This window comes from Arachis hypogaea, chromosome 6 (genome assembly GCF_003086295.3).
Source record: "Arachis hypogaea cultivar Tifrunner chromosome 6, arahy.Tifrunner.gnm2.J5K5, whole genome shotgun sequence".
NCBI classification, from domain to species: Eukaryota; Viridiplantae; Streptophyta; class Magnoliopsida; order Fabales; family Fabaceae; genus Arachis; species Arachis hypogaea.
In genome coordinates, this window is record NC_092041.1 from 84,628,399 (window position 1) to 84,700,487 (window position 72,089).

Below are 72,089 nucleotides of genomic sequence, written 5' to 3' on the forward strand. Positions count from 1 at the left end.
TCACACTACTTGTTCTACACTTTCTTACATTTTAATTCACTTTATCAATACATATATATTTTTGTAATTTTAATTTCTAGTTGATGAATTTGATGATTATTGGTTATTACATATTTATTTGAGTTGCCATTGTTGATTTTGTCCATTGATTGTTCATAATTTCAAATATTTTTGTATTATGACTATGTTTTGTGATTATGCCCACCTTGTGGAAATGCCAATTTTAAATATTGAGTAGATTTTCACTCCTTGACTTGGAAAAAATGAGTATATGGGATACTAGAGTCATAATATCCGACAATTAGAGACAATTCTTGGATTGTTAGTTGTTATTGTTTCCACTAACACTAGCTTTTTACTAAGGTAATTAGTAAGTTAGCTAGGATTTGTGGATTAAGAGCAATTATGCTCACTTGACTTACTCTTTGATGTTAAAGGTTGACTAGGTGAGATTAATCCATTATAATTATCATAGTTGTGGTTATGACAAGGAAGGGATTCCCTAACTCAACCCAAGTTAAGTAGGTTCCATTTATGTTTTGAACTACAATCAATCATTTTGAGCTTTACTTGTTCTTGCTACATTGATAGTTCTTTAATTCATTTATTAGTTCATTGATTGCAATTTTGATTGTTCTTTAATTTCTTTAATTGTTGCTTCATTATTGAAACTCCCGATCTCACAATTAAACTTGTGCACTAGTGGTCACTAGTTTCTTGGGAAGACGACCCGGAATACTACTCCCGGTTAATTTAGTTTGAATTGTAACATCTCTATTCTAAACTTTGGTCGAGGGTCGCCTTGTCGGTTGGGGCTATACTTGCAACACAATCTTCATTCTTGAGAAATTCCTAACCGACGGTCCGACCATCACCAATGCTAAACGGATTGAATTGAAATATTCCGAGATAAACGTTTGGTTTGATCGGATGACATTGTTGTAGAGATGATGATTTTGTCCCGCCTGCAGTGAAAATGGTGGTGTTATCTCGCTCACAGAATAATGAGATTGAAGTAGCTGATAAATAAATGGGGTTATGTTAATTTGGTTGAAGTAGCTAATAATATTATAGTTTAGATATTTGGCCTATTAACAAGAAGGCAAATGCAATATATGATTCAGATCATAATTTTTTTGGTTGAAAAATAATAGTTATTTTGTACTTAGCTAATATAATTAATTAATTTTTATCATCATATGATTTCTTTTCCTTTAATGTAGGTTTTACTTTTTAAAATTTCTATTAATATAATTAATTCATGTAGATTTCTCCTACATAACCATTTTTTTTTTCAAGCTTCAATTTAAATTACATGAATATTTTTCATTTAATTAATTGCATGAATGGTACCTTCCCCCAATTCTACTTTTTAGTTGGGATACATGTGATATTTGAAGGAAAAAGGACTGCCTCCGTGAGTATATAACATATTTGTCTGAAATTGGGGGTTTAGCTATCATATCTTTGCAGCATTCATTAAGGATACAGAATTATTTTTTTTTTTTATAAGATTTTTTGAAATTTTCAATGATATGAAAGCTATAAAAATCATTTTCTCATTTTTTTTTTCACTTTAGTATTCTTAACCTCATATACTTTTAGCAAACCCTAATTGTAAATCCCTCCACAAAGGATAATTTAACCCGCGTACTTATTGTTTATCATGTTTGTGCATATCCTTTGTTATTCTCAAATCTTAAATTGGAAGGACAGAAAAAAATGTACAGTTCTGAAATCATATGAAACTTGAAACCAGATGAATATTATTTACACCATAAATTATTTAGTTACATTACAGATTAGAGTAGCAAGTGATTCCAACCTTGCAGCACTTGGTAACTATAGCATATACCAACCCCGCTCTCATCCTCTTCTCTTTCTTCCTTTCTTTAATTAATTTATTTATTTTAATTCTTTCGTTTGTGACTTTATTAAATAGAAGCCCTTGAAGAGGAATCAGTCCTTATAATCTCCAGATTAGTGGACTGCTTCAGAAAATCAAATGATGTGAAGGAATATGGGGGCACTACAACATTCACTTCCCTTCCAACACTTTGAAGTAGACTCTGGATTGGCACCACCTGCATCCACGTATTAAAAAGTATCATATAAGCTATTTTGACATTTTCAACATCTTTTTAAATCTAGGGAGCTAACTTTTTTCAGTCAACGTCAGCCAATTTTTTAAAATTAATTTGTTTATCTTCAATTCTACAACATAAATCGTAAACTCTTAATCCTAAATCTTAAATTCTCAAAAAATTGAGAATTTTTACAATTAAAAAAAAAGGTTGAATAACTAAAAGTATACTTTCTCTTTTAAACCTTTAATGGTAAATCGAAGTACCAAAATTGTCTGTTAAATATAATGTTGCAACAAAATTACACATGGAGGAACAAAAATTCAAACATCAAAGGAAAATTTTGAGTAGATTTGTCAAACGAATCAAGTTTTTTGGACATTCAGACGAATTTTCGTTCTTCTATAGATAATTTTGCCAGCGATATAATCTTTCAAAAGTTACTCTTAATCATGCTCATGCACTAAAAGCTTTTAGTAGTTGAAACCATGTGATGTAACTTTAAGATGATTAAACTTTTAACTACTGATGACATCTAAAAGAGTTAGAACATTAGCATAAATCATGGAATGGTTATTCAGAACTATGTATGCTAAAATAAACATGCATGGGGAAAAGGAAGTAATAAGCTAAACGTGAAAGAGAAGCTTTAGGTACCTTCTTTGGTTGTGAGAAGGAATTCTCATCGGTCAAACTTGAAGATGTAAGCACAGTCTTGGTTGAACCGGACAACTGCACTGTGTTTGGGTCCAATCCATTAAAAGAGATGTGAAGGTCTACTGCGTTGACGTTGAAGTTCACAACCTGAAGAAGCAATTGCTCCAGAGTGAGCACAGTGCCAGTAAGAAAAGATTTATAACAAAACACTCTCTCGCGCATGACATTGACCTCTCTTATCTTCTCAGGGAGTTTACTGCTATATTTTATGCAATATGAAAGTGCCAAGTGTATAATTATCAAAATATCTCGGGAGATCAATGTATGTTTCATATCCAGTTTAATTACAATTTTATTTCACACACCAACACAAAAAGCATAATTGTATTTAGTCTTGATCCTTGTGATTTTCTAACAATCTAAGACATTTGATACCGCTATCAACATCCAAAAAATGTGCAAAATAAGGGGTGAGACCAGTATATTAAAATAATTATAAGAGAATTTTTTTATGCAAGTCCAGCGAGTCCAACTTTACGCAATTAACTATAACTAAGGAAAAAAAGCAAATAGAATATCAATTTAGAAAGGTATTAAAATGGGTCAAAGACATGTATAACAAATACAAAACTTGTTTGTTACCTTTATCCGTATATAATTGTTCCCATCTACAGGATTTTTCCAAGTAATTGCTGAAGCAACAAGTGAATTACACTTGACTCCGAGAAGAATAGTTGCACCCAGTAGCTAGGAGTTCCATAGAACTGATAGGAGTTGAATACAATTGCATCCGGGTTCCACCTTAAGACAAAAACACATACAATCTAAGTTTGGTTGTAATTCAATGAACAACTATAGTCTGTAGTTAATTTATTCACCATCTTAGCGATTAAAGCCCAAACCTTTGTTTTAAAATATAAATAAAGGAATTAATACACAGACAAGACCAAAAAGAAAAGAAGAGAAGAGAATAGATAACAAAATTCAAAGTAAAATCATATGAAATTACCTCCTATCGTTTGTATTCACAAAAAGTGGAGCATAGCTAATCATGTGGACAACATCACTACGCCAGAAGATTGGATGGAAATGGAAAATGGTAAATATTTGTCGTTAGCGAACTAGATAAAGAAACATAATTAAAATGTCATGAGGAGCAACAATCAACCTGTTCCTTTCTAGTCCAATAAGGAAACCAGCTTCAGCTAGAGCCGCCTTAAGGCTTCCTGTCCCGGCATCGGATCCAGTCACAGCATACTCACTTACAAAAGCCTGTACATATTTGAACAGATTGAGCATTCATGATTTTGTTCATGAACTTCATTTCTCAATAACCAAAGCATACAAGGGTGTATTTAATAGGGGATCGTCCAACCTTTGGTCCACTACGAGATGTACGGTCAAATGCAGTTGCTCTGGAAAACATGTCCTTGGCATTTGTATAAAGCTAATTATGAGAAGAGTATGAAAATTGATTATTCAAGTAGATCAATAATTAATATATAAGAATATTAATTTTCATAACTGAAACAAAACTCTATTGAGGTTTGTAATAAAAAAATTGTGCTGAAATATTACATGATAATCATATAGATCAGCTGGATGATTCAATGGTTGAGAAGAAGCATCACAATTAGAAATGATTTGGATATCTGGATAAGCACTTCTTATGGCACTATAGAATTTCAGGTAGTTTCCTGGTCAATCAAAATTTAACAGAAAGGAAAACGCATCAAATTACTGTAACTCTATTAAGGGGACTTAAGAAGAAATCCATTACTGTTTATTAGAATTTAATATATCACAAACTAATATAGAAATCAAACAGTAATTGTTGGTTCTCATAATTGCATATACAACCCAAAGTCTTAGGGTATGTTAATAAAGAAGATACCAGACATAATGTTCTTACATTGAAAAAAAAAAGGATACACATACCTCTATAGTTCTTTTTGTTACAATCCTCGTTTCCAACAGCAACATATTTTAGATCAAATGGCTCTGGGTGTCCCATAGAAGCTCTAAGGGAACCCCATTTTGAAGTGGCATCACCTCTTGCAAACTCAATTCCATCAAGGGCTTCCTGCATTCAGGAGTTCGTGATCTTTCGATCAATTCTGAAGCCTAGTTTCTTGAAAATAAAAGAAGAGAAGAGGGGCGGGCGGGCGGGCCAGAGGGGTGAGGGAGGAAAGAATAATAGGGAAAAGAGAAGAGAACAGTGAAATAATATACTTGGACGAAAGGTAAAACGGCAGTTGTATCAACTTGATCTTGATGGCTGATACCTAAAAATGAAAGATTCAATTAGAAGGCAGAGACAAGGTAATCAAACATCAAAGAAAACTTAATTGAAAAATAAACACCAAAATAAATAAATAAATACCATTATTAAACACCCAAATTGGTGCTGCACCCAAATCCTCTGCTAGCTGATCAAGAAAATTAATAATAATGCAAATACATGTCATTTTACTTGCATACCAGAAGGTGGAAGATTTCAACAAAATATTAAAGTCATACATTCCTAATCCACAGAATAATAATTGCAAATAGGAATTTACTTGAAGAAACTCAAAATAGCCGAGTCCATCATCAGTCCAATACATCCAAACATCACCAAAGTGGCCAGGTCTCTCCTCCCATGGTCCAACACTTTCTTTCCATCGAAACGCATTTCTTAACCATTCTCCTTCAACAAAACAACCACCTAATACAATATAATGAAATTTAGCATTCCCTCAAAGTTAGTCGAATCTATTATTAGATTACTCATAGAAAGAACCTATAGTTTCTTCATGCATTAAAAATTTTATCAGCATAAATGAAAGTGAAACAAAGGGGACCTGTTGACATTGATAATTTTATTATGTTACACTTTGACATAGGGAAAGAACAAGAAAATCTTAAAATAGATTAACTATCTCTAGGAGTTTTGATCAGCACCAAGTCACTGAGTTCCAATAATAAAACAAGCCTTTCCATTCCCTGAATTATGTATATACCTGGAAATCTGATAAATCTTGGTTTCATATTTGCTAGCATTCCAAAAAGGTCACTCCGGAAACCATGTCCCTACGGCAGTCAAGGTTGAAGATGTTAACAGAGTGAGCAAGGGAAAGGAGAATGCAATATTGCCGACAATGACATCAATTACGAATAACATTTCAAGCATATTGTAGTTCCATCAGAGAATATAAAGTTTTTCATTAGTACAAATTTTATCTCTAAAGAAGGGCTAACTTAAAGAACAAGTCACTTAAAAAGTGCTAAGACACGGCATCTTAAGCCAGTTTTATTTTGATAATGTTCATTTTCCTTTTATTGTCAAATGGTATAAAATAGCAGATATGTATCAAGATAAAAATAAATGGTATATTTAACGATGATATGACAAGAAAGAGATTCACAGAATAACTAAGTCCCTTAACAATCAATATCCCTCCTCTCATTTCGCAACACAAGTACTTGTGAAAATTTAGGGTTGGGAATATATCATCTGAGATAAGGAAATAAATTCAGGATAAAACCAACCTTATATGTGTCCTGGGGCATAGCTGACACTTGGTCCAACCATATCACACCTTTTGTGGTTGTTGTTAATTGAAGTCTTGCATTGTGATCTGTTGCCTTGGCCTCCAATATGGTCTCTACCTTTGTCCAGTTTGAAACGTCAGAAGCAGAACCTCTGCAGGAACCATTATTAGAATCACGTACAGATGCAAAAGAAATTGGGAATTAACACTGCTGTGCTTAGCAGTTAAGAGTCCTTATAGAAAATCAGAATGGAGCTTACGTAATCTCAGCTGAAGCCAGGTTTCCCAAACCATTTGATCCGGTGAATGACACTAATAAGTTGATTGATCCTGTTGAACGAACATAGAAGACCACTTTGTATTTCTTCCCTTGCTCGATATTCTGAAAGAAGATAAAGTTAATAAAGGTATTCTCAGTTCCAATCATAGATTGAACATAAATGACAGCTATAGACTGTGTTTAATCTTAAAAATGTTCTGTAAAACAATTGAAAGACGCAAGGAAATATCAATTAATCTCACCATGCCCCAGAAACCAGGGTTATAGACACCAACTCCGCCAGTTGGGCAGATATTGTCACCTGTTGTGTCACATAACACCTCCAACCGAAGTGCAATCTTATTGCGATCGAACAGGGAGGTACGATCAGTTTCAACATTTATATATGATACATTTCCAATAATTGCCCAGGGATCAATATTTGATGGAGTATTAGGTCCACCAGCTTCAAATCCTGGAACAAGAATTAATTATATTTCAAATGATCTTGAAGGCATTCTTTAAATAAAATAGTTCACTCTTGAACGGCGATAAAGTAAGATCACCCTTCAACCATTATATTAATACACTTCTCTTAAGAAAGTGATAAAAAGATTTAGATGAAATATTGTGGAAAAACTTTTCACTGTTAGTTTGTCATTTAAAAATTCGGGGAACATGGAAATAACCTCTGTTGCTTACGAGCTCTGCCCACAATCCCCCGGCACCAGCATGATTTATCTCCTGCAGATGAAATTCAAGAAATCAATCTCTTTCTGATATGTGAAGCACAGGGTGATATCAAATCGGATACACAGGTGCATTACATAAAGCAAATGTCTATAGTCTTCAAAGTCCAATGCGATTCCTTTAGTAATCCATATTTTTATTCCTACTGGCTATTACGTTTACTCTTCAGATATCAATATCATTGGTAAAATCTTTTTCTTTTCTCTTGCAGACTTTACATTCATAGGCTTCTCTTCTACAAATTGTATGCATTATAGTCAAGTTACTCTCTAATCTAGTTCAGGATAAAATTTTATTATACACCAGAAATAAGGGCAATTCTTGATCTAATTAGCATATTATAATCCAATTAATATGGACAAGATTTGTTTATTTCTTGGGGTGATATGATCCTCACAGCTGATAGATAGTGTATGCTTGAAATAACGGGAAACTAAGACTTGACAGCTTCCACATCAGATCAAAACTGCGATGTAAATAGCAATTCCAAAAGGATTGGAGAGAGAGAAAATAAGCTTAGCCTCACCTCAAAGAATATTCCCAAAAGGGTGTCCGGTATCGGACTTCCAGATGAATCAGAAGCATCTACAGTGAGGGTTGTGTTTAGATCAGCATCTACTTTAACAGCAGAACTTTGGAACACAACAAGGCAAAGGACTATGAACACTTGGAGTAGAACAGCACTATGTGAACCCATTTTGGATCACAACATTCAATCTATCTGCACTCTGAAACAACACAATGCAATGAGAAAAAAAAAATCAACAGAAGGGAACATTTCATTTAAGCAAGTTAACAAACAGTTTTAATGCATCACAACACCGCTTAATCCTAGAATATGACAAAAAGCACCAACCCTCTTTATGGTTTATGGATAGAACAGAAAAAACACCATGAACAAGATAAATATAAAAGCTAAGCTACAAGATACTTGCAGCTATGACTTAACAACTAAGAGTTAACAGCTACAAACACCATGAACATTTCAGTAATTTGATGGAACTGTTCAATGTGAACTCTAATTCAGAAAAATCCAAAACTGGAAAGAAGTTATACAAATTTTCAGATGACTAACTAAATTATCACAACGAACAAAAACAAACGAAAAAATAAAATAAAATAAAATAGAAAAAAGAATTGATGGCTAGAAGTAAAGCAGGGACTGAGCTTGAACTTATGGTTCTGAAACGCTTTTGAATACAACCATTAATTAATATCTTAAGTCTGAATTAAAGTGAATGCATTAGTATTTTATAGAATCTCACTGCACTCTCTCCATGTATGTTAAAGTAAAAAAGAATTTCACACAGGAAAAAACCAAATTAAATAGGTTAAATAGAATAAACGCTTATATAATTGAGTTTTAGAATTCACAACAGGAACTCTTATCCACAAGCTTAAGCTTAAAACACGAGCTGAGAAGTGGTGAGAGTGAGAGACTAAAAAATAGTGTGGAGTCGTAGTGAATTACTTAGAAAAATGGAGGAAAATGAGGATGAGTTGTGGAAGTAGGCGATGAATAATGAAATCTTTGGATTTGTGTGCTCTCTCCTTTTATAGAAAAGCGAGGATTGGAGGGAGAGAGAGGAGATAGAACATCGAAGATTGTGATTGAATGAGTGTGGATCTTGGTTCTTTTATTTAACTTTGCTTCAAAGGTTGCAACTTGCAAGTTGAACTCAGAAAACCAAAGAATCGCGGTGTTTAAGTTTCTGTTTTTCTCTTTTTTTTTAATTTAATTTTAATACATTATTAATATAAAATAATTTTATATATACATCTAATAACTTACGTTAACAAAATAACTATTTTTTATATTTTTATATTGATCACATATATAATTATTTAAAAAATAAATATAATTAAATAAATATATAAAATATTTTAAAATATTAATACATTAAAATTAAATTTTTTGTTAATAGTTTCGTATAGAACTGCGAGAGTAGTATTGTACCTACCTTTTTTTTTTCTATTTTTTTCGGCCGTATGGCTTTGACGCAATCGCATTAGGTGCGTGGCATATTTAGATAGAACAATTATTTTATAATCAATGATGGGCGAATAATAAAAATTATTTACAAATCAGTTAGTTCTATCAAATATATATTAAAAATAAATTAAATAATATATGTTTATATATAAATATATAATATGATTAATTTGATAATTAATTTTTAATATATATAAAATATTTTTGATTTTTTAATAAAAAAAATATTTAAACGGTTCATGACAATTATTTTAAAAGACATGATATTTTTAATTTAAAAATATTTTTTTACTTTTGATTTTTATTTTTATGAAATTGATTAGTTTGTTTATCAATATTTTTTTGTATTAATGGATTTTTTATTTTTATAAATAAAATAAATATTAAATTTACCGAAATAAATAATTTTACGAGTATTTACCGTTTTAAATAGCCGTATCATATCTCGTTTACATTGTAAATGAGATCATTTTTCACGTATCTCGTTTACAGTATAAACAAGATATGGCAAGGATGGCTGGGACGTGTATATCTTATTCACACTATGAACGAGATATACTCATCTCGTTTATACTATATATATATATATATATATAAACCGAACCGGTCGAATAGCTGGTTCAATAGTTTAATGGTTCAACCGGGATCGAACCGTGGTTGAACCAGTTTAATTAAATATAAAAAAATAAAAAAAATGAAAATTTAATATATAACTTACCTACAATTTATTATTAAATATTCATGAAACATCAAAGTTTATAAAAAAAAATTGAAAACATTAATTTCTTTTCTTTTTCCAGATGATGAGGAGGGGTCCAAGGCCCAAAAACAACAAAAAACTAACACAAGCCTAATACAGAATATCTAATACCAGCTAAATCAAAAAAAAAAAAAGAAAAGGAACGAGGAACATTGGAAGAACTTCGAAGAAACTGATGTCCATCTCTTGAATCTGACCTTCTCTTGCCAAAAAAATTATCAGATCATTCAATCCAATTTGTCCAATATAATACAGAACAACATAACTCAGAAATTAATTAACCAAAAAGCACAACCATTAACTAAGGAAAACAACAAACAACAATAGAAAAAATTAATCCAGAAAAATAATCAACTCGCAAAAATGAAATTGAAGCAGTGGAAGACTGGAGAGTATACAAAATTAACTCAGAAATTTATCAATAATCAACAGTAATTAACTCAACAAAAACAACTTCCCCTGTTAACAAAATCACCAATCAAGGAAGAGAACATCAGCGGCACAGGAAGAGAATCGCGATTGTGTGAACGCCGGAGCCGACGTGAGTTTTCGGCGATTTAGAAGGTGGTGAGGGTGAGTGTGGGTACTGGCTAAGGCTATGAACTCTGATTTTGATTCCTCAATGCATACGACTAGGGTGAGGGTGAGAGAGAGTGAAGTCAGAGAGAGAGCTTGAAGAGAGATGTCGAGAGGAGAACGAACCACCGTGATGACAAGAAAATGATTGCGATTGAAAACGAAGAGCACCGGCAAGAAAACGAACGTGCCCGTGGGTTCTGCGCACGTGAGTGACGCTGATGGGAAAAGTGGGAGGCTCGGTTGAGGCTAGTCCGGCGGCGACGACAGCCTCTGTTTGACGGAAAGTATCTCGACAATGGAGAAGAGGGATCCTGGCATGCTCCTATGCTCTGATAGGGTTTAGGGTTGGGTTTGTGAGAGAGAGAAGGGGGGAGGGGGTATGTTGCTTTTTGCATTTTTATTTTCGAGCAAAACGACGCCGTTCTCCATGTCCATAGCGAACCGGGCCTTTAAAAAACCCGTCCGGTTTGATCGGTTCACCGGTTAACCGTCGGTTCGATCAGTTTTTTAACTGATTTTCTGCAACACGATTTTGGAGATCAGCCGGACCAGCCAAATGACCGGTTTTCGGTTAATCCGGTCGAACCGGCCGGTCCGGTCCGATTTTCAGAACACTGTTTATAATCAATGATGGGCGAATAATGAAAATTATTTACAAATCAGTTAGTTTTATCAAATATATATTAAAAATAAATTAAATAATATATGTTTATATATAAATATATAATATGATTAATTTGATAATTAACTTTTAATATGTATAAAATATTTTTGATCTTTTAATAAAGAAAAAACATTTAAACGGTTCATGACAATTATTTCAGAAGACATGATATTTTTAATAAAAAAATATTTTTTTATTTTTGATTTTTATTTTTATGAAATTGATTAGTTTCTTTATCAATATTTTTTCTCTGTATTAAAGGATTTTTTATTTTTATAAATAAAATAAATATTAAATTTACCGAAATAAATAATTTTACGAGTATTTACTGTTTTAAATAGCCGTATCATATCTCATTTACACTGTAAACGAGATCATTTTCCACGTATCTCGTTTACAGTGTAAACAAAATATGGCAAGGATGATGGGATGTGTATATCTTGTTCACACTATGAACGAGATATACTCATCTCGTTTACACTGTAAACGAGATATATATATATATATATATATATATATATATATATATATATATATATATATATATATATGTAACAACTTATTGAGCATCTATAAAAGGATGTGTACCCCTTGGTATTCTTAACATACACTTCGTATCCCTTATGTATCCCGTTTCTCTCAAAAACAAAGTTGAATGGCTAGTAACAATCCATTCATAGTTATAGAGCTTTATCTGAATTGTCGTATGAGAAATGGCGACAACGGGGTGACATTTGAGTGTCAGGATCCAATATTGTTTCGCACTCAGTGTGTGGAGACGTTGTCGGATCTGAAGAGTTTGATATTGAGCAAGCTTGGGGGGACACAAGCGAGGGAAGTCGGAAGGGTGGCGTATAGGTTGTTGGCACCCATGGGAAATGAAGTCTTCCAGTTTCGGCTGTTTCGACTTCACGGGGACGAGCATGTGCGACTGATGTTCGACATTCACGAAAGGATCATGTGTGAACAAGTAATGGAGCTGTCCGCCGAGGTGGGTCACGGTGGTAGTGGGTGTTCTGCACAGGACACATATGTGCAGGATGACCGACCTCTCGCACAACTGCCCATTCATGTTGGGATTCCGAGAATGAAGCAGAGGAGGGTGAGGAGGAATCGGACGAGGACTACGTGGCGGACAGTGGAGAAGTGAGTCTTCTGATGGCGTCGATGAGGATGAGTTTGTGCCAGAGACATCGACAGGGGCTGTGCCGCGCCATGTGCTGCCTCCACCTCACCCAATTCCGGCACTATCGGCTGTGCCAAATCACTATCACAGCCTAGATCTGGACGCCATGCATGAGAGAATCCCGGTTTCTGACACCTGTGGAGTGGATTACAACCTAGACGGCGGAGTGGAGTTTCGTGTCGGAATAGGTTTAAAAGCCGAGAGGCGGTGCTTCAAGGTATGAAGAACTACAGTATTCGCAGGAGTGCTGAGTACCGGGTGATCGAGTCCGACCGGTTAAAGTACCATGTGCAGTGTCGTCAGTTTGACAGTGGGTGTCAATGGAGCCTCCGTGTGGCCCTTCTTCAGAATCTTGAATACTGGTAAGTTCAAGTATAATTGTTATTTTTGAGTAGTTTTGTATGATATGTTATTTTGGTTAGACATGTTGTGTAAGAATATATTTTGTTGTTGTGAGTAGGGAGGTTCGGAGATTTGGTGGACCACACAACGGTCTGGCACCCACCATGTCTCAAGATCATCATCAGTTAGATAGCAGTCTCATCTGCAGGGTGATATTGCCCATGATTCAGTCCAACCCATTTGTGAGTATCCCGGTCTTACAAGGTGCGGTCCACGCAAGCTATCACTTCAAACCCTCATACAGAAAGGTGTGGATGGCGAAGCAGAAGGCCATTGCACGATCTACGGCGATTGGGAAGAGTCGTACAATAAGGTGCCAAAACTACTTCAGGCACTGCAGAGTTGTTTCCCCAGCACCATTTGTTACCTACGCGTCAAACCGTATTACGAAGGTCACCTCATGGTGCGCGATTGCTGCATGTTCGACAAAGTATTCTGGACTTTCCCGTCATGTGTCGAGGCCTTCAAGCATTGCAAGCCATTTGTCTCAGTGGATGGCACGCATCTTTATGGCAAGTACAGAGGAGTGTTGCTTATAGCGGTGGCGTAGGACGGGAATAGCAACATACTGCCAATTGCTTTTGCCATTGTTGAGTCTGAGAGCACCGAATCATGGTCATTCTTCCTTACCAATTTGAGGCACCACGTCACCCCACAAGACAGCTTGCTGGTCATATCGAACAGATCTCCGGCCATCAAGGCCACCCTAGGAGCTTATGATAGTGGGTGGCATCCGCCTAGGGCCTTCCATGCGTACTGTATCAGACATATGGCTGCAAATTTCATGACCCGGTTCAAGTCAGCCGAGGGCAAGGGATACCTTATAAACGCTGCTTACAGTCCAAGTCAGGCCAGGTTTGAGTGGTACATGGATGCATTAAGGGGCGTCTCCCCGGCGATGGCGGACGGGGCTGGTCATTTCAGAAAGGAGATCTGGCTTCAGCATTGCGACAATGGTCGGAGGTTTGGACACATGACCACCAATTTGTCCGAGTGCATCAATGCGGTGCTGAAGGGGACCCGCTACTTGCCCATTTCGGCCATTGTACGTATCACGTACAAGAGACTGCAAAAGTTGTTTGTTACGAAAGGTCGGGAAGTGCAGAGCCAATAAGCGGCCGGAAACCGCTTCTCACAGAGACTCTTAGCGGCCATTGAGAAGAATAGGGAAGGTTTTCCGAAGATGCGTGTGATCCATTGCGATAGGCGGGCCTTCGTGTTTGTCGTGGAGGAACTTGAGCCCTTCGAGGGGTGGGGTCAGGGCTTCTTTCGGGTTCGGTTATCAGAGGGCACATGTGATTGCGATTTATTCCAGTCTCTCCACTATCTGTGCCGGCACGCACTTGCCGGGTGCGCCGCCGCTAGCATTAAGTGGGCCCCGTATATGCATCCAGTATACCGGCAAGAGGCTGTGTTCAAGGTGTACGAGATGGAGTTCCCACCCATTCCCGACGAGTCGTTGTGGTCAGAGTGGCATGGGACGATGATACGTCCTAATCCAGCCATGTGGCGAAAGGCCACTAGAAGACCAGTGTCCACCAGATTCCGAAACGACATGGATGACGTCGAGCATCATGAGAAGCGATGTCCCTTGTGTAAACAAGCCGGCCACACTAGACGGGGTTGCCCTAACCAACCCATCGGATATGCGTAGGCTATTTTAGTTTCATTGTACTTTACTACTTTCTCAGTTTCAGTTTGAAAAAGTTACATTCCATGTTATAGTTGTTATTATCATCGTTACGATTTAGTTCCTTATTGTTAAATAGTTTCATCATCATCTACCTAAGTTATCTGTTTACTATGAGAATAAAGATAGCATAATATCGATCCAATAAAGCTGAAGATAACATCAATCCAGGTAATGCATAAATACGTCGAACATACTAAAGAAAACAAGAATGCAATACATAAATACATAATTCATAAGTACATATAGGATAACAACACTTATAAAGTACATAAACAACACACAAAAATGGCAACTGGTAACCATCATCTGTGGTGGGGATTCTGATAGTGGCGCCTGTGACCAGTGCCACACGGTGGAGGATGAGTTTGGCGATGAGGTCGAGATGGCCTAGGGTCGACGGCTGGCCCTGCCGGCTGCTGGGGCGGCGGGGCATGGTATGGCTGGGCCCCCCTAATGGTAGACCTATGGCGTACTGATGGAAATGTAGATCATGATGCGAAGGTGGCCCTGACGGAGGGGTGACTAGCAGCTGTGATGAGGTAAGGTACATACCGTAGTCATGCGATGGCAGCATCGCATACTGACTACTGATAAACCACTATTTTATGGTTTATCTTGTGCTCAATTGAGTGGTTTTTATCAAGTCTTTGCCCACTTATTCATTGAATTCGCATGTTTTACATTCTCCTTCCTGATTTTGTGCTATGATTGAAAACATGCTTCTTTGGCCTTATATTTGCTAATATTAATCCTCTCTTATTACTATTAGATGCTGTGATATGTGTGTTAAGTGATTTCAGGGATTACAGGGCATGAATGGCTCAGAGGATGGAAAGGAAGCATGCAAAAGTGGAAGGAATACAAGAAGTTGAAGGAACTGCAAAGCTGTCAGCCTGATCCTCTCACACTAAAACGATCATAACTTGAGCTACAGAGGTTCAAATGATGCGGTTTCACTTGCGTTGGAAAGCTAACGTCCGAGGCTTCGATTTGATATATAATTCGCCATAGTAAACGTACAGATAGGTGACGCGAACACGCGCTCCACGCGGACGCGTCGCATCTGCGAATCTCATTCCACGCAAACGCATGGATGACGCTTCCGCATCACTTTTCCGCGACCTGTACGCACCATATTCCGAAATTAGCGATTTCTGAGTTGTTTTGACCCAGTTTTCGACCCAGAAAGCACAGATTAGAGGCTATAAAGTGGGGAAATGCATCCATTCATAATCATGCTTTTCATAACTCACAATTTTAGGTTTTAGATGTAGTTTTTAGAGAGAGAGGCTCTCTCCTCTCTCTTAGGATTTAGAAATTAGGATTTTTAGAAATTAGGATTTATTTCAACTCTTCATCAGGTTCAATATTCCTTTTTACTTTATATTCCTCTTTTACTTTCAGATACTTTAATGCTTGTATTAGTTATGTTGCCTATTTTGCTTATGAACTTTTTATGTTAGGATTTTCTTACATCAATATAATTTGAGGCATTTCAAACTTATGATTGATTTTCTCTTATTAATGTAATTGAGGTATTTCAGATCTAAGATTCTTATTTAGCTTTTTATATTATTGGCTTTAATTGATTAACTGGAAGCTCTTGAGTTATCAAATATTCAGGATTGATTGTTATGTCGGCTGATTAATTGGAATTCCACTAACACTAGTCTTTCCTTAGGAGTTGGCTAGGACTTGGGAAATCTAACCAATTGGTTCACTTGACTTTCCCTTGCTTACGCAAAGGTTAACTAAGTGGGATTAACTTCCATTCTCATAGGAGTAACTAGGATAGGACTTCCGAATTTTCATATTTTGCCAAGAATTTATTTTATAGTTAATTATTTATTTTATTTTCATTTAATTTACTTGTTCCTCACTTTCAAAACCACAATTTACAAAACCCATAACCAATAATAAGAACATACCTCCCTGCAATTCCTTGAGAAGACGACCCGAGGTTTGAATACTCGGTTATCAATTTTAAAAAGGGTTTGTTACTTGTGACAACCAAAACGTTTGTAAGAAAGGTTGATTGCTTGGTTTAGTAACTATACTTACAACGAGAGTTTACTATAACTTCTAAACCATCAATCTTCAGTTCTTCAACTACCAGGCCGTACACCCACCCCGAACGGTGTACCAGAACCCCGTGATATCTGAGGAATCTAGGTGGACGTCTGTGCGGTACCTGATGCATGCTGGTCATCCCCGATCCCGACCTCCCGACCTGTGCAAAAATGCTCGGCTAAACGGTCCATCTATGGTAGGTGTATGGTGTGAATCTGAAAGGCATCGTCAATGAAGATCTCATCAAGCATCTCGTCCTCCTCCTGCTGGGTACCGGAAGGCCCACCCTCATGCCAACCAGGAGGTGGTATATCCCAATCTCCCAGATGTTGCGCACTGCCACTCCCAAATAAAAGCCAAGCTCCATGTGAACGGGGAGGAGGAGGTGGTGGAGGTGAGGCCTCCCTGCCCTGTGGGATGTCTCCATACTCCTTCTAATGGGCGTACTCGGCCTCATCATCAGACTCAACTCTGACCCCCCACCCGTCTTGGGCAGGCCCTCTCCCTCCTGACTGGCTCGCCATGCTGACACTCTCTGTGGCTCCTCTCTCTCTGAGCAGGTCGTCGTGTATCATCCCTACCCTCTCTAGGATGGCTGGTAGTGGGCTGTACGTCAGCGGGCAACTCCACCAGCCTCGGGTCCTCCAGCACCTTCTGCCCTGATAGATGTCTAACCCAGCAAGCCCCCCGCCACCAATCATAGTACTCCAGGGTCGGCCTCGTGTCAAACGTGTGCTGCATAGTGATCTGACGTCCGGGCTCAAATCTCTGGTGCCACATATCGTACCACTCCTTCAGCTTGAGCGGCCACCATACATCCTCACCTCGACCAGTAGTAGTCAGGTACCTGTCAATCAAGATGGTGTGTTAGATACTTTCTTAAGTCATAATACACAAAATCTTTTAACGGACAAGTAAATAGATATATAGCATCAATCTCACCTATCAAGATTTACCGGCAGACCTGGTACCTGCTGCTCTCTATTGAACTACCGTTTTACCCGATCAACGTGGTGAAAATAGACGATGTTGAAGCACAATAGGGGGACAGCTGACAACCATGTCCCCTACTCCACCTCCTCACGAAACCAATCAGGACACAAAGCCTGCAAGGCGGGGTCATCATAGACTCTCCAGGCAAACTGAAGAAAGAAAGTGTTCAATGTCACAATTATCCACATATACAATCATACTAAGGCATAAAATTTCTATCCAGTTATCCAAAATAAAATCTGTGCTTATTTTCCAACTAACCTCGTTGAAATGTATCCGGTCAAGGGAAACCCGCCAACGCAGGACCCTGGCCTCATGCTGATCCCTGCTCTGCTGCGGCAATCCAACCAACCTAACACATCGAAAGAGAGCATATACGGTTTGTTAAGTAACATATCAAAAGCCTTAATAAATTTATTTAACCCAAATACATAAAAAGACATTTCTGACCTCGTAGTCAGCGGATGCTAGTAGACGCCTCTGTCTGGTGGACACCACTGGGAGAATCTCTGATAGATCCAGGACATCAATAACGGAGTGTAGCCAGCGATGTCCATGACGTCCCACTGAGCCGCCAAAGATAGGGACTGATATGTCCAGGCCAACACAGCCGAGCCCCACGAAAATGCCCTACACTCAGTAAAGTCCCGGAGTAGCGGTAGCCAGCGAAGGTGCACCAGATTGTTGGACTTGTCGGTCATCAGATACTCTCCGATCAATAACATGATATAACACCTGGTGTACTGTCAGAGGGTCTCAGAATCATCTGTCTGGGGCATCTGGCGAACACGATCCCGTAGCCACACGAGCTTCAGTGTGAACAACTCATTCCTCTGAGCCGCTTGCTGTGCTGCCACGGGAGGTCTGGCACCGAGGAGCTACTCCACCAACGCCCACATCTCCGTGTTGTACCACCTATCAAAGTCACGGAGGCACCCCCATGGGGTTACCGTGTACGCGTAGACCCAAGTGGTACGCCACGTTCTGCAGGATGATAGTGACCTCACCCCAGATGAAACGTGTGCATCTCGGGATGCCATCGCTCCACTAGTGCTGAAATCAGGGAGTTGTCAAAAGTAAAATTCCTGAGTGGTACGGTGTCACCGAATCCGGCCTCAACCAGATACGGGACGATGGCATCCGGTGGAAGTAAAGTATGACTCACTCGCCGGGACAGTAGGAGGTAAGGCCTCTCATTAATGACAAACAAAAATAATATTTAAATTATATACAAATTAAATAACATAATACAACCAAATAAAGTACTATATTTATTCTAAAATAAAAATAGATAGCCTTAATAACAAACACAGTGTTATACTATAATGGCATTACATTTATAAACACTAACAACATAGCATGTGAATAACAGAGCTCCAAACTGATAACATTTATGTTATACGAACCTAGCCTAAGCGAATAGAGTTTTAAATTAACCCTACAGACCTAATTTCCAACCCATATATCAACGTTCCAGATCTACGCGACTACTCTAACAATGCCATAATAAAAATAATTTAACAACCATAACAAAACTAACCTCGAAGTCGGCCGCCCCAGCGTAATATGTCGTCTCATTCAGTCTATTTATGTCCCCGTCATTCCCCACTGGACGCGCCATCACCTCTCGGATCATAGGTATAGTCAGAAAAAATTAAAAAAGAGGAGAAAGATGTCAAGAAAGTGAAACTGGAGTCCGGAAGTCGACTGTAAACGACTTCTATATATATGGGCGTACGGGCCATATCTCGTTTACAATGTAAACGAGATGGCATTGCACGTATCTCATTTACACTGTAAACGAGATATACACGTGTCACGTTTATGTGTCATATCTCGTTTACACTGTAAACGAGATACGTGCAATGCCATCTCGTTTACACTGTAAACGAGATATGCAAGGAAAATTTATTTCAGTAATTTCTGTAAAAATTATTTATTTTGATAAATTTAATATTTATTTTATTTATAAAAATAAAAAATCCGTGTAATAATAGAATAAGCTAACATATATAGCATGTTAATCTGTTAATTAATGTATTATAAAAAGCCAACTAGAATTGATAAATTATTTTTGTTTAGAGTCTCATTGTCTTTTAAAGATAATTATCAAGGTTATTTAGTTTTTTAATATTTTTTTAAATATATTAGTTAAATTCACAATATAAAACTAAAAAATATTAGTAATTTTTAAATTTCTTTTACTTATAAAAATTAAATAGAAAATATATTAGTAATTAACGTGTCACATAAGTATGTTATAAAGAGAGATTATTGACAGAAAAGCTAATCAGTTCTACAAAATTAAACATAAAGGGCCAAAAAGAGTTTTTTCTTTTGTCGGAAGCCTCGAAGTCCTTTGAAAAAAATTTATAATAAATTTATAGATTTAAAAATAAATAAATAAATAAATTTTAAAATAAACAAACATAGCAATGCCCTTTTTAATAAACTTATCAAAAACTTGTAAGATTTTGTTGTCTTAAATTTTATATTTTTTATATTTTGTTTTTAAAACTTTTAAACCTAATTCAGTTTATAATTCAAAAAAAATTACAAAAAAGCTGATTTTCTATTTCACTAATTTTTCTTTTGTTTTCTATCATCTTATATTTTTTGTTTATATAACGAATAGTCCAGTCATTAAACATTTCGAATCAAATAGGTTTTTGTGAATAAAATTGTAGAAAAATGACGTGATGGAAAAATAATTAATTAATGTTGTTGAAAATATTTTTGGTTGAGTATAAAATATTATTGAGTTTAATGCATCTAAACTTCAAGTTAAATATAACATCTGTTATCTTCCATTTGTCATGTTTTTTATTACTTGAAACTTCATTAAAAGTGCTTAGGAAATTTTGAAATTATACATCTAAATCTTTAGGACAAAATTAGAATATCATCATCGAAACTTATGTCGTTAACTATTTGATGCTATAATTTTTCATTATTATAGTATTAAGTATTTCAATCTATTAAAAAATATGATTTATGGTCAGTTAGCTATGAAAAGAGAACAGTAAAATAAATAAATAAATAAAATTTACAGAATGTTAAAATTAAAGACTAGTGAGGTACAGTCTTATATATAGGGTATTAATGATTGTACCAAACAATGAACTAATTCGTTCACCATAATAAAATTGACAAGCCAATCTTAATTAGGATTAACTTAGAAGATAGAGAGAATTGCGAAGAACATTATTTAAGCTATTTGACAAAAAGGCTTTATAAGGATTAAGCAACTTGCCAAAGACAGAAATAAATGTGGCACCAGCAAATTTTATCGATCAATTCGCATTATATATATAATTATATATATTATATTATATAAAAATATGTATAAAAAATGAGTGTTGAATCAAGAATTTTTTATTTATATAAAAAGTCTTTTAGGTTAATTGCTAATTTAGTAATCAAAAGATTCATTCGTTGACAAATTTTTTTTTTAAAAGATGTTATAGACAAAGCAGTCTTTAAACGATTTAAAAATACAACCAAAAGAATTAATAAATATCATAATTTTTATAAGTAATAAAAAAATTTTCATATTTAGCAATTGACTTATTCATTAGTTCTAAATTTTTGTGACAACATTTGAATAAATATTTAAAAAGTGCACAAAAAAATTCTGAGCGAAATTTGATCTATAAATTTTTGTTTTTATTTTTCAAAAAAATATGATCATTCACAATAATTTTTTTAAAAAAGATTCATTTGACAAAAGATTACCAAATTTTAAGGATTGAAAGATCTTATTTTTCTAATAATAATTTGCATCAAAATTTGATCCCTAAAGTCATTTTTTAAAATATATCTAATTCTTTTTGTCGTATTTTTAAATCTTTCGAGAGCTTATTTATTATTAGCATCTTTTAAGGTTCATAGATCGACTCCAAATATTTGAGTACGCTAGTAAAAATAATTTTATCCTTGGATGGTACGAAGGCACTATGTGTATTTACACTGAGACCAAACTTTGTTATCAACTCTTTGACCAATGAATATCTGAACTAAATTGAGAAACCTCTTGTAACTCCTTGCATACATTAAAATTTTTCTCCATGGATTAGACTCATATATGTTTATGTGTGCAGAGGTAAATGAATAAAATTTTTGTGTGTCTTTTACTCTTGTCATACATATATATAGTATGAGATTTGTTATTGATATCAATTTTGAATCTTAAAATTTTATAAATCATATCACAATTCAATTTAAAAACAAAATCAGTTAGAATCTTATCCAAATTTATAATTCAATTTTAAAAATAGAATAACTAATTATTCTCAATTCTCATTTAATATTCTCGATTATCATATTATTATATTCTTGGTGCTAGCAAAGAATATAAAAATATGCAATTTATATTAATATAATTATTTATTTGATCACATCAAAATAATAATTCAATAATTTTTTTAACAAAAGTTAGAACACTCGTTAATAAGGATGGCAAGCGGGTAGCCAACCTTACCCTGCCAAAGCCTGCCCTACTTCAAGACAAATTGGCGGGCCGACGGACTAGCTTGCTTAACATTTAAAAAAAATTAATTAAAATAATAAAAAATAATAATAAAAAAGTTAAATATATATAAAAAATAGACAAATTATAATATAATTTTTTATTATCTTCTTTTAAATTTTTAATTTCAATAGAATTATTCAAAATAATATTCGTCAATAAAATTATTTTTATTTTAAAAAATAAATCATATAATTTGAGTATATATAAAAGTGTGAAATAAAATAAATAAAGTTAATTACAAAAAGAAGAATGAAAAGAAAAAAACATATTTGAAACTTATATGATTGTTAATATTTTTAGTACTAATCACTCTTTTATTAAAAAAAGAAAAATCTTTGCCCTAGCAGACTGGCTCTTCCCGTCTCATTAAAAATTGGGGATTTGACGGGTTTTTTTTTTTACGGGTTTAAAATCCTGCCCGGCACATCTGTTTTGGTGGGTTCGGTGGGTCAGCACGGTGGGTTCGACCCATTTTGTCACTGCTATTCGTTAGTGTGTTACCTGTAGGTTCAATATTAAGTGAGTAGTAAAATAATTATATTAAATTTACCAATCAAGGTTGACATCTAATAACACTTCTCAATGACCTAATAATATGAAGCAATATATCTTTACTAAGAATTCGAGAAGAACAAAGTATAATTTCTTCCATATTCCTAACTCTTGGATAACTCTTAGAATATAGTTTAATTGTCAAACTCTAATTTGTTATAATGAATTGTGAATGACCTAAAAACTCATTTTTTTTATTCATTCAATTGCCTTGGTCAATGTTTTATTTATCTTAGTCATTATAATTATAAAATTCAAACTCTTTACCAAGAATTAACAGATGTCTTATTAATTAATCATTAATTCTACAAGCATTTAAATCATATCCAATATCCATTCAACTAGCACCCTAGAATATTAGGTATTCGAAATCAAAGTATAATAAATACATTATTAATTACCATGACAGTCGCAGATAAAAAAAAATTCTATTACCATATTCATCTTGAAAATATCCTATTGACAAATATGTAGTAATTATAACCATTAGAAATTCTTAGGACTAAATCAGTTCAATAGTCACACTACTAGAGTTTAGATATTTATTAACACTTTTTATCTAACATTTTTTAAAATGTTAGCTATACTAATAAAATTATACTTTTAGTAACATTTATAAAATAAATATTAAAAAATAAAAGAAAAACTAAATCTAAATGTTACCAAATGTGTAAACATGTGAAAATTATACTAAGACATTATTTTTTATTCTCTTTTACGTTCTTCACAATGGAGAAAATCACTTCCAAGTTCCATCGCATTTTCTTCCTCTGCACTTCATCTTCTTCCTCGATCTCAATCGCAATCTGAATCATTCTCTAGATTCGGATTCTCTTCTCAATTTTGGTAAGCATTTTCTCTCTTCTCAATCGTAATCTAAATCACTCTGTTTTTCAATTTCTCATCTCTTACTAATTTTGATCCAAATCTGAATCATGCATATGTAATTTCTCGCCTCTAGTTAATTCTCTCGTTGCCTACACTATCGTTGCGCCGTCCTCTTTTCGCTTGCGCCATCGTCTTCTCACTGCACAGTCGTCTTCTCACCACTAGTTTAAAATATAAAGAATTATCCTTGTTCTATTTCACTTGAACAATGGAAGATTCTTATTCAATTTTGGAGCCTTGATATGATGAAGGTATATTAATTCTTAGCATGTAATTTTTATGACATTATAATTAGTTAGACTATCTAATTTTGTTTGTTTGTGTATTTTTAGGCTTGATTATTCAATTATGTTTTTATGATTTTAAAGGAACAAAGCAAGAAGAATAAAGCTAGTAGAGCAAAGAATACAAGTCAGCAGATAACAGGATCAAAAATATTTGCTAAAATATAGGAAGAGGAGGTAGAATTAATTTGTTCACACTTGTTTTATTTGATTTGTTTTTTTCAATTAATTGTGCTTTTTCTTAATTGACAATAAAAAATTCTGATATAAGAGAACCATCTTGGATAAATAAGTTCTTTTTAATACACAAGCCAAGAGATGAAAAACCCATGAATTAGCGAAAAAGCAAATTTTTTTTAAGATATGTATTTTTTTAATATATATTTTTTTGTGATATAGATTTTTTGTCATAAATTAATGTAATTTGAATTTTGGATTTTAGTCGGAGCTTGAGGATGTCATAATTTCACATCCTGAAAAATTAAAAAGCACAAATCAAGATGATATATTTTTTCAAGTATTAGGAAAAGATCAACCCGATCGTGTCCGTACTTATGGTAGAGGTGTTGTAGCTTCAGATTTGTGGGGACCTAGATCTCAAGTTGAAATAGAGAGGTTAAGAAGAAGATAAAGAGAATGCTCAAGCATAAATTCAGAATATACAACAAAAGATGAAAGAGGAGATGGAAATAAAACTTCAAGAAAGAGTGGAGGTCATAAAGTCATAGATGTTGTGTGGATTTAAATGTGTTTTTAAATCAACTACAGAAAAATCTCTCAGGAGTAAAAATTTCAAATCTCTCTTTTATGTCAACTACTTTAAATATGAAAGAAGTAGAAACTAATGCAACAACAAATCATAAAATTTTTACTGCTGAAAAAGTACTTACATCATTTTTTGTATTTTTTTTAATAATAATTTATAAATTTTTTTCATAGTATTAAATGTATTCAATCATTTAATCTATAATGAACCAATTTTAGTATATATAGACTAATAGTATCATTAGCATTCATTCAAAATTCAAAAAATGAGATCTAAATCTATAATTCTCTGTTTCAGATTTAAGCTACCCTCGAAGTTTTTGTACAGCAGTACTCAAGTTATATTATGTGTATAAATATGATGAATAAATTAATGTTATAAGTAATCTATTTCAAGGAACATTAGTTTATTAGATTTCTTTTTTATTTGTGTAAAGCACGTGATATTTTTAAGAGATTTTTCTCTGAGATATCTTTATCAGTTGAAATACTTCACTCTTGATTTTTCTTTTTTCACCAGTTAGTTTTCATCTTGTGAATATAATCTTTTCTCCCCGTAGCATTTTGTATAATATAGACAAAGGATAGTATTGTATGCATACATTTGAAGTTAGAGAAGATTGCCGACCAACAATAACAATAGGTGATGGAACATTAAATCCTGAAAAGTTTAGATTAGAAAAAATGATGAAATAGAAGTTAAATATCACTGGGGTAGTCAATAATTATAGAGAACATCCTGAAGCAATTGCAAATGATAATCAATAATGCTAACCAAAAATCTGGTTCAGAAGATTCTTATTCTCCATGGTCTTTATATTCTGTTTTCTTCTAATATTTTTATTACTAGGATCCAAAAAACATGAATTGCATAGATAAAGTAATACATTTATATTCTCCAATTATTTTATGGTCAAAGGATAAATAAGTTTTGTTTTTCTAGAGAATTTAAAAAGTTAAAGTAAACTTTAGGAAGAATATTTGATGATTGGTAGTAAAAATTATGTTAAGTGATATATTTGTGTATAATATTCTGATTTTAACATTTTTGGGCTAAAACATAATGTCTGAAAATAAGTTAAAGTTTGTCTAAATTAAAATTGTTGATTTTAACTATAATATGAAATATATAAATGCATGCACACATACAACATTTACACTTTGCAGCTGTATGCATATGTTTTATTAGACACAGATGTATATTAATTGCTCTTTTAACAGTCATAGTAAATCAAAGACATCTATATTATAAGTGGTCTAATAATATTTTATTTTTTTTATATTTTAGGTTCTAAGTAAATCAAAGTCAAATAGTGAAAATATTCTAAAATCATCTACTATAATAGAAAGTATTTTTAAGTCTCATGCTAAGTCATTACCTCAAACAATGGAGAAAAATGTGATTCTTTCACCTAAAAACAGTGACAAATCCAAAAATTTTAAACAGTGGAAGTAAATATATAGCATATAAAAATAATAATTTTTTTATAAATATATTAAAATATATAAAAAATAAAAAATATAAAAATATTAAACATTAAATAATTTTTATTTATTTATTATCAATATTAATATATTGATAAATAATAATATAGTTATTTATTTATCTTTTTATAAACTAATAATAATAATAATAATAATAATAATAATAATAATAATAAATGAAATTAATCAAGATATAAATAAATTATCTTTTAATCAATAATTAAAAAAAAACATATTTTTTATGAATTATGTATGACAAATAGTATCTTAAAAAAATTATGCATCAAATTTCTCATATTCTCATATGTTTTATAGATTATTTAATAATTATTTAATTATTTAATAAAAAAAAGACCAAAAATTAATCTCAAATAATAATAATAATAGAGTTAATTATTTAGATAGATAAAAGTACAAAATACATTAATATTTTAATTAATTTTTATTTTAATTTATGTTTGAGAACTAATTATCAAAATAAATATTAAATATAAAATTCTTCAATTTGGTAAATATTAAAGTGAAGTAGAAAAAAAAATCAGAGATATAACCGTCAACTAAATATATTAAATTAAATAAATTCATTAATTAAATAATGCTACAATAATAATATTTTGTTTTTATTAAATTGATTTAATATATATTTTTATTTTATATTTTTAGATACAAATTAGAGTTTAATTTTAATGTATTGATAGTGTAAAATATTTTATATAATTATCCAATTACGTTTATTTTGAATACAATTAATATAAAATGTAGTTATTTTTATGATATGATATTACGCAATTGGATACATATATAAAACTACTTTACACTAATAGTGTATCAAAATTTAATTCTAAAAATTTAAAAATATATATAAAATAAATATTTTGACACAAATTAATATGTATTTTTTTTAATATGGAGGCAAATATAATTTTTCAATGGGGGCATATATATTTATACATATATTTTTTTATATTTTTTTAAAATGCTAGTGGGGACACTTGCCCCACAACTCATTATATGTATCCGTCCCTGCCTAGAAAGAAGCAGGTATATTTATACCAAAAATTGAAAAAGTTAAAATAACATTTATAATTCATGCTTTATAATAATCATATTGAGATTTATTGTAGAAATATTGGTATTGATGTCTTAAAATAGTTATTATCTTTTTGCGTACTCTTTATTCTTCTCTTACTCATGAGGTTCTTGACTTAAAACTGGAGGAAATGAAGCATGGCCAGTATAAGAAGATATTAAAAAAGAAGAAAGTAGTGTGTTTGTAATATTGAGATGAATTTATAAATTTGTGAATTTAATGAAAGAGGCAAACTTGTACAATGATTATTGATTAATGAAAGAAGTTATAAAAATTCCATTTTGTGAATTTGTAAATTTAATGAAATATTTTATGTTGTAGTAATTAATTTTAGTATATGGTATAATATAACTAAAAAATATTACTAAAGATCTATTGTAATATTTTTTAAGTGTTAAAATAAAGAAATATTTATGATAATATTTCTTTAAGTGTTACAAAAAATATCTGGTAACATTTTTCTAAAAGTTATAAAAAATATCTATGGTAACATATTTTATCTATGGTAACATTTTTTTAAGTATTACAAAAAATATCTATGGTAATATTTTTTTAAGTATTACAAAAATTTATCTTTAATAACATTTTTCTAGGGTTATCCTGAATGGTCTATTGAAATATTTTTCATAATATTATTATAAATATTTTTTGTAACATTTTTACTAAATATTATAAAATCATTAGAAGAATATTAGTAAAATTCTTTAGTAATATAGGGTATATTTAACATTTGTTAAAATATTACTAATATACATAAAAAATATTTTAATATGATTTAGTAACATTTATTAATTATTAATAAAAATCAATTATGTAGTAGTATCATATCTTTATATGCACCACCTATATATAATTTAATAAATAAAATTTATTAATTTTTATTTTAAAGACAATTTTCTATATATATATATATATATATTGATTTATCTGAATTATTAATGTTTTATAATAATTTTATGACCAACAACAATTTAGATTAAATTATAAAAAATTTATCTCTCATTATTATGATTACTATCATAATAATAAATCTCTAAATTTAATAAAAAAATTTATTATATTTTTACTCTTTAATTGAATAATATATATAATAATGATGACACATTATTTAACATATAATAAATTAAATTGTAATCATATTACTTATCTCTCACTTGTGTTAAAGTCAATTATGATAGATTAAATTTTAAATATATTATTATTTTAATATAAACAACTATGTTTTATTTTGTAATACATATTTATTGAAAAAAATTATAATATTATGTTCATTATTTAATAATCCCACCGTCTAGGTTGTAATCCTCTTCTCTCGTGTTGAAAAATGGAGTCCTCTCATGCATGGCGTCCATATCCAGACTATGATAGTGACTTGATACTGCTGATAACGCCGAAATTGGGTGGAGTGGAGGTAAGACATGGTGCGCCGCAGTCTCAGCGGACGTCTCCGGTACAAACTTTTCCTCCTCGCCCCCTTCAGAAGAATCATTATCGGCACTATCCCCACGTATTCTTCGTCTGACTCTTCGTCACCCTCCTCCACCTCTTCTACTGAAATGGCGACATGAATGGGTGGTGGTGTGAGAGGTCGGTTGTCTTGTACGTAGGTCGAGTGTATAGAACCACCACGACCGACATTTCCAACCTCAGCGGAAAGCTCCATCACTTGTTCCGCCATGATTCTCCCATGGATGTCAAACATGACCCACACATGCTCGTCCCCTAGAAACCGAAATAGTCGAAACCGAAAAACTCCATTACCCATGGGTGCTAGCAATCTATACCCCACCCTTCCGACCTCCCTCATTTTTGTACCACCGAGATTGATCAATATCAAACTCTTCAACTCCGACAACGTACTTACATGCTAAGTCTGTAACAGTATCGGATTGTCACGCTCAAATATCATCCTATTGTCGTCATTTTTCATAGAACAATTGGGGTAAACACACACAACTATGTAGACGCTGTTACTGATCATTGTTGCCTTGTTTTTGTGAGAGAAATGAAAGAGAAAAAGATATGAAATGTGTGTGAAAGAATGCCAAAGATTACACATTTATTTTATAGCTATTGATAATTTGTCTCATCGTATCTCGTTTATACTGTAAACGAGATAATTTTGCATATATCTTATTTACAGTGTAAATGAGTAAAAAAAAGAGTATTTATTTCGATAATAATTTTTTAAAATATTTATTTTAGTAATTATTATAATTAATTTATTTATTAAAATAAAAAATCCTAGTCATTAGTCAAGGCATAGAAAATGTTTAGAAATGAGGATCATAGTTTATGTTCATTATTTGTGGTATTTGAATATATTTGATTATGAGTAAAAATTAAAATATTATTTAATTTCATGCTCAATGTAGTAGGTGCATGTGGTATTAGAATGTGTAGTTCAACTTCAACGAGATAAAAATGCGTATGGGTTGCATCTAAAATGAGTCCAACCATATTATACGCATTAAGTGTGCTATTTTTATGAATGGTTAAATTTTATTAAATGAAAATTAAATAATACTAAAAAAAAGTATTAAAAAATTTTATAAATATAAAATATATTAATACATATATAAATATATTTTAATATATAATATTTTAAAAATAACAAGTATAATATTTGTTTTAAAATTAATAAATATAAAATATATAAATATATAAATATTTTTTATTTATTAATATTAATTATTATAAAATATTATTTTAATTATAAAATATAATTAAAAAGTTAGAAGGAGTGAGATGGTAATAAGATGAGATAAGAATATAATTATTTGAGGATGATTTTAAAATTAAAATAAATTTTAAAACAAATTCAAACTAAAAAAAGTTAGAAACAAATTCAATTTTTAAGTTAAACATTAGAAACTAAAATCGTACTCATTTTTATAAATGGTCAGTTAATTCATCGCAGCCGCGAATGCAGGAAACAAAATAATTTTTCATTAATAACAATTATCAAATATTTAACCACTGATGCATAATCTAGCCACTTTATATAGCAAGACAAACTAAATATATAAAAAAATATTAAAGAACAGTAAATTTTATAATTTGTAATTATTAATTAATTATTATTAATATTTTTAATAATATAAAATTATATCTAATGATATAAAATTATTTATTTTTTTTATTAATTAAATATTGGATAAATTTTAATAAAATTGTTAGTCCATAGATTTTTTTTATATCAAAAGTCATAGGCTGTTCAATAATCTCAAATAATGATGTGCTAACATATATAATTTTTACTAGTATAAAGTTTTCTTTTTGTTCCTTCAAAGAGATGTGCTAACTATCAAATTTCCACAATCATAAAAAGCAAGATTCTCCCTTTAAAGGAAAAAAAGAAAGACAAAAATCGAAAGAGAAAAAAATCCATTATATATAACTTCACTACTTAATATTTAGGTATATGCAAATATACAAGATTCTCTCTACGTTGAGTATATATGTATGGTGAAGTGATTCGTAGCAATGCATGGCGTTTACTCCAAGTGCTTCCAAACTGTATGCTTATCCAAGTTTGGTAACCTGTGACATCTTTAGCTTATGCCTATATCATTCTACATATTTATCTATGATTGGAAGTCATCAATTAGTGCAAGTATACATCGTTTTCATCATTGTCACCGTCATGAAGTATAGACTTGCTATTTTTATTCGATAAGTTTATCTTTATCTTAATTATTTAATTTGGCATATATATATATATATATATATATATATATATATATAAAGAATTTAAATTTTAATTTGATACACCAAAATATTTTTATATGTGTATTCAATTACGTAACGTCACATTAATAAAAATAATTATCATTTTATATTGATCACATAAATAATCATCTGAACTTTTTTTTTCTATTATCTAATATTTATATAAAACGTTTTTACAATAACAATATTATATATAAAAAAATTAATATTTATTTTCTTTATTTACACGGATTTCTTACTTTTAATAAGAGAGTAACTCAGGTAGACGAATAAAATTAGAGAAAAAATTACGAACAAATTTTTTATAGTGAATAATCAACCATTATATTTCTCTTTCTATTTAAATATCTATTTTCCTCCTTACATTAATACGGTACAATTATTCTTTAAGTTCAATTAAGATGTACAGATATATATAGAAAAGGAGAAAAAATTGATGAATTAAAAAAAGAAAATTAGTTCAAACCTTAGCTAGAACAATAGTTTTCGTTGTACTTTTCTACAAGTCTTTTGACATGGAATTATTTCTCGACCGTACCATATCTCCGTTCATCATTTGGATGGTTCTGGATATAACAAAATCTTTGATGATATCACAAAATATTTCCATGATTATTCCATGACTCACTGATTCGGCTTGTTCTGGAATTTGAGTGCATACTTCGTGGGTAATTGAGTACTGAACATGCATAATGCATTCACCTTATTTTGTTTCAAAGAACATATCTGATGTGTATCATATATATGTACTTTTTTGTACGAGTGTTAAAATTTTTGCTTCGGATTTAAGTAGCTAGTATTGGTTAGTAGATATTTTGATTTTTGTTAATTATAATAAAAAGTTTTAAGTAAGTTTTTAATTCTTATAAAATATTTATATTTTGGTTTTAATTATTTAAAAGATCTTTATTTTAATTTCTAATTTGTTTAATTAAAATTTAGTTTGACGAAAATTTTTGAAGAAGTGTTTGTAATTTTGAAAAACACAAACACTTTATTTTATGTTTGATAAATAAAAAAAATCACTTACTTGTACTTACAAGTTGTAACTTTTAAAGGTGGCTTATATTGGTCAAAATTAAAAAATTTAATATAAATTTTTACATTAATAAATATTTAAATTTAATTTTATATTTATGTAAATTGTATTTTTTAAATTTAAAATATTATTTTACTAAACGTAATTATTGTTATTATTTGTCCTTATTAAAAATTATTTTTAGTTTGACGATTTACTAAATATATGTATTACAACATTTAAAAACTATTTTTTCAAAAGTCAATTTTAATAAGTTATTCTCAAAAAAGGTAAAAATTTTACAAAATCAAACTTAAATGTTAGCATAACTGGTTAAATAAATATTGATGTGTAGTAAAATGTGTCACAACATGAATATTTAATTTGTTATGTTAACACTTAATAGAACAAACTAATGATGGAGAATAAAATACTAAAATAAATACATTTCATTATATTTAACCCAACTAAAAAAATGAAAACCAAAATATAAACATTCTATAAAGATTAAAAATTTATTTAAGTATAAAAATTGACATTTCTTATGAGAGTTAGAAATTTTAGACTCAAAAACAGGCTAGTTCAGCCTATTTAAATTCGGTTTATCTAAATTCACAAATTAAACGGGTTAATCCGTTTTATTTATAGATTATAATTTTTAATTTGGATATTTATGATCAGTTTGATGAATTAAACTGTTAGTCCATTTATCTTTTTATTTTATTTTTAAAAAAAATATTTTTAGTAAAAATATAATTTTTATAAATAAAAATTCTTAAACAAACAATAATTTTTCAGTTAATAGATTAAACTTTTGGATTAGGTAAAAAAAATATTAGTCAAAAGTATTAATTTTTTAAAAAAAATATAAATAAATTTAAATACCTATTTACCCTCTATAGACTATCCTATTTAATTCATAATTTTTTTTGAGTTAATTAAAAACTTAATTTGTTTAATTTAAAATTTAAATAGATTTAATTTTAAAAATAAAAATTTATCTATTTAAACAGATAAATTAATTAGTCCGATGAATTTAATTTATTTTGATGGTTTGATTAGCTAATAGCTTATTAGTATATGTTAGTTAATAGATATTTTTATTTTATTAAGTATATGAAAAAACGTTTTGTGAAATCCACCAATTTACGTCAAGAATTTAATCGAGATTCATCATCTGATATGCATTAACCTCTCCAAAGCTTTTTCTCAGTCTCATACTTTAAACTTACGAAATATGCTAATAGAAAAAGTCGGGAAACCAACTTTTTGTTTAATTAATAATAAATCAATATTTTTCTTTCTAAAAACAATTCTCTCTAACTTTGTTCTTCACTACTTTATTGGTCAATTTTTTGATTAAAAGGTAAATACTAAATTGGTATTTAAAAAATTTTAGCATTGACAAAATAATACTTAATTTTTATTATTGATAAAATATCTCCTAAAAGATTTTAAAAGTTGACAAAATCATCCAACTGTGAAAAAATGATGTCACAGTAAACGAAAAACGATGATGTGACTATCGAAAGAGAACTCTAATGATGGCAGAGAACTCCAGTAACATTTTTATTCTTCTTCTTCGTTCTTCGTGTTCGCTGCTTCTACTTCTTCAACACACCGCTGTGTATCCTTTCACCATGGCAGCTGAAAAAAAAGACCGCCATGGCATGCCGCTGCACCTCGTCGTGTTTTTCGTGTTCGCCACTTATTTTTCAACATGCCATTGCGTCCCCTTTCGTGTCCCCTTCCGCCATGGAAGTACCTCGCCGTGTTCTTGTGTTCGCCGCTTCTTCTTCTTCTTCTTCTTCTTCTTCAATATGCTATTGCGTCCTTTTTGCGTCCCCTCCACCATGGTAGCACCTCGCCGCTGCGTCCCCTTCTGCCATGTCAAAGAAGAAGAAGAAGTGGCAAAGAAGAAGAAGAAGCGTCCCTTCCGCCAAGGCAAAGAAGAAGAAGATCGGAAACGTCGCCGAAGCTCTCTGCCATCATCGAAACTCTCTTACGATGACCACATCAGTGTTTTTCGTTCACTGTGACGTCATCTTTTTACGGATGAGTGATTTTATCAAATTTTAAAATCTTTCAGGGACTATTTTGTCAATAATAAAAGTTAAGTATAATTTTGTCAACACCAAAATTTTTCGGGTACCGATTTGGTATTTACCTCTCTGATTAAAAAAAGTAATTCCTTAATGAAACTATATTTGTATGTATTTAATTGAAAGGCAATTTTTTTTGAGAAAAACATAATCGAGCAAAGACAAAGATAATAATTTATTAATATCAGACATAATTCTTCATAACACAACGTAACTATTAATATCGGAAAAGTAAAAGTGAAACTGCTTAGAACAACATAAGTAAACTCTTATATACGTTAAGGAAACATCACTTATTTGTGGTGCGGAGGAAGTGTAACACTCTATCACACTGAGTATTACGCTTAGGTCGTAATTTAAAGGTGGTGAGGCGTTATGATCTCTAAAAACAAAAATATATACATAGATATATATGAAAAATAGTTTAACTAGGAGTCTTGAAGGAAAGGTTAGACAAATAGAAACAAAAAAATCTTATCACACTCGTACGGTTTAGAATAAAATGCGTAGATAAGCGTAGATATTAATGAAATAGAAGAGACATAATATATATGGATAAAGAACTCCAAAAAAAAATACATATCAAACTCGAACCTCGACCTCGAAGCAAAGACTGGCTATATATATATATATATATATATATATATAACCCAAAATAAAACCAAAAGATAAATACGAATCCTGGTTCTCCAAAGTCAACCTCTAAGGGGAACAATACATGTTTTATACAAAAGTGGAGGAAGTAGACATATATATAAACTAAAAACATAATAAGAAATCCCCAACATGTAGATCTTCGCTTCGAATAATCAATGAGCACGCTCACTACTAGAAAACTAGTTATTATAGACGGATATTTCCGACAGATTTTATCCCACGGAAATACAGACGAAATTTGCGAGGAATTTTTTATCGGAAATAAAAAAGATGAATTAGCATAAAGTACAAATGGAAAAGAGAATCCATTGATAATTTTATCGGAAAAATTAATTTTTTTTGTGAAAAATAATTACCGACAAAAAATTCGTCTATAATTAAATGAATAAAAATGCTGCGTTTTATTAAATTATTACAGACAAAAAATCTATCTGTAATTTAAAATATTCGGTCGGAAATATTGATATTTTACATTTATGATCGTTGTGGTCAAGTTTGTGCCTGAGCTCCATTCATTCACAGCACACAAATAACACCAGCTAAACCTAGCATTCCCTACAGTGCCACCGCCGACGAGCTTTTTCTTCTCCTTTCCTCACCCTTAGCGCCACCGCCGGCCACCCTAACCGCCATAGCTACCTTCTCCTTCTTCTCCTCTTCTTTAAACACTGAACCAGTAGAATACAGCCCCTGTCTCTCTCGTTCTTTCTCGTTCACAGAACAAAGCAAGCTCAAGCTCCACCACCGCCACGCCTCTCTCTCTCTCCTTTTATTCCCCTCAGTTCTGGCTCCCATATCTTCTCAGCGCTACAACCATCATCTCCTCCAGTCAATGCCACGACTACCTTCACGCAAGCCCTAGCTCCGTGGCGGCCAAAATCGGTTCCATTGACAGCCGCGGTTCCACCTCTCTCTTTTGCCCTGTTTGAATCGTATAGACCTGGGCATCCTTCTTTCCCTCTGCCCTGTTTTGATTGTCTCTGCTTCTAGGTTTTAGTTTCAAAATTCTTTTAATTGCTGTTGAGTTTAATTAATTTTGTTTAGTTAGTTTGATTTTAGTAATTAGTTTAGTTGGATTTGTTTTCTGATTAGAGGATTTTTAGGTTGTTAAAATAGGATTAGATTAGGTTTTGATTTTGAATAGCTGTGAAATGTTTAAATTGTTAATCTAGATTGCTGAACATTGCTGAACATTATTAATATGAGCTTGATGAATGCTATAGTTGTCTTGAACAGAAATTTAATTCAATTAATGGCTTCTTCTCTGGTAATGCTTCTTCCCGATAGTTTGCGTTTGAAGTATTAGCAGAATTTTCATTTCACTTATTTGATTATTTGATTTATGTTTGTGATTTTGTGACTGTGTGTGTCCCATGAATGGTGAATTTGTTCCCCTTTGGCCAAAGTAGTTTTGTTTCCCAGATGCTGGTAATTTATTGCTTGTAATGTTTTAATATATATTAGAGAGTAAAGAATATGTAAGGTTTTTTCAATGTGTAGTGTATTCTTGACCAAAAGCATGCAAAAGTTGTTCTTCCTTGTGGAGCGCTGCTTTCAATTACGTGAACCTGTATTGCTTGTTGATGAAACGGGTGGAGGGGAAGACTACTGTATGCCAGTTACTAAGTGCCTATTTGCAATTGAGGTTACATATTTTGAACTGTCATAAGCATACAGAAACATCTGACTTCATTGGGGTACATATTTCTCCCCTTCAATTTATTTAGTTTTTAAGACACTTGAGCTCAAATACTATTATTAGCTGTGGTGCTAACTAGAATGATGTCTTCCAGGGGTTCCGTCCTCTAAGAGAGATATCCAGACTGATTTCTAACTATAAAGAGATCGTTGAACAACTGAAGAAGCTAGGGGGATTTAGATACTTTCTTGAAGAGCCAGTGAGTGCTATTTTTCTGTTATTGTTAACCACTTGGCTCAGATGATAAATTTCAAAGTTTTGTTTTAATTATGTAGTAAAAGACCTGAGACCAAGTTTTGCTGTATTCACATTATTTTCTGCAATAGTTTTATTTTATGTACCCATTTTTCTTAATCTAAGTCATTTGTAGCAAATATATTGATTTCTTATTCTCTTCTATGGTTAGTTTCTTCTGACATAGAGCAAGCTGCCTCAACCCTTGATATGCTTAATAGAATGAAAAGAAAATATAAAGAAGGTCAAATTCAGATTCATGATGTCAGCAGGGATGATCTTTGTGCTTTTCAGCAGTTAAAGTTTGAGTTCGATGTCTTGCACAAGAAGTGGCAGAGCATATTTGAATGGCAGGATGGTCCCCTTGTAAAAGCAATGAGAGAGGGTGATCTCTTTCTTGTTGATGAGATATCTTTGGCTGATGATAGTGTATTTGAGAGACTGAATAATGTGTTGGAGCCAAAAAGGACGCTAGTAAGTTAACTCATACTGATATTCTGTTTTTAACTTCATTTTAGACTTATGATGTATCAAGTAGCACCGCCTTTTTCTTTATATAGGATTGATGATAACTGTTTTTCTATTCCCTGCAAAGAAAATTAGGTGTGTTTGGTTTGTGTTTTCATTTTCTGTATTTTCTATTTTTAGAATTTTGTGAAAATAAAAGATACCTCTCTAAGCCTTTACTAAATGAGCTTGAAGGCATTGCGATGAGAAGGTACCTCTCTAAGCCTTTACTGTTACAAGATACAAATTTAGATATGCAGATATTTAATATTTGGTTTATTTGATTTATTTACAGAATTTCCAAGCTTAAAAATGTGGGAAACGTAAAGGAAGATTATCGTGAAAGGCTCCTGGAAGTTGTTAATGCTATGATAAGTTTTTTGAAGTATATTATCTTGATATATGCAGTTAATTTTGTTAATGGTGTTTATGCCTTTTTTTCTCCAATCAATTCCATCATATCATACTTATATATAATGTTATTTAGCTTGTATTCATTACATAACTTTTCTTTTCAGTGGTTCAACCAATTACATCCTAGCAGAAGGCTTATTGTGAGAAATCTCATTTCTTGGGTTGACTTTTTGGATGTAATGGAAGAAACCTTAGAACCTGAATATGCACTTCTTCATAGAATCTTTCTTGTTCTTCCTTGTGGAGCGCTGCTTTCAATTACATGAACATGTATTGCTTGTTGGTGAAACGGGTGGAGGGGAAGACTACTGTATGTCAGTTACTAAGTGCCTATTTACAATTGAGGTTACATATTTTGAACTGTCATAAGCATACAGAAACATCTGACTTCATTGGGGTACATATTTCCTCCCTTCAATTTATTTAGCTTTTAGGACACTTGAGCTCAAATACTATTATTAGCTGTGGTGCTAACTAGAATGATGTCTTCCAGGGGTTCCATCCTCTAAGAGAAAGATCTAGACTGATTTCTAACTATAAAGAGATCGTTGAACAACTGAAGAAGCTAGAGGGATTTAGATACTTTCTTGAAGAGCCAGTGAGTGCTATTTTTCTGTTATTGTTAACCACTTGGCTCAGATGATAAATTTCAAAGTTTTGTTTTGAGACCTAGTTTTCCTGTATTCACATTGTTTTCTGCAATAGTTTTATTTTATGTACCCATGTTTCTTAATCTAAATCATTTGTAGCAAATATATTGATTTCTTGTTCTCTTCTATGGTTAGTTTCTTCTGACATAGAGCAAGCTTCCTCAACCCTTGATATGCTTAATGGAATGAAAAGGAAATATAAAGAAGGTCAAATTCAGATTCATGATGTCAGCAGGGATGATCTTTGTGCTTTTCAGCAGTTAAAGTTTGAGTTTGATGTCTTGCACAAGAAGTGGCAGAGCATATTTGAATGGCAGGATGGTCCCCTTGTAAAAGCAATGAGAGGGGGTGATCTCTTTCTTGTTGATGAGATATCTTTGGCTGATGATAGTGTATTTGAGAGACTGAATAGTGTGTTGGAGCCAAAAAGGACGCTAGTAAGTTAACTCATACTGATATTCTATTTTTAACTTCATTTTAGACTTATGATGTATCAAGTGGCACCACCTTTTTCTTTATATAGGATTGATGATAACTGTTTTTCTATTCCCTGCAAAGAAAATTAGGTGTGTTTGGTTTGTGTTTTCATTTTCTGTATTTTCTATTTTTAGAATTTTGTGAAAATAAAAGATACCTCTCTAAGCCTTTACTAAATGAGCTTGAAGGCATTGCGATGAGAAGGTATCTCTCTAAGCCTTTACTATTACAAGATACAAATTTAGATATGCAGATATTTAATATTTGGTTTATTTGATTTATTTACAGAATTTCCAAGCTTAAAAATGTGGGAAACGTAAAGGAAGATTATCGTGAAAGGCTCCTGGAAGTTGTTAATGCTATGATAAGTTTTTTGAGGTATATTATCTTGATATATGCAGTTAATTTTGTTAATGGTGTTTATGCCTTTTTTTCTCGAATCAATTCCATCATATCATACTTATATATAGTGTTATTTAGCTTGTATTCATTACATAACTTTTCTTTTCAGTGGTTCAACTAATTACATCCTAGCAGAAGGCTTATTGTGAGAAATCTCATTTCTTGGGTTGACTTTTTGGATGTAATGGAAGAAACCTTAGAACCTGAATATGCACTTCTTCATAGAATCTTTCTTGTTCTTCCTTGTGGAGCGCTGCTTTCAATTACGTGAATATGTATTGCTTGTTGGTGAAACGGGTGGAGGGGAAGACTACTGTATGTCAGTTACTAAGTGCCTATTTACAATTGAGGTTACATATTTTGAACTGTCATAAGCATACAGAAATATCTGACTTCATTGGGATACATATTTCCCCTTCAATTTATTTAGTTTTTAGGACACTTGAGCTCAAATACTATTATTAGCTGTAGTGGTCACTAGAATGATGTCTTCTAGGGGTTCCGTCTTCTAAGAGAGAGATCTAGACTGATTTCTATTGTGCCTCTAATTTTAGAATTCTAGCATTATCCTACGAAATATGTACATTTGATCTTCTGGTAAATCCAAACAAACATTAAGACCTCCATCATCTGGTGCTGCTGGTAATAGCATGACTAGACCTGACTTAACAGTAAGTGGTGTTGAACATTTTAATTTACCCCATGCAAAATGTTGGTCCTCAAGCCCCAATCTCAACCCTGAAACCAATGAGAAACTATCTTCCCTACAAGGTACTCCTTTGTTCAATTCTAACCAATCTATGCTTGACTTAATATACTCGTCATCCAATCTTTCAATTCCTTCTTGTACTTTTCTGATATGATAAGCATCCTCTAATTCTGTGAGCTCCTTCACAGTTGCTCTTGCAAATCCAGGAACCAAAGCATTGCCTGTAATAAAAAAGTATAACAACATTTACAAAATTAAACACAAATTAGATTGGGTTATTTACTCTTTATAAATAAGTTACTTTTATGTGATGTTTTGAAAATAATTTACATCAAGTAGTGGCAAATTTTATTTTGTTGTACCTTTTTTTGTCTTTTAAATGTAAGAAGTTTCAGTAGAAAATATGAGAGGGAAAAAAGTAAAGATGTATTTTTTTTGTTAGTTTTTAGCTAGAATAAAAACCAAAAAGAAAAGATTAAAAGATGGAATATGAGACACTTATTTTTCTTTCAATTGATATTGTCAAGTGTGATCTTTTATGATTAAACATGTTCTTTCCTATGTTTTCTTTTAGTTCTACTTAAAATGCATATGGTGCATTTACAACAATTGAGAGAATCTATTTTCCATGAGAGTACCTATATAAATGCTCAAATTTCAAAAATCACATTTTTGTAAACTTAATGGTTGGTTTGGTAAATTTTATATAATGATTATTTTTATATACACATAACATTTTTTGTTAAAAATATTCTCATATGTATTTCATCTTTACCTGCAAAGCCATATGGAAGTTCTGGAAAAACTCTTTTCCTAACATCCACAGGAAATAACATTGTCGTCACTTTATCATCTAACATCTTTGTCGCAATAGTTCTTGCCTTCCATATTTTACCGGCAACAACATGAAAAGTAGTCACGTTCTTTAAGTTACAATCGTTAATAGCTTTCATTTTAAAGCTGGCAATTTGCTGTGGAGACAAATAAAGAATCTGAATTTGGTTTTGTATCACATTTTGTCTTACATTAATGCCACCACTTATTCCACGAACACTAAACAAGTTTTCAATGTTTGTAGCTTTTCCATATTCAAAATGTGGATAACTAATCTTTGGTGGGTTTCTTGCTCTTAGCAATGTCCTATCTGCAAAAGGAACTATGATTAGGGGATCACCACGTGTTAATGCAGCCAAGTTTGCCCCAAAATCTCTTACTGCTAAACCGTCTAGTGTGCAATGGTTGTAGTGAGTAGTTAGTGTCAAACTTTCGCAAGCAAATTGTGTCAGCTGTGAGAAATAATGAAATATTTATTTTTATAATAATAACAAACAAATAAACATGAACAGAAATTAATTATAATAATATGGGACCATCATGTGTAATTATCACAATTTTGATTAAATAGGTCAGTGTTGATAGCTAAAAAAAATCAGACATTTTATTTTAGGAGAAACAAATAATAGAATTCTAATTACGTACACAAATCTGTTCTCTAATTTGTATTTAAGAAATTTTAAAAAATTAAATTCCATAAAATCAGACCAATCGATTTCGTTTTTACTAAATTTTTATATGCATAAAATCTAAATCACTCCTACGATTTAGTTTCAATAAAATTAAGAAAAAAAAAAATTCATGCTAAGGAAAAATATTTAATAAAACAATATAATTAGATTACACATGTTTATAATTAATAATAATTTTTTTTGAATATTTCCAAAATTTGTGAACAGTTATTATAGCTTAAAATATTATATTATAATTATGTCTTATGTATTTGAAAATGTTTTTAATTGAGTTTTCATGGATTGTTATTCTTTAATTTGTATTTATAGTCAAATTTACAAGACTTGGTTTGCTAATTGAAAGAAAATTTTTAATTACAATATCTATACTAAGTTACTACTTATGTTTTTCTAAACGTTGATACAAATATTCTGTAACTACAAATATAAAATGAATTAAAATCAAATTTAAGTGTTAGTTATGTTGCACTTAAGGAAGCATTAATTGACCAACCTGTACCGATAAAAGGGGTTTTTCTTTCAAGTCGATTTCTTCTTCCTGTTCTCCTTGGAGAAATATAGCAAATTCCTCTAAATTTTGATTAGGTGCAAAAATATCACCAAATTCACTCAACTTTCTATCAATTCTTGCAGCAATAACCACAATACCAGCATCATTACAGTCTATTTCAAACCGATGACTGTCCTCCAAACTTTGCACAAGTCGACCAGCCATAAAGTCATAATGCACAAGCAATTTACTAAATGCATTGCATAATTTGTTGAAAATTTTAGAAAAACTCATTTTGCTACTTGGAGGATCAAAGAAGAAGATATTGTCTTGGTAAACAACAAGATATAAGTCAATATTGGACAAGAAAATTCGCTTATTGAGAGTGGATTGCTCGGGATAAACAATTACTTTCTCCAGCAGTTCCATTATTCTCTTAAAAATTGGTATTTCCTCAATATATTAAGTTAATGGAATACCAAAAAATAAGAGAAAGTGGCAAAAATATATAGTGCTTGACAAAAGGTTAAATAAATCACTACGTCACTTTATTGCTATTAACACTACTGGGAAGTTAGAATTATGTATGTTATTCTTCATTATTGTTGCTTACATATAACAATTGGATTAATAATGCGTGGTTACACATAATTTTTTTCTTTTCTTCCGTCAAAATTTAATACTTGTAACTCTCAACCCTTTTAGTTTTTTTTTATTAACACAAGTGGAAAATGTTATATCATAATAACTCATTTTATAACAAATTTGTAGTGTCTCCACACAGATAAATGTTACGCATAGTTTATATAACTAGTAGGAATTAGTTATACATATTTATATGACTAATTACTAATATATCTAACTTAAAAATTTATATTATCTAACTTAATTTGAATCTATTCTATTACCTTATTGAAAATCTTCGGGTTCTCACTTGTCGTAGATTTTCTATTTTTTAGGTGCAGGGTATGACATATCTCGCTGAGAGTGCGGGATTTTTTATGAAGAAGCAAAAAGAATTCCTTTAAGATGTATTTTGGTTTTATAAATCGATCTCTCCTCTTTAAAAATGTATTGTTGTATAACTTTAATTCCTCTTAGAGGATTTTATTGGAGAGATAGATTTATGTTATATATTTTCTTAATGTTATATTATTCTAGCTGGCCTTTTTCGTGGGTCAAGACTAATAACTACTCTGTGTATACGCTATTATATATTTTAGTTGACTTATGATATCTTCCACTTTTTATCTGACATTTTTACCTCTTTACGTGTTTGTGTATGATTATCGGATAACGATGTTTTAATTTTTCTTCACGGGCTCCTAGTTATGATATTATTCTTCTATAATAGTTCCAACTTTAAGCTAAATGAAAGGGGAAAAAAATTAGAAAATGATATTATGATGCTGAAAATAATAGCATATTTTTTTATCTAGATTTTATAGTTTGTATGTTTCTAATTCTAGTGATTTTTTCAAATTTTGTACTTGAATTGTATTGTATTAGCCATAGGGGACATGTGTAAGGAGCAACTATGCTGAATTACTTCCTATATGTAACGCTGATGTATCAATCTCTTGTAAATATCTTAATATATGAATAAAACTTTTGGTTCCAGCAATTGTGCACTTTTATTTTATTTTTTAGCTTGTCATTCTTTGTAAGACTTGAAAAATATTTATCAGTGAATTTAAAGTGAAATTTGATATAGAAATCCATTAAGATTATAGAATACAGAGTTTAAGGTGAAGTTTGTACCATTGAACCTTAACCTATGATTGTGAACTTGCCTAATCATTTACAAATAAAAAGAGTGAAATAAATAAGCAAGAAGCATGCTGTGAAGAACTAATTACCCTAATTTTTGGTCAATGATTCAACACATTAAATTCTAGCATTTGATATCAAATCATTTTGAAACCACTCTTACAAGTTATTCCTGATTTTATACTCCAAGAAATTGAATGACTTAAAAAATTGCACACTATATCCACATTTAAATACAACTTAATTCCTTATAAACGTTGCAAAAATATATATAAACAAAGATATATTCTGCACCACCATATTTAAACAAGGCCAAACAAATCCATTAAAGAGTTGTTGAAAAATATCAACAAAAAAGATCTACATAACCATAGTAAGTCTTACATCACATTTTGCAATTTTATACCAAATAATAAGTTATGGAGAGTGCAAAAGATCATCTTGATTTTGGTTATGACTACGAGAGTAATATTTTAGGGCAAAGAGAAAGAGAAGACATGTATTAGAAAAAGAGAGAGAAAGAAGACAGGGACGTGATTAAGGAGATGGATTTCTCCAGATAATTTAACATTCTCATTCTTTTTAGTGAAATCACACATATATCTTTATATGAAATAGTGAAACTACATATATTCTTTTTTGTTAAACCAGCAAAGTTAATATATAATTTTTATGTTAGTTAAAAGAGAAAAAGAATTAATGTTGATAGTTAAAAGAGATATATCCAAAATTGCACTGCCTAAAATTGACACAGTAGTGTTTGCTTCCTTATATATATTCATACATATTCGTTTGAAGGCTCTATATATAAAAAAATAACAAGATAAAGGACGATTGTATATAGAACCTAAATAACCAATACATAACAATCAAAAGAAAAATGTAAATGCTACTTATTAGTCCAAAGTTTGGTTCCCAGATATGGATAAAGAAACTTTTTTGAGAACTCAATTCTCAATTCATAAATTCGGTATGTGATATTTCTTATTAATTAGTGCTTAATGGATATAAAAACTTATTAATTTTATACTTGTTTTTATTCCTATATATCACCTACTTGTTAATTAGTACTATGTTTCACATATGAATATTTTTGACAACCATTCCAACTTGAAGCCTAAAATTTTAATTAAATCTCTATAATCATTGTGAAATCTATTTTTCATATACCTAAAACATAGAAGTAGTCAAGAATAACTTTGTTGGCTTCACTAAATGATTGAGATTAGGTAATTACATTATATGTAGTTTATATATTGAATAATTATACTTACTTAATGTGTTATTTTTTATCAAATGATGAGGTTCATGTATGACAATATGATATTTTTTTCTATTCTTATTTTATTTGTGTACTTTAAAAATAGAAATAGTGGTTAACTATCATTAGGTGGAAGAGTGAATATTAAAATTATACGTAATACATTAAATCATATTATTGACAAGGGTGATAGAAATTATATTTGGGAGTTAGAATGAATACAAATGCTTTTCCTAGAAATCAAGTCCATAGAGGGCTAAGAGAATGGTCAAATAAGCTTATCGGAGAAAGTTGCAATTTTCTAAATAATTTTAGCTCATCACAAGAAAAATCGTAGTCTTCAAATTAGATTTTATAGGTCTGAATGTAGTTTGTTTGGGAATAACACGATTCTATATAATAATGCCTAAATCTTCTATTCATTATAAGATTTTTTAGGAGCATTAAATAGAACTTACACAAAAGTGGTTGGGATAAGTTAACTATAAAACAAGAAAGGTTGTGATTGTACTAACATTCTAGGAGTGTGTAACCGAGACATGAACTTTGGTTATGTGTTTAGTGGTTGAGAAGAATTGACATCTGATTCAAGAGTACTAGGAGATGCTATCACACATCTTAATAGTCTCAAACTATCATATGGTAAAATGATAATTGTTGAGCGGATATTTTATACGCTTTTTGGCATTAGTTTCATATAGTTTTTTATTATGTTTTATTTAAGTTTTATTATATTTTCATAGGTTTTAGTGCAAAATTCATATTTTTGGATTCTAGTTTGAGTTTTCATGTTTTATGGTGATTTCAGATATTTTCTGGTGGAAATTGAGGAGTTTGAGCAGAAGTCTGATTCAGAGGCAGAGAAAGCACTGCAGATGCTGTCAAGATCTGACCTCCATGCACTTGAAAGAGCTTTTCTGGAGCTACAGAAGTCCAAATGGCACGTTCTCAAAGAATATGGAAAGCTAACATCTAGAGCTTTCCAGAAATATATAATAATTCATACTTTACTTCGGAAATAAAGGCCCAAAACTTGTGTTCAATGCCATCAACCACCCCTATCTCTGGCGTCTAGCGCCCACAGGGGAGTAGCTGGCGTCCAACGCCCACAAGGAGGTCCCTAGCCAGCGTTCAACGCCCCTAAGGGACACTAGCTCGTGGGAGACACTCAAGCTCAGCCCAAACACTTATCAAGTAGGCCCTAGAAGTCAGATTTTTAGTTTATCTTATTTCTGTAATCCTTAGTTATTAGATTAGTATATATAGTAGAAGATCACCCTTGTTTAGGATCTTCGACCTCACTCTTCCCCTATTCTATTTTCGAATTATATTGTACAATATGAGTCACTAACCTCCTAAGGTTAAGGTTAGGAGCTCTGCTGATTTTCAGGGATTAATAAAAGTACTACTGTTCTATTCAATTTGTGTTTGACTCTATTCCAAGATGTATCTTTGTTCTTCAACCTTATGAATGAGATGAACCATGACATTCATCCTCATTCTACATGGGTTCAATGTGAGTCCTTGACCAGAGATCACTGAACGACAAGTTTGATTATACATCTCTTAGACGGCTAATCCACGACTTCGTTGGGGACTTCTCGAGACACTAGTTCAGCCGAGGTATGAGGAGATTATGGCCTTTGTGGTAGAGGCTAGAACCAAAGGCGCAACATTCTATGATCCGAAAGATTCGACCTTGTCTGTGGCGTTTTGAGTAGGATCATCAAGGGGATGAACTGCAGGAGCTTCACCTTCATTCAGATTGGGTGCACACTAAACCTGGAGTTCGGCCTGAGAGAGGAAGACTGGCGGCCATTAAACCGGCGTTAATCACTTATAGCCTGCCATAGAAAGAACCACTCACAACTGGAGAAGACAGTAGGAAAGGTTGATCCAGAAGAATGAAGCATCTCCGAAGCCTCAACCATCTTCTTATCATTTAATTCACAACTACTAAGTAAATTTATCTTTATTTAGTCTTTATGCATTTTTCACAACATAACTCTTTTCTAATCGCCTGACTAAGATCTACAAGGTGTCCATATCTTGATTCAAGCCAACAATCTCCGTGGGATCGACTCTGACTCACCTCAGGTAATACTTGGGCGACCCAGTGCACCTGCTGGTTCAGTTGTGCGAGTTCTTATTTCGCGCACCAAGTTTTTGGCGCCATTGCCGGGGATTGTTCGAGTTTGACAACTAACAGATTATCTTGTTGCTTAGATTAGGTACTCTTTACTATTTTGTGTGAGTCTTTTATTTTCTTTTATTAAACAAATTCAAAAATTTTTCAAAAAAATATTTTCTTTATCAATCTTTGTATTTTGTTTAAGTTTTTAGTTCTTGTTCTTGGTAAAAGTTTCGAATCTTCTTACTTTCTTTGCTAAAATTTTCAAAAAATAGTGTTTTTTGTTTGGGTCTTGTGTCAATCTTTAAGTTTGGTGTCTTTTTTAGTCATCTTGAGTCTTTAAGTTTCTTTTCTTTTCTTTTCTAAAATTAGAGTCTTTGATTTTAAAATTCTTAAGTTTGGTGTCCTTGAGTATTTCTCTTTAAAATTTTCGAAATTAGTGTCTTTGATTTTCAAAGTTTTTAAGTTTGTTGCCTTTTATGTGTTCTTTATTTGCTTTGAATTTTTGAATTGTTCTTTGTGTTCTTTCTTGGTATTCAAGTTGTTCTTGTTTCTTTTCTTGTTTTAATCTTAAAAGTTTTAAGTTTGGTATCTTTTGGTGTTTGTTGTTTTAATTTTCGAATTTTGAGTTTTTTGATCTAAAAATTTTAAGTTTGGTGTCTTTTAGTTGTTTTTCTCTTTTTTCATTAATTTAAAAAAATAAAAAATATCTTTTCTATCTTTAATTAATATTTTCGAAAATTCCAAAAAAGTTTTCAAATTTTAATTTCAAAATCACTATCATCTTATCTTAATTTCAAATTTCAAATCTTATCTTTTTAAAATCATTTTCAAATCTTTTCTTTTAAATTTGATTCTTTCCTATCTTATCTTTCTTTTAAAATTTAAAATTCAAAAATTTTTTCAAATCTTTATCTTATCTTTTGTTATCTTTCATTAAATTTCAAATCACTATCTTATCTTATTTTAAATTTGAATTTCAAAATCAAATCTTTTCAAAAAAAAAAAATCAAATCTTTATCTTATCTTGTTTCAAATTCAAAGTTTAAGATCCAATTTTCAAAATCTTATCTTATCTTAATTCAATTTCAATTTTTTAAAATTCAAATTTCAAAATTTTCAAAATCAAATCTTTTTCTAATCTTCTATCTTATCTTATTTTCAAATATTTCTTAATTAGTTACTTTTTTTCTCTTTCTTCTTTTTCAAAACTTCCTAACTAATTCTTCTCTCTTCTATTTTCGAAAACTTCCCTTCTTTTTTGAAATTAATAATTTGATTTTCAAATCTTTTTAGTTAATTCATTTTTATTTTTGAATTCAATTAACAAATAAAATAAAAACAAAAATATTTTAATTCTAGTTTCTCTTTTCACTTCTTAATTTTCTAATTCCTTAACCCCTTCTATTCGAATTCTTCTTCCCCTCTCCCTATCTTCATTCTTCTGTCTTCTTCATATCTCACAGGGAGTTCTCTATCCTTGAACATAGAGCTCCCATTCTTCTTCTTTCTTGTTTTCTTTTTCTTGTTTAGAGCAGGAACAGAGATAAAAAACCTCTCATATAATTTTTTGGCCTGAGAGATGAAGATTGATGGCCATTAAACCGGCGTTGATCACTTACAACCTGCCATGGAAAGAACCATTCACTGTTGGAGAAGAAAGTAGGAAAGGTTGATCTAGAAGAATGAAGCATCTCTGAAGCATCAACCATCTTCTTATCATTGAATTCACAACTTCTGAGCAAATTTATCTTTATTTAGTCTTTATGCGTTTTTCATAACATAACTCTTTTCTAATCGCCTGACTAAGATCTACAAGGTGTCCATAGCTTGATTCAAGCCAACAATCTCCGTGGGATCGATCCTGACTCACTTCGGGTATTACTTGGACGACCCAGTGTACTTGCTGGTTTAGTTGTGCAGGTTCTTATTTCGCACAACAATAATATTATAAGTGTTAGCTAGCTTTCATGCATTGAGTTCATGGTAGTTTTTTTCGCGATATTTGTATGTAGTGGTTATTGGTAATTACTATTTAGTTGATGTTAGTTACACAAATAGTTCTGGATTTTTGGCACTGTATAGAGGTACTTATTATTGAGTAAGAGAGTGTTATTATCAAGTAAGAGAGTGGGTGCAAGGAACACGTGCACCTCACAACTATCAAGTGTATTTTAATAAGAAACACGCTTCTGCTAGAAACGTAATTGACCAATACTTTGGATTACTTAAGAAGAGATGATCAATTATAAAAAGTTCTTGCTTTCATCCTATTAAAACTCAAAGTCAGATTATAATTATTTGTTTTTTATTGCAAAATTTTATTCGACTGAACATGGATATAGATCCTGAAGAGCAAACATGCCTCTTAGACGGATATCTCCCTATTAGAGATGAAGTGTAAGACCCAGAACTTTTGAAAAATCTTATTATAAGTCAATTTTAAATTTATTTATTTATTAAAGAAATTATTTTTAGAAATTATTTTATTAAAAGTGTAACACCCTATCTACCAAAGTTCACGCTTCCGGCTGCGAAACTCTGATAGCTCAGACATTACAACGACCCTTATACTATTTAATACTAAAATATGAGCCTGTTTAAAACTTTAAACCGTAAAACCGCTCCCAAAAATACTTTGCTATACAACGTACATTTATACATACCATATAACTTACAAAAACTCATAAAGGATACATCCATATAGATACATATATTTATAGATAATATCACAAGCAGTATCCAATACAATCCCTGTCCCTCTTACAGAATATCTCAAGATAAAGGCGAGGGTATAATGAATAATAATCTAAAGCAATACAGAACATCTCAACAACAATTAAATAAACTCTTCGTAACTTCTGTGTCCATATCCTGAAAGGGGAAAAATGTACGGGGGTGAGAACATCATCCTCGAAAGGGTTCTCAGTAGAGGGTTTTTGGGAATTACTGTAATAGGATACGTGAAGATAAACCGTACCAGTGATTAATAACGGTCTTATGCCTCTTTTCAAAAACAACGGTTTACAACAAGAGTAAAGTCAGAAATCTTTTTCTAAAAGAGGAACCGTTCAATTCTCAAAAACATCAAAAGCTTTTCAAAAGGTTTATCTATACTGAACTAAAATAGCCTTTCACAGTTTTCCAAACCAGAAACATAAAACCGAAATCAACCATCGGTCCATCTCAATTCAACCACGGCCCTAGGCCCAAACAATCCAATCCAACAACCAATCACCACAAACCAACAGAGTCCCAGTTGCAAACACAGATAGGAAGTTCAAGCACAAACAAACAGTTACAGCAAGTAGAACAAGTAGCAGGTAATCACAAGTAATCACATAGGCAAACCAAGTACAATATGCACACCCAAACAATGTCACATAGATGCATATGATGCATGCCTGTCCCTAGTGGCTGATGATATCATCTGTCGGTTATAGAGCCAACCCGACAAGTCCTGGTAGCTAACCATTGGACTGTCCCTCTGTCGTGTCTCCCCAACTCGAGTTATACTCAATATAAACTTGATCATAATCATGATCCATATCCATCACCCTCACTGGTGAATATTTATGGGGGTGAGCTCATCCGGGAATTTCACAGTGCCCGGCCACCCTGACGACATAGGGTCAAAAGAGCTTTGAGTCTCCACCTGGAGCACGTGGTGGCTAGCCACTGCTTCCTCCCAGGGAAACTCTTATCTCCGATAGTGGAAGTGCAACATTACAACTTATCAATGTCTCAGCATAAATGCTTTCATTCTCAATCATGGATCAACATCCATCTCAGCCATCCGGCTCACGGTTCAATCCAGAACCAGCCAATATTCATATCATTCAAGTCATTTCGGCTCACGGTTCAATCCAGAACCAGCCAATATTCATAATCATACACAGCCATTCCGGCTCACAACAAAACAGCACTTCCACATTCAAAATCATCAAATTCATGAAATCGGCATTTAAGCCATAAATCATTTTCTCTATTCATTTCACTTTGAAATCAAGTTTTAACTCTTTTCAGCCTTGGCTTTAGAAATCTCGTTTCTCAAATCATCTCAGGCTCATAAGCCAAATTTACTCAAAGTGAGTTCCCTTTTTAAAACAAAGCCACTCTCGGCATTTTCTTTCCAAAACTTCCAAAACCATGGAAGGTTAACGATTTATTTTAAAGTATTCAAAATCACCCATACAACAATGAGATTTTATAACAAAAGTTCCTCGGCAGAGTCCCAAGTCTTTAGGGGAGAATAACATAACTCATTTCACCAAATTCATTTTAAATTCATTAAAAACCTTGGCTTCCTCGTTTGAGTAGTAAAATAGGATCTAAGCCAATCTGAGTCATGTAATCAATTACTCTTTTCAAAGTCATTTCCTTTACTTAAACAAAACCGGCTTCAATTCCATAATTAAATCTGAAGCATTTCAAACTGCTAAGAGAATCATTTTTGTTGTGTTAAACTAGAGTTCAAAGGGTACTCTGAATCTCATTCAAAACGTCAAAATAAGGAAGTTCATCAATCGAAATCCAATTCCTTTTAAAATCACGAAAACTTCCAATGGACACTCTTTATGTTTAATAGAGAAAAACCATAAACCCGTTTTACCTTTTAAAACAGCCTCAAGGCAAAATTCTCTTTCGAATAACTTGTACCCAAAGACATACTATTCTTCTTGGAAAATAAGGAGAAATCATGATTCTCTTTTTAGTAATTCTTTCAAAGCATAGCTTCATCGTTTTTCATAATTGATCTAAGTAAAGTTAATAAAAGAAGACCTAAATTCACAATCCTCCAAGTAAATAGGAAAGGCATTAAACTCAAAATTTCCCAAATAACATTTCAAATAAAGCCTCGGATTTTATAGAAATTTCGGCAACATCTCCCCTAAAACTTGGACTTTGTCACCCGGTTCGGATCCCAACTAAACCGTTCGTCCATCCTTTTCAACAATCCAGAATCCCAAAACTCAATTCAAAATCACGCTAAATCCATCAGTCGCCTCAGTGGCATATCTTAAGGAAACTATTTCAAATCAAATCAATATCAACCGATTTAACTCATTTTCAAAGCTTTAAAGAAACGGCTCAGTAACAAATCATTTGTCCAAAACCAAGTCAATTAAAGTAAACCAGGCTGAATTCAAAGGTGCATTCGACTCTTCAAATCATCAAAACAATTAACTCAAATCACATCAATCCTCAGCGGATTAAACTCAGATTTCAAATCTTTAAAGAATCAACTACAAAACATTACATTTCACAAGCCGCACAACAATTCAGCCAAATCAACATCCGTAATCGTTCGAGTTAATCAAATAATACATAAGGCAAATACAATCACCAAATACACAATATCTTACATCAGTATCCATATGTAATAATTTCAATACATAAAACATAGTGTTTGGAAAGCGCCCCTACCTTAAAACGCAAACCACAACCCAAACGCGCCACCAGAAACCTCTATCAACCCAAAGTTATCGGCAGCTTGCATCACAGCTTTGTTCACTTTCGCAGCAGCAAATATAAGCCCTTACGCGCAACCTGTGGCTCCGATAACTTAATCCTAGAAAACATTATTATTGCGAAAGCCTTAAAACACATATCGGGATATGAACGGGGAAGGTTTCAATACAGAGATACATATTGTAACTAAAGAAACCAAAGGACAGAAGACTCAGCGGTGGTTCCGACAGCCACAGAACCGCCCTTGGCAGCCAGAATCGCCATGACTCAGCCAGCTCCGTTAGTAGTTCTAGCAACCGATGAAACAGCTCCAGAACAAACGCAAGTTGCAACAGAAATTTCCAAATGCAGCCAGCAACTACCTCCGGTAAGGGCAGTGGCAATGCAACTCACTATAACCATTTTATTTAATACAACTAGTGTTAACAACAATGCTTCTAGGTAGAAACAGATTGATGGAACAAGAGGGAATCAAAAACTGGGTAAAGCTTACCCAACAGTAGCGATTCTCGGTTCAAGATGGAGTCAGGGCAAGGCTAGAGCAACATCAACTCCAACAGCGGCAGCTAGGAGACGGCGGCTGCATCTGTCGACCAGGGAAGCTCCGGTGGTGACGAACCCCAGCAGAGGCAGACAGCAACTCCGGTGGTCCTCTCCGATGATGACACCAGCCACCACGGGGACGGCGGCGGTGAGACTCCAACAGTGTCGGTGCGGCTTTCCTACTATTCCCCGTTGCGTTCGTCTCTCCTTCCTTGGCTCAGCTCGCGAACAGAGCAGATCCATGGCGTGATGGTGGCACGGCGACGCGGCCAACGCGAGTCCACGGCAGTGGCACCCAGGCGCGATGGCGGCTTCGGTTTGAGACGGAACGACGATGGCAAAGGCTCCTCCTTCCTTGCGTGCAGAGGCGGTGGTGACGGCTAGGGCTCGATGGAAGTGGCTCCAACGGCGCACCAACCTTCTCCCTCTGTATCTCGCTCTTTCCCGACCTCTCTTCCCTTGTTTTCTCTCGTTCCTATTCTTTCTTTTCCTTTCTTTCAGTGAGCTGTGTATGTGTGTTTAGGATGAGGGGGGTTGTGGCTGCTGCTTGGGTTAGGGGAGGGTTTTGGTGGCTGTTAGAGTTAGAGGGGATTAGGGTTTAGAGTTAAAATAGGTCTAGGGGTAATTTTGTAATTTCAAATAAAAGTAGGGACAATATAGTAATTGAAACCCAAATTAAATCCAACACTAATAATATATAAAATACTATTTGCTCATCAATTTCACATTCTATTTTCAATAAAATGTTCAAATCAAATAATTAGAATTAATATACTTAATTTCTTCATTTTCCAAAATAGTAGTATTAATATTTAAAATATTACGTATCTAATCCAAATCATACAAAATTTCTTATTATTTCATAACTATCAACTTTATAATTCAAATATAGAAAATAATCCAATAATTATACAATTGGATAATAATCATAACTCATCTCAAATCCAATAAATCAAAACTTGCCTTAATTACCTTTACTAAAATAATTTCTGAAATTAAGGTTATAAATAACCATATGATTTGAGACTTAATCATAATAAGACTTTTCAAAAGTTCTGGGTCTTACAAAAAGTAATTGAATCAAGTTTCGATAATTAAAATAAAAATTTTATTTAATTTTATAATTATCAATTTTTTTCTATATTTAAATTATAAAGTTTAGTACTTGTAAAATAATAAGAATTTTATATGCTTTGATTTGAATAATTTAGATTTTGGAATTTAAAACTTTAAGTTTATGAATAAGAAAAATTAATTATATTATATTATATTTTTAAATTAGAGTACTTGATTGAAAGATAATTTGTAACTTGGTACAACAAACAACATTTTAAAGTAATTTTAAGGGATTTAAGTATATTTCAAATTTATACAATATACCCTAATTTGATACAATATACCCTAATTTGATTAAAAAATTATCCAAACTCAAATTTACTCAAAAATCTCTAATTCCACATTTGCTCCAAATTAATACACTAACCCTAACTCTTCCTAACCTCAAACCGCCACCCACCTTCAGAAAAGAAAGAAGAAAACGTGAAAGGAAAAAAGGAAAGAGAAGAGAAAAAAGGAGAGGAGAAGAGGGAGGACGGAGCCAGCGGGTGTTACTGCCGCGGCGCCATTGTGTCGTCGTTGTTACCAAGCTGCTCGCCACTATCGTTGGTGGTGCTGCCGCGGAGAGTAGAGGAGAGAAAAGAGAGCACTGCCGAATCCGTTGATGTTGTGTAAAGAACGAAACTCTCGCGCGATCTAGAATTTTCACAAATAAATTTCCGTTGTAAGTATATCTTCTAGACCGACAAGAATCCCTTTCTTACAAACGTTTGGTTGTCACAAGTAACAAAAAAAAATAATTAATCGAAGTATTCAAATATTGGGTCGTCTTCTCAAGGAATTGCAGGGAAGTATGATTTATTATTGGTTATGGAAAACAGTATTTTTGGGTTTTGAACAAGAGAGATAGATTGCAGGAATTAATAAATTAATAACTAAAAACTCTTGGCAAGGTATGAAAACTGGAAGTTCTATCCTAGTTATCCTTATCAATGGTGATGAGAATTATATTTTTGCTACCACTAAGTCAACCTCTAACTATGAAGGTAAGTTAAGTGGACAAATCAATTTAACACCTAAAGTCCTAGTCAACTCCTAAGGAAAGACTAGAGTTATAGGAATCTAAATTAATCAGCAAAGATAATAATTATCAATCACGATGAGTTTGACAACTCAAGAGTCACCAATTAATCAACCAAAGCCAAAAAGGAAAAAATCTAAATTATTTATATAATAAATAGAAGAAAGCAACCATGAGTCTGAATACCTCAAATTATATTAGTTAAGAAAATCTTAACATGAAATGTTCATAAACAAATAAAAGAGGAAATAAATAAAAAGAACATTGAACCTGTGATGAAGAAGTAGAGATCCTAATCCTAAAACTAAGAGAAATCCTAATTCCTAAAACTAAGAGAAATCCTAATTCCTAAAAGAGAGGAGAGAGCCTCCCTCTCTAAAAACTACATCTAAAATTATTAAAAGTGAAATATGAGTCGTTTTCCTTCATTCCTCCACTTTGCAGCCTTTAATATGTGTTTTCTGGGCTTGAAACTGGGCCAGAAATAGCCCAGGATTCGCTAGTTGCAAAATTTGCCATGCTGAATTTTGTCACTGCGACGTATCCGCGTGAAGCATGCGTTCGCGTCGCCTAGCTGTATGGCCATTATGACAAATTATATATCAAATCGAAGCCCTAGACGTTAGCTTTCCAACGCAACTAGAACCGTGTCATTTGGACCACTATGACCGTTTGAGTGCGAAGAGGTCATGTTGGACAGCTTAGCAATTTCTTCAACTTCTTGTATTCCTTCCACTTTTGCATGCTTCCTTTCCATCCTCTAAGCCATTCTTACCCTGTAATCCCTGAAATAACTTAACACACATATCAAGTCATCGAATGATAATAAGAGAGGATTTAAATAAAAGAAAATAAAAGCCAAAGAAGCATGTTTTCAATCATAGCACAAAATTAGGAAGGAAAACGTAAACTCATGCAATTAGTATGAATAAGTGTATGAAAGATTGATAAAATCCACTCAATTAAGCACAAGATAAACCATAAAATAGTGGTTTATCATTGTCCCTTCCTCGTTGCGGCTGAAGCTCGTTGCCGCCACTGTTGTGTCCGCGCCATCATTGTCCTCACCGTGAAGCCATCGCGCCGTCATCCATGGGTGAAGGCGAAGAGAGAGAGAGTCCGCAAAGAAAGAGAGAGACTGATGGAAGAATGGCACACATGCGAGGGGAGAATCCGGTTCTCCCGCCGCTATGGCGTACTTTGTCACCGCTGTTGGGGATGTGTTGCCGAGCCTCTGTCGTCAAAAAAAGGCGCTATCGTCGCTGAGATCCACTGTCGGTAAGTGTTTTGTGTTTGGTCCGTTCTTTTGAATTTCGGGAATATTATCGTCACTGCATGGTTGTTATAGTCACCGTCATTGAAGTTATGCTCGCTGTTGTCGCTTGAGGTGGCTGTTGGAGCTACCGCGAAGTTAGTTCAGAGATCGCTGCTGCATCGTTCTATTATTATAGTAAGTATCTCTGTCTTAGAACCTTCATCATTAGTATTCCATTATATGTTATTAAGGATTTTGCGACAATGATGGTTTAGGATTGAGTTATCGAGGTTGCATGCTGCGATTAAATCTGTTTCTGTTGTTGCAGAGGTAAGCGGAGTGATGAGCGGATAATTTATACGCTTTTTGGCATTGTTTTCAGTATGTTTTTAGTATGTTTTAGTTAGTTTTTATTATATTTTTATTAGTTTTTATTTAAAATTCACTTTTCTGGACTTTACTATGAGTTTGTGTGTTTTTCTATGATTTCAGGTATTTTCTGGCTGAAATTGAAGGACCTGAGCAAAAATCTGATTCAGAGGCTGAAAAGGACTGTAGATGCTGTTGGATTCTGACCTCCCTGCACTCGAAGTGAATTTTATGGAACTACAGAAGTCCAATTGGCGCGCTCTCAATTGCGTTGAAAAGTAGACATTCTGGGCTTTCCAGCAATATATAATAGTTCATACTTTGCTCGAGATTTGATGGCTCAAACCGGCGTTACAAATCAGCTCAAGACTGCCCGGCGTTAAACGCCGGAACTGGCACAGAAGTGGGAGTTAAACGCCCAAACTGGCACAAAAGCTGGCGTTTAACTCCAAGAAAAGTCTCTACACATAGAAGCTTCAATGCTCAGCCCAAGCACACACCAAGTGGGCCCGGAAGTGGATTTTTACGTCATTTACTCATTTTTTGTAAACCCTAAGCTACTAGTTCTCTATAAATAGGACCTTTTGCTATTGTATTTTCATGTTTGATCAGTCCTATGCTATCTTAGATCAGATCTTGGTTCTTCTGGTTCCCTCTCTGGGGCCGAAGCCAATGATCACCATTATCACTTATGTATTTTCAACGGTGGAGTTTCTACACGCCATAGATTAAGGTGTGGAGCTCTGCTGTACCTCGAGTATTAATGCAATTACTATTGTTCTTCTATTCAATTCATCTTATTCTTGTTCTAAGATATTCATTCATACCCAAGAACATGATGAATGTGATGATTATGTGACGCTCATCATCAGTCTCACTTATGAACGTGTGCCTGACAACCACTTCCGTTCTACAAGCAAACAAGGCTTGAATGTTTATCTCTTCGATTCCTTAATCAGAATCTTCGTGGTATAAGCTAGAATTGATGGTGGCATTCTTGAGAATCCGAAAAGTCTAAACCTTGTCTGTGGTATTCCGAGTAGGATTCAAGGATTGAATGACTATGACGAGCTTCAAACTCGCGATTGTGGGGCGTTAGTGACAGACGCAAAAGAATCACTGGATTATATTCTGACATGATCGAGAACCGACAAATGAATAGCCGTGCTGTGACAGAGCGCGTTGAACATTTTCACTGAGAGGACGGGACTGTAGCCATTGACAACGGTGATGCCCAACATACAGCTTGCCATGGAAAGGAGTAAGAAGGATTGGATGAAGACAGTAGGAAAGCAGAGAGACGGAAGGGACAAAGCATCTCCATACACTTATCTGAAGTTCTCACCAATGAATTACATAAGTATCTCTATCCTTATTTTATGTCTTATTTATCTTTTAATCATTAATCCTCCATAACCATTTGAATCCGCCTGACTGAGATTTACAAGATGACCATAGCTTGCTTCATACCAACAATCTCCGTGGGATCGACCCTTACTCGCGTAAGGTTTATTACTTGGACGACCCAGTGCACTTGCTGGTTAGTTGTGCGAAGTTGTGATAAAGAGTTGAGATTGCAATTGAGCGTACCATGTTGATGGTGCCATTGATGATCACAATTTCGTGCACCAAGTTTTTGGCGCCATTGTCGGGGATTGTTCGAGTGTGGACAACTGACGGTTCATCTTGTTGCTTAGATTAGGTAATTTTTTTTTATGTTTAAGCTTTTTACTTTTCGAAAATTTTTCAAAAATTCAAATTTTTTTTATAAAATCTTAAAATAAAAAAAATGTTTTATGTTTCTTGTTTGAGTCTAGTGTCTAATTTTAAGTTTGGTGTCAATTGCATTCATCTAATTTTCAAAAAAATTGCATGCATTGTGTTCTTCATTGATCTTCAAGTTGTTCTTGATGATTTCCTTGTTCTGATCTTTAAATTCTCTTGTCTTGAGTGTTTTGTTGTTTCTCATATGCATTCTCAATTTGTTAGTGTCAATAGTATACAAACTTCTAAGTTTGGTGTCTTGCATGCATTGTTTATTTGATCTTAGTTTCATTTTGATTATTCCTCATCATTAAAAATTAAAAAAAAAAATTTAATTTGTGTCTTTTCAAGTCAATAATACAGAGAATTGAAGATTCAGAACATACAACAGAGGAATTACACAGAAAAAGCTGGGCATTCAAAACGCCAGAATGGATACCATTCTGGGCGTTTAACGCCAGGATGGCACAAGAGGGAAGATTTTGTTTTTAATTCAAATTTTTTTCAAGTTTTCATAATTTTTCAAAATCAAATCTTTTTCAAATCATATCTTTTCAATCATATATTTTCAAAATCAATTTCTTTCCATTTTTCAAGTATGTTGCCTTTTCTGTTGAGAAAGGTTTAATGTCTGAATCATATCTTTTAAAATTTTTTGTTAGCTAAGTCATTAATTTTAAAAATCAAATCTTTTTAAACTGTTTTTCAATCATATCTTTTCAATCATATCTTTTTAATCACATCTTTTTCAAAATAATTTTCAATCAGATCTTTTTGATTTATAATTTCAAAATCTTTTTCAAAATTTCTTCAAAATCTTTTACTTTAATTTCAAAAATTCTTCCCCTCTTCTCACATCCTTCTATTTATGGACTAACACCTCCTCAATGCACAATTCAGACTCTATCCCTCTTGATAAGTTTGAATTCATCTACCTCCTCCTTCTATTCTTCTTTTCCTCTGACATCTCAAGGAATCTCTATACGGTGACATAGAGGATTTCATAATTTCTTATTTTCTTCTCTTTCATATGAGCAGGAGCAAAGACAAAAGCATTCTTGTTGAGGCTGATCCTGAACCTAAAAGGACCTTGAAGCGAAAGCTAAGAGAAGGTAAAGCACAACTCTCTGGAGAGGACCTAACAGAACTCTTCAAACAAGAAGAAGACATGGCAGCCGAAAACAACAACAATGCCAACAATGCAAGGAAGGTGCTGGGTGACTTTACTGCATCTACTCCCGACTTCTATGGGAGAAGCATCTCTATCCCTGCCATTGGAGCAAACAACTTTGAGCTTAAGCCTCAATTAGTTTCTCTAATGCAACAGAATTGCAAGTTCCATGGACTTCCATTGGAAGATCCTCATCAGTTTTTAGCTGAATTCTTGCAAATCTGTGACATTGTCAAGACCAATGGAGTTGACCCTGAGGTCTACAGACTTATGCTATTCCCTTTTGCTGTAAGAGACAGAGCTAGGATGTGGTTAGACTCACAACCTAAAGAAAGCCTGAACTCTTGGGAAAAGCTAGTCAATGTCTTCTTGGCAAAGTTCTTTCCACCTCAAAAATTGAGTAAGCTTAGAGTGGAAGTCCAAACCTTCAGACAGAAGGAAGGTGAATCCCTCTATGAAGCTTGGGAAAGATACAAACAATTGATCAGAAAGTGTCTTTCTGACATGGTTTCTGAATGGAGCATCATAGGTATCTTCTATGATGGTCTGTCTGAACTGTCCAAGATGCCATTGGACAGCTCTGCTGGAGGATCTCTTCATCTGAAGAAGACGCCTGCAGAAGCTCAAGAACTCATTGAAATGGTTGCAAATAACCAATTCATGTACACTTCTGAAAGGAATCCTGTGAACAATGAGACGAATTAGAAGAAATGAGTTCTTGAGATTAATACTCTGAATGACATATTGGCTCAGAATAAAATATTGACTCAGCAAGTCAATATGATTTCTCAAAGTCTGTCTAGAATGCAAGCTGCACCAAGCAGTACTAAGGACGTTTCATCTGAAGAAGAAGCTTATGATCCTGAGAACCCATCAATGGAAGAGGTGAATTACATGGGAGAACCCTATGGAAACACCTATAATCCTTCATGGAGAAATCATCCAAATCTCTCATAGAAGGATCAATAGAGACCTTAACAAGGTTTCAACAACAATAATGGTGGAAGAAACAGGTTTAGCAATGGCAAGCCTTTTCCATCATCCTCTCAGCAACAGATAGAGAATTCTAAGCAGAGCCACTCTGACTTAGCAACCATGGTCTCTGATCTAATCAAAATCACTCAAAGTTTCATGACTGAAACAAGGTCCTCCATTAGAAACTTGGAGGCACAAGTGGGTCAGCCGAGTAAGAAAGTTACTGAACTCCCTCCTAGTACTCTTCCAAGCAATACAGAAGAGAATCCAAAAGGAGAGTGTAAGGCCATCAACATGGCCGAATTTGGAGAGGAGGAAGAGGCAGTGATCGCCACTGAGGAAGATCTCAATGGACGTCCACTGGCCTCCAATGAGTTTCCTAATGAGGAACCATGGGAATCTGAGGCTCACACTGAGACCATAGAGATTGCATTAGAATTACTTCTGCCATTCATGAGCTCTGATGAGTATTCTTCCTCTGAAGAGGACGAAGATGTCACTAAAGAGCAAGTTGCTAAGTACCTTGGAGCAATCATGAAGCTAAATGACAAGTTATTTGGTAATGAGACTTGGGAGGATGAATCTCCTTTGCTCACCAAAGAACTAGATGACTTGACTAGGCAGAGATTACCTCAAAAGAGACAGGACCCTGGGAAGTTCTCAATACCTTGTACATTAGGCACCATGACCTTCGAGAAGGCTCTGTGTGACCTAGGGTCAAGCATAAACCTCATGCCTCTCTCTGTAATGGAGAAGCTAGGGATCTTTGAGGTACAAGCTGTAAGAATCTCACTAGAGATGGCAGACAATTCAAGAAAACAAACTTATGGACTTGTAGAGGATGTTCTGGTAAAGATTGAAGACCATTACATCCCTGCTGATTTCATAGTCCTTGAGACAGGGAAGTGCATGGATGAATCCATCATCCTTGGCAGACCCTTCCTAGCCACAGCAAAGGCTGTGATTGATGTTGACAGAGGAGAATTAATCATTCAAGTGAATGAAGAATCCTTTGTATTTAAGGCTCAAGGATATCCCTCTGTAACCATGGAGAGGAAGCACGAAGAGCTTCTTTCAATACAGAGTTAAACAGAGCCCCCACAGTCAAACTCTAAGTTTGGTGTTGGGAGGCCACAACCAAACTTTAAGTTTGGTGTTGAACCCCCACATTCAAACTCTAAGTTTGGTGTTGGGAGATTTCAACATTGCTCTGAACATCTGTGAGGCTCTATGAGAGCCCACTGTCAAGCTACTGACATTAAAGAAGCGCTTGTTGGGAGGCAACCCAATGTTATATTTATCTATTTTCCTTAGTTATTTTATGTTTTCTATAGGTTGATGATCATGTGAAGTCACAAAAACAATTGAAAAAGCAAAAACAGAATGAAAAACAGAATGAAAAACAGCACACCCTGGAGGAAAAACTTGCTGGCGTTTAAACGCCAGAAAGGGCAGCAAATGGGCGTTTAACGCCCAGTCTGGCACCATTCTGGGCGTTTAACGCCAGAAAGGGGCACCAGACTGGTGTTTAACGCCAGGAATGGGCAAGCAGCTAGCGTTTAATTCCAGAAAAGGGCAGCAGCCCGGTGTTTATCGCTAGGATTGGCAGAAAGGGCGTTTTTGCACGCCACTTGGTGCAGGGATGAGCTATCCTTGACACCTCAGGATCTGTAGACCCCACAGGATCTCCACCTACCCCACCACTCTCTCTCTCTTCTTCACCCATTCACCAATCACCTCAATACCTCTTTCCCAAAAAACCCCTCACCTATCAAATCCCACCATTCTCTTCACCACTCACATCCATCCTTCATAAAACCCCACCTACCTCACCATTCAAATTCAAACCACTTTCCCTCCCAAACCCACTCATACATGACCGAACCCTACCCCTCTCCCCACCCCTATATAAACCCATCTTCACTCCTTCATTTTCACACATCATACACACCACTTCTCCATCTCCTCCATTTTCTTCTTCTCCGTCCTTCTTTCTTCTTTTGCTCGAGGACGAGCAAACCTTCTAAGTTTGGTGTGGTAAAAATATTGCTTTTTGTTTTTCCATAACCATTTATGGCACCTAAGGCCAGAGAAACCTCTAGAAAGAGAAAAGGGAAGGCAAAAGCCTCCACCTCCGAGTCATGGGAGATGGAGAGATTCATCTCAAGGGTGCATCAAGACCACTTCTATGAAGTTGTGGCCAAGAAGAAGGTGATCCCCGAGGTCCCTTTTCAAACTCAAAAAAGGTCAACTTTAATCAAGGGTTGGACCAAGTCCTCATGGATACCACTAAGAAAAGGATGGAGCAAACAAGAGATCCCACTCATGGATATGAGCATGAGGAAACTCCTCATCATGAAATCCCTGAGATACCTCAAGGGATGCACTTTCCTCCACAAAATTATTGGGAGCAAATTAACACCTCCCTAGGAGAATTAAGTTCCAACATGGGACAACTAAGGGTGGAGCACCAAGAACATTCCATCCTCCTCTATGAAATTAGAGAAGATCAAAGAATCATGAGAGAGGAGCAACAAAGGCAAGGAAGAGACATTGAGGAGCTCAAGCACTCCATAAGATCTTCAAGAGGAGGAACAAGCCGCCATCACTAAGGTGGGCCATTTCTTTAATCTCCTTGTTCTTTGTTTTTCTGTTTTTCGAATTTTTATACTTATGTTTATCTATGTTTGTGTCTTATTACATGATCATTAATTTCTTAGTGTCTATTCCTTAAAGTTATGAATGTCCTATGAATCCATTACCTTTCTTAAATGAAAAATGTTTTTATTACAAAAGAACAAGAAGTACATGATTTCGAATTCATCCTTAAAACTAGTTCAATTATTTTGATGTGGTGACAATACTTTTTGTTTTCTGAATGTATGCTTGAACAATGCATATGTCTGTTGAATTTGTTGTTCAAGAATGTTAAAATTGTTGGCTCTTGAAAGAATGATGGAAAAAGGAGAAATGTTATTGAGGATCTGAAAAATCATCAAATTGATTCTTGAAGCAAGAAAAAGCAGTGAATATTAAAAAAAAAAGAAGAAGAAGAAAAGAAAAAAAAAGAAAAAGAAAAAAACAAGCAAAAAAAGCCAATAGCCCTTTAAACCAAAAGGCAAGGGTAAAAATAAAAAGGATTCAAGGCTTTGAGCATCAGTGGATAGGAGGGCCCACAGGAATAAAATCCTGGCATAAGCGGCTAAACCAAGCTGTCCATAACCATGTGCTTGTGGCGTGAAGGTGTCAAGTGAAAACTTGAGACTGAGCGGTTGATGAGCGGATAATTTGTATACTTTTTGGCATTGTTTTTAGTATGTTTTTAGTATGATATAGTTAGTTTTTAGTATATTTTTATTAGTTTTTAGTTAAAATTCACTTTTCTGGACTTTACTATGAGTTTGTGTGTTTTTCTGTGATTTCAGGTATTTTCTGGCTAAAATTGAGGGACCTGAGCAAAGATCTGATTCTGAGACCAAAAAGGACTGCAGATGCTGTTGGATTCTGACCTCCCTGCACTCGAAGTGGATTTTCTGGAGCTACAGAAGCCCAATTGGCGCGCTCTCAACGGCGTTGGAAAGTAGACATCCTGGGCTTTCCCGCAATATATGATAGTCCATACTTTGCCCAAGATTTGATGGACCAAACCGGCGTTCAAAGTCACCTCAAGAAATCCCAGCGTTAAACGCTGGAACTGGCACCCAAATGGGAGTTAAACGCCCAAACTGGCATCAAAGCTGGCGTTTAACTCCAAGAAGAGTCTCTGCACGAAATTTGCTTCATTTCTCAGCCCAAGCACACACCAAGTGGGCCCGGAAGAGGATTTTTATGTCATTTACTCATTTCTGTACACCTTAGGCTACTAGTTTCTTATAAGTAGGACCTTTTACTATTGTATAGAAATCTTTTGATCACTTTAGATCTCTAGATCATCTTTGGACATTGTGTTCTTAGATCATTGGGAGGCTGGCCATTCGGCCATGCCTAGACCTTATGCTTATGTATTTTCAACGGTGGAGTTTCTACACACCAAAGATTAAGGTGTGGAGCTCTGCTGTACCTCGAGTATTAATGCAATTACTATTGTTCTTCCATTCAATTCCGCTTGTTCTTGTTCCAAGATATCACTTGTTCTTCAACTTGATGAAGGTGATGATTGACACTCATCACCATTCTCACCCATGAACAAGGGTGACTGACAACCACTCTGTTCTACAAGCATTTGAGGCTTGGTTTGGATTCCTGATTGCACGATGCATGGTTGATCGCCTGACAACCGAGTGCTCGCCTGACAAACGAGCCAACCATTCCGTGAGATCAGAGTCTTCGTGGTATAGGCGAGAACTGATGGCGGCATTCAAGAGAATCCGGAAGGTCTAACCTTGTCTGTGGTATTCTGAGTAGGATTCAATGATTGAATGACTGTGACGTGCTTCAAACCTGTAACCTACTGGGCGTTAGTGACAGACGCAAAAGAGTGATTCTATTCCGGTAGGGGAGGGAACCACACCGGTGATTGGCAGCACTGTGACAGAGTGTGTGCATTAGCTTTCACTGCGAGGATGGGAGGTAGCTGCTGACAACAGTGAAACCCTACACGAGCTTGCCATGGAAAGGAGTAAGAAGGATTGGATGAAGACAGTAGGAAAGCAGAGAGACGGAAGGGAAGGCATCTTCATACGCTTATCTGAAGTTCCTACCAATGAATTACATAAGTATCACTATCTTTACCTTTATGTTATTTTCGTTCATCACCCATATACATTTGAGTTTGCCTGACTAAGATTTACAAGATGACCATAGCTTGCTTCAATACTAACAATCTCCGTGGGATCGACCCTTACTCACGTAAGGTTTATTACTTGGACGACCCAGTGCACTTGCTGGTTAGTTGTGCGAAGTTGTGTAATGCCATGGTATTGAGCTACCACGTGTTTGGAGCCATTACCGGGGATTATGAGAGTTGTGAAAAAGTAATGTTCACAATTTCGCGCACCAAGTTTTTGGCGCCGTTGCCGGGGATTGTTCAAGTTTTGAGCAAGCTTTTGGTAACATCAGTGCCAAGATCCGGCAACAACATCAAGTTTTTGGTGTTATTGCCCGGGATTGTTCAGGCTGGACAACTGACGGTTCATCTTGTTGCTTAGATTAGGTATTTATTTTTTTCGAAATTCTTGAAGATGAATTCTAGAGTTTCATGATGATTTGTTGAAATCTGGCTGGCTGAGAAGCCATGTCTAATTTCATTGGACCGAGGTTTCAACTTATCACCACAAGAGCTTGTTGATTTCTTATCAAACTTGCTTTTGGAGCAGTGATCTGCTAAGGCTTGGCTGGCCTCTGGACATGTCTAGTGTTTTGGACCGAAGCTTTCTTTGAAAGCTTGGCTGGCTGTGAAGCCATGTCTAGTTCCTGGACCGGAGTCTTAGACTAGCATTGCACTGATTCCTGGAATTCTCATTAAGAATTTTGATACTTTTTCTTTTTCCACTTAATTTTTGAAAAACACAAAAAAAAACTTTTTACAAAATTATAAAATCCAAAAATATTTCTTGTTTGAGTCTAGTGTCTCATCATAAGTTTGGTGTCAATTGCATGCATTCATATGTCTTATTGATCTTCAAGATGTTCTTGATGATTTGCTTGATCTGATCTTTGAATTCTATTGACTTGAGTATCTTGTGTGTCTCATTTGCATTTTCATTCTGTTAGTGTCAGTAGTATGCAAACTGCTAAGTTTGGTGTCCTGCATGCATTGTTAATTGATTCTAGTTGCATTTTGATTTTTCTTATTATCAAAAATCCAAAAATATTTTTAATTTGTGTCTTTTCAAGTCAATAATACAGAGAATTGAAGATTCAGAACATACAGCAGAGGAATTGCACAGAAAAAGCTGGGCGTTCAAAACGCCCAGTGAAGAAGGACAGACTGGCGTTTAAACGCCAGCCAGGGTACCTGGATTGGGCGTTTAACGCCCAAAAGGGGTGCATTTTGGGCGTTAAACGCCAGAATGGATACCATTCTGGGCGTTTAACGCCAGGATGGCTAGAAGGGAAGATCTTGTTCTCAAATCAAATTTTTTCTAAGTTTTCAAAATCTTTTCAAAATCAAATCTTTTTCAAATCAATTTTTCAATCAAATCCTTTTCAAAATTAACTTCTTTCCTTTTTTTTAAGATACTTACTATCAATTAGTGATTTGATTCAACATTTCAAGTATGTTGCCTTTTCTGTTGAGAAAGGTTTAATGATTGAATCATATCTTTTCTTGTTAGTCAAGTCTTTAACTCTCAAATCAAATCTTTTTAAAATGTTTTTCAAATCATATCTTCTCAATCACATTTCTTTTAAAATAAATCATATCTTCTTAACCACATCTTTTTCAAAATAGTTTTCAATCAAATCTTTTTGATTTCTAATTTCAAAATCTTTTTCAAAATCACTTGATTTCTTTTCCATTTTCATTTTTCGAAAATTAAGTAATGTTTTTCAAAAATGTTTTCAAAATTTTTCACTTAATTTTCGAAAATAACTTCCCTCCTTCTCACATCCTTCTATTTATGGACTAACACTATCCCTTAATGCAAAATTCGAACTTCATCTCCTTTGTTCGAACTTTCCACTTCTGTCTTCTACTCTTCTTTTCCTCTGACACCTAAAGGAATCTCTGTACTGTGACATAGAGGATTCCACATTTTCTTGTTCCCTTCTCTTTCTTATGAGCAGGAGCAAAGACAAAGGCATTCTTGTTGAGGCTGATCCTGAACCTGAAAGGACCTTGAAGAGAAAGCTAAGAGAAGCCAAAGCACAACTCTCTTTAGAGCACTTGAACGAACTATTCAAGGAAGAAGAACAAATGGAAGCCGAAAACAACAACAATGCCAACAATGCAAGGAAGGTGCTGGGTGACTTTACTGCACCTACTCCCAACTTCTATGGGAGAAGCATCTCTATCCCTGCCATTGGAGCAAACAACTTTGAGCTTAAGCCTCAATTAGTTTCTCTAATGCAACATAATTGCAAGTTCCATGGACTTCCATTGGAAGATCCTCATCAGTTTTTAGCTGAGTTCTTGCAAATCTGTGACACAGTCAAGACTAATGGGGTTGACCCTGAGGTCTACAGACTTATACTATTCCCTTTTGCTGTAAGAGACAGAGCTAGAACATGGTTGGACTCTCAACCTAAAGAAAGCCTGGACTCTTGGGAAAAGCTAGTCAATGCCTTCTTGGCAAAGTTCTTTCCACCTCAAAAATTGAGTAAGCTTAGAGTGGAAGTCCAAACCTTCAGACAGAAGGAAGGAGAATCCCTCTATGAAGCTTGGGAAAGATACAAACAATTGATCAGAAAGTGTCCCACTGATATGCTTTCTGAATGGAGCATCATAGGTATTTTCTATGATGGTCTCTCTGAACTGTCCAAGATGTCCTTGGATAGTTCTTCTGGAGGATCTCTTCATTTGAAGAAGATGCCTACTGAAGCTCAAGAACTGATTGAAATGGTTGCAAATAACCAATTCATGTACACTTCTGAAAGAAATCCTGTGAACAATGGGACTAGTCAGAAGAAAGGAGTTCTTGAGATTGACACTCTGAATGCCATTTTGGCTTAGAACAAAATATTGACTCAACAAGTCAATATGATTTCTCAAAGTCTGTCTGGGATGCAAAATGCACCAAGCAGTACTAAGGAAGCTTCATCTGAGGAAGAAGCTTATGATCCTGAGAACCCTTCAATAGAAGAGGTGAACTACATGGGAGAACCCTATGGAAACACCTACAATCCTTCATGGAGGAACCATCCAAATCTTTCATGGAAGGATCAACAGAGACCTCAACAAGGTTTCAATAACAATAATGGTGGAAGAAACAGGTTTAGCAACAGCAAACCTTTTCCATCATCTTCTCAGCAACAGACAGAGAGTTCTAAGCAGAATACCTCTGACTTAGCAACCATGGTCTCTGATCTAATCAAAACCACTCAAAGTTTCATGACTGAAACTAGATCTTCCATTAGGAATTTGGAAGGACAAGTGGGTCAGCTGAGCAAGAAAATTACTGAACTTCCTCCAAGCACTCTCCCAAGCAATACTGAAGAAAATCCAAAAGGAGAGTGCAAGGCCATCAATATGGCCGAATTCTGGGAGGGAGAAGAGGCAGTGAACGCCACAGAGGAAGACCTCAATGGGCGTCCACTGACCTCCAATGAGTTCCCCAATGAGGAACCATGGGAATCTGAGGCTCAAACTGAGACCATAGAGATCCCATTGGACTTACTCCTGCCATTCATGAGCTCTGATGAGTATTCTTCCTCTGAAGAGGATGAGTATATCACTGAGGAGCAAGTTGCTAAATACCTTGGAGCAATCATGAAGTTAAATGACAAGTTATTTGGAAATGAGACTTGGGAGGATGAACCCCCTTTGCTCACCAAAGAACTGGATGACTTGTCTAGGCAGAAACTGCCTCAAAAGAGGCAGGATCCTGGGAAGTTTTCTATACCTTGTACCATAGGCACCATGACCTTCAAGAAGGCCTTGTGTGACTTAGGGTCAAGTGTGAACCTCATGCCCCTCTCTGTAATGGAGAAATTAGGGATCTATGAGGTACAAGCTGCAAAAATCTCACTAGAGATGGCAGACAACTCAAGAAAACAAGCCTATGGACTTGTAGAGGATGTTCTGGTTCAAGTGGAAGACCATTACATCCCTACTGATTTCATAGTCCTAGAGACTGGGAAATGCATGGATGAATCCATCATCCTTGGCAGACCCTTCCTAGCCACAGCAAAGGCTGTGATTGATGTTGATAGAGGAGAGCTAACCATTCAAGTGAATGAAGATTCCTTGGTGTTTAAGGCCCAAGGATATCCCTCTGTCATCATGGAGAGGAAGCATGAAGAGCTTCTCTCAAAACAGAACCAAACAGTGCCCCCACAGTCAAACTCTAAGTTTGGTGTTGGGAGGCCACAACCAAATTCTAAGTTTGGTGTTGAAACCCCACACTCAAACTCTAAGTTTGGTGTTGGGAAGTTCCAACACGGTTCTGAGCATTTCTGAGGCTCCATGAGAGTCCTCTGTCAAGCTAGTGACAATAAAGAAGCGCTTGTTGGGAGGCAACCCAATGTTTTATAATTAATAATTTTCTTTTGTTATTTTATCTTTTTTGTAGGTTGATGATCATAAGAAGTCACAAAAACAATGAAAAAAAGCAAAAACAAAATGAAAAACAGGAAGAAAAACAGCACACCCTGGAGGAAGATGCTGCTGGCGTTCAAACGCCAGTCAGCCTAGCAGTTGGGCGTTTAACGCCCAGTCTGGCACCATTCTGGGCGTTTAACGCCAGAAAGGGGCACCAGACTGGCGTTAAACGCCAGTAAAGGGCAAGAACCTGGCGTTAAACGCCAGGAATGGGCACCAGCCCGGCGTTTAACGCCAGAAGTGGCTCAAAACGTGGATTTTGATGCCATTTGGTGCAAGGATGCCTTTTCCTTGACACCACAGGATCTGTGGACCCCACAGGACCCTACCATCACTCTCTCTCTTCTTCCCCCATTCACCAATCACCTCAACACCTCTTCCCCAAAAACCCTTCACCTATCAAATCCCATCTTTCTCTTCACCACTCACATCCATCCTTCATAAATCCCCACCAACCTCACCCTTCAAATTCAAACCACTTTCCCTCCCAAAAACCCACCCATAATGGCCGAACCTTTACCCCCCTCTCTCCTATATATACCCTTCTTCAACCCTTCATTTTCACACAACCTAAACACCACCATCTCCCTCTTCCTCATTTCTTCTTCTCCTACTCTCTTCTTTATTCTTTTGCTCGAGGACGAGCAAACATTTTAAGTTTGGTGTGGTAAAAGCGTTGCTTTTTCGTTTTCCATAACCATTATGGCATCCAAGGCCGGAGAAACCTCTAGAAAGAGGAAAGGGAAGGCAAAAGCTTCCACCTCCGAGTCATGGGAGATGGATAGATTCCTCTCAAGGGTGCATCAAGACCACTTCTATGAAGTTGTGGCCTTGAAGAAGGTGATCCCCGAGGTTCCCTTTTCACTCAAAAAGGGTGAATATCCGGAGATCCGCCATGAGATCCGAAGAAGAGGTTGGGAAGTTCTTACCAACCCAATTCAACAAGTCAGAATCTTGATGGTTCAAGAGTTCTATGCCAATGCATGGATCACCAAGAACCATGACCAAAGTGTGAACCCGAATCCAAAGAATTATCTTACTATGGTTCGGGGGAAATACTTGGATTTTAGTCCGGAGAGTGTGAGGGTGGCGTTCAACTTGCCTATGATGCAAGGAGATGAGCATCCTTACACTAGAAGGGTCAACTTTGATCAAAGGTTGGACCAAGTCCTCACAGTTATATGTGAAGAGGGCGCACAATGGAAGCAAGATTCAAGAGGAAAGCCGGTCCAATTGAGAAGGCATGACCTCAAGCCCGTGGCTAGAGGGTGGTTAGAGTTCATACAACGCTCAATCATCCCCACTAGCAACCGGTCCGAAGTTACCATAGACCGGGCCATCATGATCCATAGCATCATGATTGGAGAAGAAATAGAAGTTCATGAGGTTATAGCCCAAGAACTCTATAAAGTGGCGGACAAGACCTCCACCTTGGCAAGGTTAGCCTTTCCTCATCTCATTTGTCACCTCTGTTATTCAGTTGGAGTTGACATAGAGGGAGACATCCCCATTGATGAGGACAAGCCCATCACCAAGAAAAGGATGGAGTACACAAGAGATCCCACTCATCATGAAATCCCTGAAATTCCTCAAGGGATGCACTTTCCTCCACAAAACTATTGGGAGCAACTACACACCTCCCTAGGAGAGTTGAGTTCCAACATGGGACAACTAAGGGTGGAGCACCAAGAACACTCCATCATCCTTCATGAAATTAGAGAAGATCAAAGAATCATGAGGGAGGAGCAACAAAGACAAGGAAGAGACATTGAGGAGCTCAAGCACTCCATAGGATCTTCAAGAGCAAGAAAGAGCCGCCATCACTAAGGTGGACCCGTTCTTTGATTTCCTTGTTATTTGTTCTTCTGTTTTTCAAATTTTATACTTATGTTTATCCATGTTTGTGTCTTGTGATCATTAGTGTCTTAGTGTCTATGCCTTAAAGTTATGAATGTCCTATGAATCCATCACCTTTCTTGAATAAAAATGTGCTTAATTGAAAAAGGAAGAATTGCATGAATTTTGAATTTTATAACAGTTTAATTATTTTGATGTGGTGGCAATATTTTTGTTCTCTGAATGTATGCTTAAACAGTGCATATGTATCTTGAATTTATGGTTTATGAATGTTGGCTCTTGAAAGAATGATGAAAAAAGGAGACATGTTACTGAGGATCTGAAAAATCATAAAAATGATTCTTGAAGCA

General features: G+C 34.1%; 1 protein-coding gene, 1 long non-coding RNA gene, 2 other non-coding genes and 1 pseudogene across 5 annotated transcripts; 1 reads left to right on the forward strand and 4 right to left on the reverse strand.

Annotated features, from left to right (window-relative positions):
* Window positions 1–1,738: 1,738 nt before the first annotated feature.
* Window positions 1,739–9,029, reverse strand: LOC112696798 (alpha-L-arabinofuranosidase 1-like; annotated as a pseudogene).
* Window positions 9,030–35,256: 26,227 nt separating this feature from the next.
* On the forward strand, window positions 35,257–39,658 carry LOC140173363 (uncharacterized). Of its 2 annotated transcripts, XR_011861991.1 has the most exons (11): window positions 35,257–36,424; window positions 36,521–36,625; window positions 36,833–37,134; window positions 37,309–37,378; window positions 37,463–37,552; window positions 37,686–37,978; window positions 38,075–38,179; window positions 38,367–38,668; window positions 38,843–38,912; window positions 38,997–39,086; window positions 39,220–39,658. It is a non-coding gene; the product is annotated as an uncharacterized lncRNA (long non-coding RNA). The 2 variants fall into 2 exon arrangements; XR_011861990.1 differs by having other exon boundaries at window positions 37,463–37,978.
* A 2-nt stretch (window positions 39,659–39,660) lies between these two features.
* LOC112805675 (acyltransferase GLAUCE-like) lies at window positions 39,661–42,264 on the reverse strand. Its single transcript, XM_025848024.1, has 3 exons — window positions 41,839–42,264; window positions 40,595–41,105; window positions 39,661–40,040 (listed from the first exon to the last, which is right to left on the reverse strand). The coding sequence occupies exons 1-3, from the start codon at window positions 42,262–42,264 to the stop codon at window positions 39,661–39,663; spliced, it is 1,317 nt and encodes a 438-aa protein (XP_025703809.1).
* A 17,846-nt stretch (window positions 42,265–60,110) lies between these two features.
* LOC112700378 (small nucleolar RNA R71) lies at window positions 60,111–60,219 on the reverse strand. The gene has a single exon (XR_003153283.1). It is a non-coding gene; the product is annotated as a small nucleolar RNA R71 (small nucleolar RNA).
* Window positions 60,220–67,944: 7,725 nt separating this feature from the next.
* Window positions 67,945–68,052, reverse strand: LOC112700579 (small nucleolar RNA R71). Its single transcript, XR_003153485.1, has one exon. It is a non-coding gene; the product is annotated as a small nucleolar RNA R71 (small nucleolar RNA).
* Between the last annotated feature and the right edge of the window lie 4,037 nt (window positions 68,053–72,089).

Coding starts and splice junctions, on each gene's coding strand:
- LOC112805675 (XM_025848024.1), bottom strand. CDS start 42,264: ATGGAACTGCTGGAGAAAGTAATTGTTTATCCCGAGCAATCCACTCTC. Junction 41,106..41,838: donor AACCCCTTTTATCGGTACAG/GTTGGTCAATTA, acceptor TATTTCTCACAG/CTGACACAATTTGCTTGCGA. Junction 40,041..40,594: donor ACTTCCATATGGCTTTGCAG/GTAAAGATGAAA, acceptor TTTTTATTACAG/GCAATGCTTTGGTTCCTGGA.